At 49.2% G+C, this 70,299-nt stretch overlaps 2 protein-coding genes across 2 annotated transcripts; one reads left to right on the plus strand and one right to left on the minus strand.

Annotated features, from left to right (window-relative positions):
* Window positions 1–240: 240 nt before the first annotated feature.
* APBB1 (amyloid beta precursor protein binding family B member 1) lies at window positions 241–23,005 on the plus strand. The gene is made up of 14 exons (XM_079788330.1): window positions 241–373; window positions 8,106–8,840; window positions 14,531–14,706; window positions 14,800–14,856; window positions 14,939–15,024; window positions 15,128–15,191; window positions 15,629–15,778; window positions 16,140–16,267; window positions 16,658–16,772; window positions 16,921–17,005; window positions 17,226–17,309; window positions 21,895–22,010; window positions 22,153–22,329; window positions 22,428–23,005. Exons 2-14 carry the CDS (start codon window positions 8,120–8,122, stop codon window positions 22,593–22,595), a joined length of 2,127 nt encoding a protein of 708 aa, XP_079644456.1. The 5' UTR covers window positions 241–373; window positions 8,106–8,119; the 3' UTR covers window positions 22,596–23,005.
* Window positions 23,006–23,132: 127 nt separating this feature from the next.
* SMPD1 (sphingomyelin phosphodiesterase 1) lies at window positions 23,133–27,618 on the minus strand. The gene is made up of 6 exons (XM_079788329.1): window positions 27,126–27,618; window positions 25,498–26,270; window positions 24,772–24,943; window positions 24,411–24,487; window positions 24,086–24,231; window positions 23,133–23,923 (listed from the first exon to the last, which is right to left on the minus strand). The coding sequence occupies exons 1-6, from the start codon at window positions 27,582–27,584 to the stop codon at window positions 23,517–23,519; spliced, it is 2,034 nt and encodes a 677-aa protein (XP_079644455.1). The 5' UTR covers window positions 27,585–27,618; the 3' UTR covers window positions 23,133–23,516.
* Window positions 27,619–70,299: the final 42,681 nt, after the last annotated feature.

The raw sequence follows: 70,299 nt of genomic DNA on the forward strand, positions 1-70,299 counted from the left end.
CAGGGTGGAGGGTGGCGCCGGCCGGGCAGGGTCCGCATAGGCGGGGGCTGCGCTGTGGGACCCGGGAACCGCGCGCAGGGTTAGCGGCTGGCGCGGGGGTGGGGCCGCGGGCTCACCGAGGCCGGAGGGTCGCGCTGGGTGGGACCCTCCAGGACGCCGCGGCCCGGGCCACCCCGAGGAGCTTGCGCCCGCGCCGGCTAAGATGGCGCCCCTCCCCGCGCGCGCCCGCCCCCCGCGCGCCCCCGCTCCGGGCGCAGCCCCGCGGCCCGCGCGCTCCTGGGCGGGGGATGTTGTGATGGAGAAGCCGCCGCGGAGCCGGAGTCCCGCAGCCTGAGCCACCTCCGCCACCTGGGCCTGGGGCCTCCCCGCGCAGGTAGGAGCTGCCCCAGCCCCGGGCCCAGCCCCGGCGGCCAGATCCCGACCCCCAGCGGCCCGCGGACCCGCTGCACCTTTCCCAAGGCGTCCCGGGTCCCCCGGCCCGGCCCGGCCCATCCCCGCGGGCAGTGCTTTCTCCGAGCGCATTCCCACTATCTCCGGCCCTCCTGGTAGATTCCACTTCGGTCTTCACACCGTCCCTCCCGGACCTGTACCTCCTGTCCCTGCGGGATGAATAGGGGGCGAGTGTGGGGGACGCGAAGGGAGGGACGGTGGGGGATGGGGCGTGGGGGGAGGGGAGGTCAAGGGCTGGGACGGGGAGGTGCAGCGAGGTAGGCAGAGGCCGCGGTTTTCCTGCAGTGTCCCAGGCCTGGAATCTGTCAGGCCGCATTCTGTCGCTCTCGGCGACCGAGCAGCGTGCCCTGGGGCCGGCTGTGTCCCCAGCTCGGCCCGGAGGCCTAGCACTCACAGGGCCACTCGTTAGGAGCGGTTTCCCCACAGCCAATTCAGAGGTTATTCCGAAGCTATTTTGATTCTGCCTGTGCGTTTTTTGCATTCCCAGACCCTCTATCGTAGTTCCAGCTCTCTCCACTCTTCAAAGCCAAAACCTTGTCTACACTTGCTGTGTTCATGGCCTCACTTCCCATTCATTCTTAAAGCCGCTTTCCTGGGTCTTCTGTGTCACTCACCCACTGAAACTGCTCAAGCCAAGGTCACCGGAGACCTCCATGTGGCCAACTCCAGTGGGCACTCTCCTTCACCTTTTCATAGGATTCATTCACGGGCGAGTGTCAACTCTCCTTGCAGCATTTTCCTGGATTCTCTCCTGGCATTGTTGGCTCCTTCGCGATCTCATTTGCTACCTCTTTCCTCTTCTTTTAGATGTTGGCGGGGCTCTTCGTTCTGTCCTGAGCTATCTTCTCTCATTCTGCACTGTCTCCTTGGGCATTTCATTCATTCCCAAGGCTTCATACACACATGCTGATGGTCCCCACGTTTATACATCTGGCCTAGACCTCTTTCCTGAACTGCAGATTCAATATCCAACTGCCCTCACGATCTCTGCTTGGAAGTCCAACAGGAATTCCAAACCTATGGATCCATGCTGAATTAATTATCTTCCCCGTGTTCCCTCTCTACCCTTCTTCCAAGTCTGTTGTTCCTTTAACTCTCTGAAATGGCTACTTTCTAATCAGTTCGTTACCCAGGCTAGAATCCTGGGCAACAGTCTAGGTTAACCTCTACTTCCTCACCTTCTACATCTAATGCCACCAAGTTCTGTCACATCTACTACCTAAATATTTTTCAAATCCATTCATTTCTCTCCATCCCCACTGCTACCAAACTTAATCTAGGTTACAACCCTTTTTTTCCTTGGCTGGCTACTCTAATAGCATACCTCCCCTCCTTAAAAAAAAAAAAGCATCCATCTGATAATTTATTCATTCAACAAATGCTATTTGAGCACCTAATATATACCAGGTATTGTATTGGGCACTGAAGATGTAATTATGCGCAGAATAGACCGGGTCCTTGTCCCATGGAACTGACAATCTACAGGAAGGGGGAATCAGAAAAGAATAAAATTACAGCCCTGACCGGTTTGGCTCAGTGGATAGAGCGTCGGCCTGCGGACTCAAGGGTCCCAGGTTCAATTCCGGTTGAGGGCATGTACCTTGGTTGCGGGCACATCCCCAGTGGGGGGTGTGCAGGAGGCAGCTGATTGATGTTTCTCTCTCATCGATGTTTCTAGCTCTCTCTCCCTCTCTGTAGAAAATCAATAATAAGAAAAAAAAGGATGAAATTACAGATTTAATAGATATCACGAAGGAAAGGTAGATGGTGCCTTGGGAACACACAAGAGCATAAGCTAAAGTGGTCTTGGGGGTAGGAAGAAAGGGTCAAGGAAGACGTCTCTGAGAACATGACATGTGAACTGAGATGTAAAGGATGAGTAAGAGTTAGGCTGAGAGGGTAGGGGAAGGAGGTTCTAAGCAGAAGTGAAATCACATGCAAACACCTGGTGGAAAGAGACAATAGGGTGTTTTTGAGGAATCAAAGAAGGCCAGTGAGGCTGGAGAACAGAGTGCCAAAGCTGGAGAGGAAGGCAGGGGCCAGACCGAGCAGGACAATTGAGACCATGTTATAAATTTTGGTCTAAAGGTCTTCGTTCTTGATGCAGATTGTTGATGGTAGTGGATGTGGAGAGTAGATCAAATCCAGAAATGTCTTCAGAGAGATAATTGTCAGTACCTATGGATGGATTGAATATGGGGAATGATGGAGAAGGTAGTGTCAAGGATGGTTGACACTCCCTACTCAGGATGGTTGATCATATCATTCCATGAGCCAGTTAGGGGGTGGGCAAGAGAAACATGAGTGGGCATGTTAGTCTGAGAAGCCTTTGAGACATCCAAGTGGAGATGTTGAGTAGAAAGATATGTACATGTCTGGAGCTCAGACGAGGGATCTGATGGAGGGGAAACCATTGGTACATGATGGTAACTGAGGCTATGGGCATGAATGAATACCTATATTGAATGGTAGGTGAGAAAGACAAAAGGGCATAAGGATAACATGGGAAACTCCAGCTGGTAGAGGACGATGAGCCAGCAAAGGGGTCTAAGAAGCCACCAGATAGAAACTAGAGTGTAGGAAGGACACCAGGGGACGTAGCATGTAGAAGCTGTGGATGAAAGTTGGATGAGAGGCCCATGGTGTCAAATGTGCAGAGCGTGCAACCCAGATGAGGACTGTGAGTGTCTGTTGGATCAGTAACCTAGGGGCCATGTTGACCTTGGTAAGAGCTGCTACTGAGGTGTGTCGGGAGTGGAAGCAAGATTGGAAACGGTTAAGAAGTGAGTGTGAGGTGAGAAAATGGCCGTTGGGGGATGTGCGGGAGAGAGAGAGCAGCAAGTGGCACTGGAGGAGGAGTGTTGGTCAAAAAAGAGTGTGTGTGTGTGTTTGTTTTAAGTTGGGAGATAGTAGATCCCATTGAGAAGGAGAGATTGATTATATAGAAAAGAAAATGGGGTGCTTGTTTCGGCAGCACATATACTAAAATTGGAACGATACAGAGATTAGCATGGCCCCTGCTCAAGGATGACACGCAAATTCGTGAAGCGTTCCATATTTAAAAAAGAAAAGAAAATGGGTAAGCAGTGGTATAAAATTCCTGGAAAGGCATGAAAGGAAGTAACCAAATGGTAGGTGAAGCAGTTGGTTTTAGGAAGGAGAGAAAGGATAGGTCCTGAAGTCAGCAAGTCTGTATGTTTGAGGACATTCCCGACTGATGGCTTCCATTTCCTCTGTGAATTAGGAGTGGGTGGTCATCCTCTGAGAGGGTGGGTGGTGCAGGGGGTGGTCAAAGGAGAGTTGTGTTCTTGCCTTAGCTAAAAAGTCCCTTCCGCAGGAAGGTCTTTGCTGATGTCTAGGCTAGAGTAAGCCTCAGGCTGCTACAGTGTCCTGTTCTTCCCCCATCGTATTACTCAGTCATGTATTCAACAAATAGGGAGTGCTTTTAGGTGCCATGTACTAGTCTACATACTGGCATTACATTTTATTGTAACGACCTGTTCAATGACTATTTCACCACTAGATTGTGAGTTCCACTGGGGAGGAACCGTTTCTTTATTATTCCTCACTCTCCCCCATGCCATGCAAAGTGCCTGGCATAAGCTACCAGGTTAGAAGACCCTTGACCTTGAGCAGGATACCACCCCCCCTCCCTCATAGTCTGATATCAGTTTCTTCAGGTCTAGTGGCCTCTCTTAATTTCCGTCCTGAATTCCCTGCCCAACTCCCTGACTTGAGCCAGAATCCATTCGGCTCTTTCCATCCTTCAAGGGGATCCAGGTATGGATGACCCCAATGAGAGGGGAGAGGTTGGGTCTGGAAGATATTGGGCAGCTGGTCATCCTTTGATCTCAAAGGCAGAGTGATCACCATCACCTCAGAACTTCCCCATTCCTCCCCCGGTACTTTCGGCCCTGCTGGCCAGGGATGGACAGGGCTGCCCTGAAGTCGGCCAGGCTCTTTGCTGTCCCAGCCTCACAGTGCATGTGCCCTTCCCAGGTCACACTTCCAAGTGCTAAGGTGCCTGACCTCTGCAACCCCCAGCTCATCCGCCACTGCCTTAGGGAAGCACTCGGCATGAGCTTGCCAGAGTCTCGGCTCTCCCACCTCCTGAAACTCATGGAGATGGCACTCTTGAACAGCATAAGAGCCAGGATGCCAGTTTAAGTAAAGCCCCTTGCTCCTTTTCCCCCTAGGTCTCAGCCCACACCTGTCCTGCACTCCAGACCCCTCTTACTTCCTTCTCAGGGACCCTTTGCCATTCCCCGGCACCCTCTCTACACTCCCATTGCCCATCCTCAGCCCGCGGGGCCACACAAGCCTATCTTAGTGTCTCTTTCCAAAGAGTTTCAAGCTTCCCAGTGTCTCTCACCCTGTCTGCCCCACCCATCTTCCCTTCCTTCCACACTGAGGGCCACCTGTGTGGCAGATGCACGCTGGACTCTCATTGTGAGTGGGAAAGTGAAGTTGAGCAAGACGTGGTCTCTGAAGTGCTGATAGGATGCAGTATTGGGTATTGTGAGACACAAAGGAGGGAATGGTCCCTTGAGGATGGGGAGAGAGGACTGAACAAGAATAGACTTACTGCCCCAGCTGATTTGGCTCAGTGGATAGAGCGTTGGTCTACGGACTGAAGGGTCTCAGGTTCGATTCCAGTCAAGGGCACATGCCTGGGTTGCAGGCTCGATCCCCAGTAGGGTGTGCAGGAGGCAGCCAATCAACGATTCTCTCTCATTGATGTTTCTATCTCTCTCCCCCTCTCCCTTCCTCTCTGAAATCAACAAAAATATATTTTAAAAAAAGGAATAGATTTACTGTTTCGGAGCTGTGACCACTGAGCCACGTTTTGAAACATGAAGCAGAGTTTCTCATGAGGGGAGCTAGAATTCCAAGCCGAGGGCAAACAAAGAGCCAGGGCTGTGAGAGTGTGGCATGTTCTAGAACCCACCATACTTCACGTGGCTGGAGTGTAAGGTGTGAAGGAGGCAGGGCGGAGGAGGTCCGAGAGGGCGTCGGGATTGGCTCAGGAGGCTTTTGGTGTCCTGCTAATGAGCACGGATGTTTTATCCTAAAGGCAGGGGTGAGCCATCTTCTTTTTCGAACCGGGGAATTACACAATCCCGTTTCCATTTTTGGAAGATTACTGTGGTTTTGGGTAGAGGCAGAGCTGTTTATTTTTCTCGTTGCCCAGGTGGAGCCACACGGAGCAGACCAGCAGTTCCGCGTGAGGCAGACCTAGACAGGAGCCTTTCCCATTTATCTCACAGATGCGGGCATCGCATTGTGCTAGGGTCTGAGGAGCCAGAAGGCACAGAAAGGCGAGCTACGGCTCCTGCCTCAGGACCACCACACCTGAGAGATGGCAGAGCCTTGCTCGGCAGCCTAAACACCTCGCTGCAACCTGTGCTTGGAGCTGAGAGCCACACTGAGGTGGCAGAGAACTGGGGCAGAGGGTCGGGGAGTGAAAGGACTTCTTAGCGGGGAACAGGGAGACAGAGAACTCGCAGGTGAGAAATGAAGGAGGTGGAACTGTACAGTGGGAATCGGAGAGAAAGGTGGCGTGTGAGGGGCAGTCAGTGAGGGAGAGTTGTGTTGGGGAAAGGGTCAAGTAGGAAGAGAGAACTCTAAGAGTGTCAGGGAAGTAAGAGTGTCATGGTAGGGGCTGTCGACAAGGGACAGGAAGAGAAAGAATTGGGAAGTGGTTGGTCAGGAGGCATGGGCTGTGATGTGGGGGGCAAACAGGGGGCGAGCACTTTGTAGTGGGGGTCAGGGAAGGAGAGTCGCCCAGTAGTGGAAGGTCAGGGAAAATGGGGAGGGTGGTCTGGGAGCTTGAGGGTGGGGTCACTGGGGTGATGGGGCTGGAAGGAAAGGTAAGTGGAGAAGGTGATCCGTGAATGGCTTGTGAGGAGGGAGGAGGGGTCCGAGGGGTCAGGGATACATGGGCTGTCACTGAGGAGCAGGAGGTTCCCTCGGCAGAAGGGCAGGCAGAGTTTGGTTGGGCACCCTGAGCACTGGTTGAGACGCAGAAACACAATCAAAGCGTGCTTTCTGAAACTGGCAGTGGAGATGCTAAAAGGAGGTCTGGAGGAGATGGGAGGGCACATTCCAACATTAATTCTGCAACTGTGTATTGAGTTCCTCTTCTGTGCCAGGACTGTGTTAGCTCTAGGAATACTGCATTGAAAAAAAAAAAAAGACAAAATCCTCACAGTATGGAACTGACATTATTGTCATGAGGAGACAATGAGTTATAAAACGCAATAATAGCCCTGGTCAGTGTGGCTCAGTTGGTTGGAGCGTGGTCCCCTACACCAGAAGGTGGTGGGTTCCATTCCTGGTCAGGGCACATAGCCAGGTTGCGGATTCAATCCCCCATTGGAGTGCATGTGAGAGGCAACAAATACATTTCTCGCTCACATCCATGTTTGTTTGTTTGTTTTCTCTTTCTCCCTTCCTCTCTCTAAAATCAATTTAAAAAATAAAATTAAAAAAGCAATAATAAAAATAATAATAGCTTGTCAGATGGTGTTAGGTGCTAGGGAAGATTTGGGGATTGCTGAGAGGGGGCATAGTGACCTGCAGTTTTTTGTGTTGTTGTTGTTGTTGTTTTTTTGTAATATGTTTTTATTAATTTTTTTAGAGAGAAAGGAAGGGAGAGGGATAGAGAGATAGAAACATACGACGGCTATTTCCTGCATGCCACCTACTGGAGACTGAGCCTGCAACCTGGGCATGTGCCCTGACCAGGAATCCAACTGTGACCTTCTGGTTCATAGGTCAGCGCTCAACCACTGAGCCACGCCGGCTAGGCAGACCTGCAGTTTTAAGAGTATTCAGAAAGGTCTCACTGAGAAGGTGACATTTGGGCAAAGACCTGAAGGGTTGGAGGGTCCAGTTCAAAGGCTCCTGCTGTGACCCAGGCTTGGGCTAAAGGGGCTGGTGGAAGGACAGTGCCCGAAGGGAGATACTGTACAGAAAGACTCACCAGAATGCAGCGTCAGCGGACCAAAGGAGCCGTGAATTGGAGCTGAGCCCCTTCCCCTGGGACCGGCCTTCCCTGGGCCCTGCCCTGCGGGCTGGGTCTGCATCTCCTTCTTTCCTGGCCTCACAGGCCCTGTAGGGAGCAGGCTTGGGGGCTGGTTGAGCCCAGTGATGTATGATGATGGGAACGCACCCTGGGGAGCTCAGAGGTGGGACTCTGGACGGCAGTGTGGCAGGAGGAAGGGGGCAGTCAGCGTCCAGTGTTCAGAACACATGAGCCAGGCCCACGCCAGCTGTGGCCCTGGCACGGGGCGCCCCAGTTGGGTGAGCTGGGGGTGGGGATGCACAGAGAGCCATTGTGTGAAGGCTCTGCTGTTGGGATTGAGGGAAAGGCAGAGGTTGGCTGTGCTCTCCGGGGAAGTCGGGGTTTGTGGATGGGGCGGACTTCGGGCCTGGGCCTAGTCTGGGAGAGGGGTGGTGGAGGACAGGAGTTAAGCTCAGTCATGCTTATGGGAGAGTAGCTCATACAGGAGTGGTGTGGCTGGCCTGCTGAGAGCAAGGGAGAGGAGGAGCTGCAGGGCACAGCCCTGGGGCAGAGGCAGGGGTGCTGCTATCCTGACCTGGAGGCTAATCGTGGTCTTCCCTTTCCCCCCAACCCCCACCCTGCCCTGCAGGATCTGCCAAGGCCATGTCTGTTCCATCATCACTGAGCCAGTCGGCCATTAACGCCAACAGCCACGGAGGCCCCGCCCTGAGCCTACCCCTGCCCCTGCACGCTGCCCACAACCAGCTGCTCAACGCCAAGCTGCAGGTCACGGCCGTGGGACCCAAAGACCTGCGCAGCGCCATGGGGGAGGGCGGTGGGCCTGAGCCGGGCCCAGCCAATGCCAAGTGGCTAAAGGAGGGCCAGAACCAGCTTCGGCGGGCTGCCACGGCCCACCGTGACCAGAACCGAAATGTGACCTTGACCCTGGCAGAGGAGGCCAGCCAGGAACCTGAAACGGCACCCTTGGGCCCCAAAGGCCTGCTGCACCTGTACTCTGAGCTGGAGCTTTCTGCCCACAATGCGGCCAACCGAGGGCTCCGAGGACCCGACCTGATCATCAGCTCCCAAGATCAGGGGCCAGACGAGGGAGAGGAGAAGGCAGCGGGGGAAGCAGAGGAGGAGGAGGACGAGGAAGAGGACGAGGAGGAGGAGGAGGACTTGTCTTCTCCCCCAGGGCTGCCCGAGCCCCTGGAGAGTGTGGAGGAGCCCCCTGCATCCCAGGCCCTGGTAGACGGCCCCCGGGAGCACAGCAAGAGCGCCAGCCTCCTGTTTGGCATGCGGAACAGTGCAGCCAGTGACGAGGACTCCAGCTGGGCCACCTTATCCCAGGGCAGCCCCTCCTATGGCTCCCCGGAGGACACAGGTACCGTGTGGAGGCTGACACGGGGAGTGTGGGCGGGCAAGAGGGCAGAGGGCAGGCTTCTCCATGCAGAGGCCAGGGCCAGCCTGGGGGTGAGTCCTCGGTCCGCAGCAGGCCACGCCCAGGTTTTCCCGAAGGAAGCCATTCCCGCCTCAGAGAGAGCTTGACCGCGTTGAGCAGTCCATCCGTCATGCACCCCTGACGGACAGCGGAGCAGGTCCGTTTATGGGGCATTTACCAGGTACTGGCCCCGTGCTCAGCTCTGTCGTATTTAACCTTCACGATGCTGTGAAATCGACACTATTTTGTGCCCATATTACAGATGACAGAACGAGGCCTGGAGAGATTTAGTAGCTTTCCTAAAATCCCAGGGAGTCTGAGATCACAGTAGAACGGAGATCTAAACCAGGTCTGAGTCCAGACCTGCGCTCTGGGCGCTGTGTCAGCCTGCCATCGGTGCACACAGCACAAGGAACCAAGGCGCCTTGGGCCAGACTTTGCCATGCTTGGGAGGGGGCAGCAGCACCTCTCCACAGCGGTCTATTGTGAAAACGGGGGAGCGTTGTGTGCAGCACACTGGGCATTGCAGGGATCCTGTTTTGAATCCTTTGTATCTGGAATAGAATATTTACTGAGTTAGGAAGAATAAATATATACTTCTTTGGGGGTGTGGGGGAGAGGAAGAATAGATATTCAGATTCCAAGGATTGATCTTAAATGTGTGTCTTGGAAGTAAGTTGAGTCTCCACATTTGCTGATATCACATTTGTGGAGATGCAGACAGAGCTGAAGCACAGGGCAGAGTGAGTGGGCTGTAGCTACAAGCTGGGCATGTGGAGGATGGGGTGTAGGTAAAGATTAGGACAGACTCCCCTGCATCAGGCAGCAGGCACCATACCCAGACTCCAAACTGTGGGACCTTTGCAGGAAGCGTGTGGTTCCGATGAGCCAAGGGCAGCACACTATACCCTTTTAAAACTCTTATTATGGACACTTGCAAACATATACAAAAGCAGAGGGAATAGAATAACAAACCTGATTTACCTAAGACCTAGTTTCAACAATTATCAACACCTGCCTAGTCTGGCCACATCTGTACCCCCACCTACTCCTAGGCCGCAGCCTAGGTTATTTTGAAGTAATCATTTCATCCAAAAATGTTTGCCTATCCATTGTTTTAAATTTTATCCTCACTCCATATTTTTTTCATTGATTTTTAGAGAGAGTAGAAGGGAAGAAGGAGGCGGGGAGAGGGACCGGGGGGAGAGAGAAACATCAATTGGTTGCCTCCTGCACTGGGCCGTGGATTGAACCAGCAACTGAGATATATGCCCTTGACTGGGAACCGAACCCGTCCCGAGGCTGATTCTCTAACCACTGAGAAACCGGCCAGGGCAGCGCATACATTTCTAAGAGATGTATCTCTTTTATTTATTTTAAAAATATATTTTTATTGATTTCAGAGAGGAAGGGAGAGATAAAAACATCGATGTTGAGAGAGAATCATTGATCGGCTGCCTTCTGCACGCCCTGCACTGGGCATTGAACCTGCAACCTGGGTATGTGCCCTGACCGGGAATCAAACCGTGACCTCCTGGTTCACAGGTTGACGCTCAATCACTGAGCCATGCTGGCCGAGCGAGATAAAACTCTTTTTAAAAATTCACAATACCATTATCAAGTCTGCAAGAATGTAGCAATAATCACTTAATATCATCAAATATTCAGTCAATGTTTACATTTTCCCAGTTGTCTAATAAACGTCCTCCCTGCCTTTTAAAACACTTATTGTTTGAATCAACATCCAAATATTGATATTGACCTTTTGATGGTTGATATGTCTCTTAGTTTTGTTTGATCTACACATGGTCCCTCCACCGCTCTGCCTTCATTTTTGGCTGCCGTTTTTTAATGGAAGCCGCAGTGGTGCTTGCCCTGGTTTTTGCGTGGTCGGACTTGCACATCCTCTCTCTGTGGTGGTGCTGCACATGTCCCCTTCCCCTGAGGTTGCCAGGAATTGGTAGTGAGTTCGAAAGCTGGGCTCAGACTCAGATTTGAGAGTGTTTTTGCAAGAACATTTTATAGGTGCCATTGAGTCCTTCTTTATCAAAGGCAACGTCGGATTGCCTCTCTCCTCTGTGATGTTGTGGCCTTCGATGGCCATTGCTTGGACCCCCTTTAAAGGGAACAGCTGCTCTTCCAGTCCAGCTCGTTGTTTGTAGGGTTGGGTTTGGGAAAATGTTGTCTCAAGGGAGCCATTTCATGTACCTTTTCAAGGGAAACGGAAAACTAGATATTGTTGTGAACTATCTCAATTTCTAAAGGTTAACAGAAAATTCTGTGTGTGTTTTTTTTTAAAAAAAAAAAAAAAAAACCTTGCAGGCCACACAAAATCGTCTGTAGGTTGCTGGTTTGCAACTTCTGCCCCAGGGGTGGGAGTCAGGCCAAATAATGGAGAGGGCTTGGTTGCTCAGGGCTCCTGGGATGGTTGCTGTGGTAGCCACACCTATGAACCTTCCGGGAGTAGGAGGATAGAACTGCCGGAGACCTGGGAAGGGTATGTAGACATGGGCAGTGACCTTAGCAAGGGCACTGGCGTGGCAAGAGGAAGGTCAAGGATCACACTCCGGTGGAGGCTGTGGAAATGGAGGGTAGCCATGTGGGGCCAGCCCAGGGAAGGGAATGTGTTGCTGTAAGCACGAAAGCCACAGAGCAGTTCTAGACTCCTGTAGGAATGGGCTAGAATTGAGCAAAAATTATTTCTCCTTCCCCACTATCTCCACAAAGTTGTTGATTGATTGCATAAGTGAATGAATGAATGAATGAATGAATGCACTCGACTACCTGCGTGGGGTGCATACTCTGGGCCAGGCCTTGTCCTGAAGGCTGGAAATGCAGACTGCAGGGGACAGGTGTTCCTGCCCTCATACACTCCCAGTCTAGTGGGGAGACAGAAGTACCAGGTCAGAATCAGCATGATGCTCTGCGATGGGGCAGTGCATGCAGGAGAGGCATCTAACCCTGCCTGTGTGCGGGTTTGGGGTGGGGTGGGGTGGGTTAGTTTTGAAAAGTGACCTTTACACTGATGCCTGAGGGGGGAGGAGTTGGTAATAGCCAGGTGAGGATAGAAGGGAGGGAGGCTGGGCTGGAGAAGATGGGGGGGCATGCCCCAAGCAGGGGGAGAGAGAGAGAGGGGAGGGTTAGGGATGGTCAGAGATAAGGCTGAGAGGCAGTGGTTAGGGCCTCCTGACAACACACAAACCTTGGGGGGTAGGGCGGGGGAGGATTTGGATTCCATCTTGAGGGCGAGGAGAGGACAATAAAGAGTAATTTCATCAGCTGAGATTTCAGAACAGTCATTCGGGCGGTGATGTGCAGCCCAGACAGGTGGAGACTAGACTAGAGGGAGGCACTGACGCTGTCGCAATGATCCAGGTAAGAAATATGAGTAGTCCGGGTGCTGGTGGTGACTGGGAGGTAGGTAGCAGTTGGAGGAGATGTGCCAGGCTCCAGAAGGGCCTCCCAGATGGTCAGGGCAGGAGAGCGGCCCCTCCAGATCAGATCGGAAGGAAGAAGCCCTTTGAAGCAGGAAGGTACAGACTGACAGGGACGGCAGATGGATTGGTATGTGTGGCTCAGTCAGAAGATGGGGAATTCGCCCCCCAATTCGAGAGGTGTATGGCTTTCATGAAGACGTGTGTGGCTGTGGAGGGCATGGCTGCCCTTCGCGCTGATGTTCTTGGAAGGTTTGGCCTTTGAGCCCGGAAGGCGGGGGGAGGTCTCTGTGGAAGAGCAGGCATTTTATTTCCCTAGGGCCTGAGGGTGGGGATGGGCTGGGGGGGAGGGGAAGAGGTGGTTATGGCTGCCTGGAAGGCTGGATGGGCAGCAAGAGCCCCTCCTCACCGGGCCGCCTCATTTGGAAGGTCAGGGCGGTGAGGCACCTGCCCAAATAACTCACCTCAGGTGTGCGGCCCCCGCGGTGTAACCACGCCCACTACCAGCCCCCTGGGCCGGTTGCTCAGCAGCCTGGGTCTAGGGACTGACTGCCTGTCCCTCAGTGCTGCCTCTTGGACCAGTCAGGATTCCTGGTCTCCCTGGTAACGCGAAGCACGTCAGCAGACTGGGCGCTCCCAGCCGGTCCTGGTGCTGCGGTTGCCGAGGAGACGCTGCAGCCTAGCTGGGCCCTGGCAGGTGAGGGGGGTTGGTACTGGGAAGCCCCAAGCCCAGCCTCAAGCTTACTGGAGCCCTTGCCCTCAAGGCCCACTCTCAGACTCAAACTGTTGGGCAGGCTCTGGGGAGGGAGGCATCCCTGGGAGCCCTGAAGCCACACCCTGATTGTGCTGAGCTCCAGGCTGGCGGGGCCCCAGGGGGCTGGGGTATTCCCGAGGGGCTGAGCCTCCTTGTGTCCCTAAGACGGGGCGTGACTGTGGCACTGATGTGATCACTGTGGGATGGGGTGGGATGGAGATTTGGGATTGGGGGAGGGGAGCCAGGATTGGAAAGAAAAGATGCGAGAAAAAGGGCTGGGGTCTCCTGAGCACCCTCCCTTCTCACCCCAAAGGGGTCCCCTCCCCTGGTGGTCCTGGCCCCTCCCTAGTGAGCTCCAGGCGGAGGAGGATCTTGCCTGGCAAGCACTCTGCCCTGGTGCGAAGGGGGCGGGATGACGGGATGAGCTTTTCTCTGCAGCCCAGCACCAGGCTGTGAGCCCAGCTGGCTGGGCTGGAGGGGCTGCGAGGAGGGAGGGTGCAGGCAGGAGGGGCTGGCAACGAGCGCCATGTTCTCCCAGGACTTTTTCCTGGCCATCATCCTGCAGGACAGCAGCCCAGGTGAGGGAGGGCAGGGGGCTGGGCACGATGTGGGGTGGGGCTGGCAGGGAGGGCAGAGGCGGAGGAAGCATGAGCTGGGCCCTAGGGCTGGAGTCGTGATGTCAGCGGGGATGGGGGGTAGAGTGGGGGGGGGGAATGTACCGGTATGTCACAGGTGCGTGGTGTGTGAGCATGTGCACAGAATGTTAGCCTGCATCTGTAAGGGTCCGGGTGCGAGGTCTGCAGTGTCTGCATATACATGGCAGAGGTTGACATATGTTGTATGTCTGAGAGTGCATTCAGAATGGGGTACCTGTACATGTGTTGAAGGTCATTGTGGGTGTGGTCTCTGTACTTATGTGTGGCCGGGTTGGTTTATGTACATATATACCTACCTATGTGTGTGCACACGTCTCCTCTGTACATGGTGTCTGCATTAGTATGTGCCTGGAGTTGGTGTGTGTGTTTGCCCGTTTTCTGTGTGTACATACCCTTGTGTTTGTGGTGGCTGCACAGGTGTGGAGTAGGGCTTGTGTGTCTGTGTGCACATGTGTGTGCAGGAGCTGGTAAGCGTGTGCACCTGAGATACGGAGCTGTATGACAGGAGGGCACCTAAGCTCCCTCCCTTCTCTCTGCTCTCCTCCTTCCCCCAGTATGGCCTCATTAGCCAGGAGCAGGGCCCAGGAGGAGACCTGAGCCATGTTCCCTGCTGGGGTCCCCCCTGTGGTGACTCCAGACTGCAGGCTCTAGGGGGAAGCAGGAACCATGTTGTACTGCAGCCCTCCCCCCGCCCTTCTTGCCCACCTTGGGGTCTAAGGAGGGGACTGGACATAGCACCGCTGCCTGCTTGTTGGGTGGGCAGACTCTCACCAAGCCCCCACCTCGCAGATTCCTTCTGGAACCCCAACGCCTTCGAGACGGATTCCGACCTGCCGGCTGGATGGATGAGAGTTCAGGACACCTCAGGGACCTACTACTGGCACATCCCGACGGGGACCACTCAGTGGGAACCCCCTGGCCGGGCCTCCCCCTCCCAGGGGAGCAGCCCCCGAGAGGAGTCCCAGGTGAGGCTTACAGGCCTGTTGTATTTTGGGGTGCAGGGGTGGTGCTGCTGGAGCAAGACGAGCCGCCCACTCACTGCTGCCGCCCCCTCCTAGCTCACCTGGACAGGCTTTGCCCACGGAGACGGCTTTGAGGATGGAGAATTTTGGAAGGTGAGTGGGGGACCTGTTTCACAAAGGGGGAGCTGCCGAAGGGGCATGATTTTGGTCCTGATTCCTCTCTCCCCTCCCGAAGGATGAACCCAGTGAGGAGGCCCCAATGGATCTGGGGTTGAAGGACCCTGAGGAGGGGACACTGCCCTTCCCGGCTCAGAGCCTTAGGTGAGCGGGAAGGCACGAAGCAGTGGGATGGCTGTATGGGGAAGGGGCCTTGGGACAGCTCCCTGTTTGGGGCCCGTACCGAGTGTTACCCCTCTGCCCCCAGCCCAGAGCCATTGCCCCAGGAGGAGGAGAAGCTGCCGCAAAGGAATGCCAACCCAGGGACCAAGGTTTGTTCAAGACCAATGCCCGTTCCCCAGGCTGGGGCCCTTCGGTGTGCAGGAGAGCGCCCCGTGTCATGTCCTGGGGGGCACCTCTGGTCTCAGTACAGCTCCCCGGGTCCTGAGTTAGGAGCTCCTCCAGTTTCCACACAGACCCCTGTGTCTGAGCTGCAGGAGCTTCAGTTTTCATTCGGCCAGCCCAGTGGTCTGACGGGGGGCCCTGGGGGCTTGTACTAGCAGGGTCTCTTCTGAGACCACCCCCCCTGCCCTCCCCCACCAACTATCTCCTATTTGGGGAGCTTCTGAGTCTTAGCTTAGAACACCCACCACCACGTTCTGAACTAGGGACTCCTCTGGTCTCAGCAGAACCCCTGTGTCCTGTGTTGGGGGCTCCTCCAGTTCCAGCTAAGACCCTCTACCTCCACCCCCTCTTCTGTGTTTGGCAGTGTTTTGCCGTGCGCTCCCTAGGCTGGGTGGAGATGACTGAGGAGGAGCTGGCCCCTGGACGCAGCAGCGTGGCTGTCAACAATTGCATCCGGCAGCTCTGCTACCACAAAAACAATCTGCACGACCCCATGTCTGGGGGCTGGGGGGAGGTGAGGGCCTGGCTGGTGGGGTGTGGTGCTGTGGAAAAGTGAAGGGAACTGTGAGAGATGGGAGAGCTGAGCTGCCCAGGTGGGGATAGGGTGTGTGTGTGTGTGTGTGTGTGTGTGTGTACCTATCCCAGGTGACGGCTTGTGAGACGGATGCGTGACCCCCCACCTTGGGGCCTTGGGAGATGGTTGTGTAACCTGGGGTGGGGTGGGGAGAGAATGATGGGTGAGACCTCTACTCCAGTGTGGCCTGCAGGGTGGGTGGTCTGACACCCATGTAAGGGTCCCAGAGCCATGGCTGACCTCCTCTGAGCTGGAGGTGGCAGCGGGGGCCCCAAGAAGTGCCTGCGTCCTGGGCCTGCAGGGAAAGGACCTGCTGCTGCAGCTGGAGGAGGAGACGCTGAAGCTGGTGGAGCCGCAGAGCCAGGCCCTGCTGCACGCCCAGCCCATCGTCAGCATTCGCGTGTGGGGCGTCGGGCGGGACAGTGGAAGGTGGGCGCAGGGCCTGGGGTCTCAGGGTGGGGGCTAGCCAGCAGCTAGAGCGGGCCCTCCTCCCTAACTCTGTTCTTTGCCTCTCTTGTGCTGCCGGACCCAGAGAGAGGTACTATGCCTGTTTACCTCCTCCCTCCTCCCACACCCAGACCAATGCCTCGATGCCTCGAAGCACCCAAGTTCCCCTACTCTGCCCGGCCCCTTCCTGCCCGCTGTGCTCGCCCATGCTCCCTCACCTCGGCATGCTTGCCTGTCTACCCTCCAGCCAGAAGGCAGTACCCACAGGACACCATCTGAGGGCAGAAGCCCTGGAGGAGGGTGTGGGGGTGGTGGGGACAGGCTCGGCATTGGATGGCACTGGGAGACACTGAGGTGCCCCTCCCCCAACAGGGACTTTGCCTACGTAGCTCGTGATAAGCTGACCCAGATGCTCAAGTGCCACGTGTTTCGCTGTGAGGCACCCGCCAAGAACATCGCCACCAGCCTGCATGAGATCTGCTCTAAGGCACGACCTGTCTGCTCCCTGGATTAGCTGCCACCTTTGCTCTACAAGAGTGAGGGGGGGGGGTGGGGGGCTTTAGGGCTAGGAAGCCCTAACAGACCCTCCTTCGCTCCTCCCTCCCTCTCCTCCCTTCCTCTCCTCCCTTCCTCAGATCATGGCGGAACGGCGCAGTGCCCGCTGCTTGGTAAATGGCCTCTCCCTGGACCACTCTAAACTTGTGGACGTCCCTTTCCAAGGTCAGTGTCACAACCCCTCCACGTCCAGCGTGAACCACTGGAAAAAAGCGGCTGCTGCATTCTTTGGGTCACATGAGTGGAGGGACTTTGGTTAAAGGGAGGAAGTGGGGAGGGGTGGAGGTAGGCCCTGGGCTGGAATGTCCAGCTCATGCCCGCATGGTGGGAACTGGGAGTGAGCCAGATCTGCCACCACGATGGAGCTTCCTCTTCTTTCCTGCAGTGGAATTCCCAGCGCCTAAGAATGAGTTGGTACAAAAGTTCCAAGTCTATTACCTGGGGAATGTGCCTGTTGCTAAACCTGTTGGTATGTATGTTCTCCTTCACCCAGGGACCGCCACCTTGATCCCAAAGCTCTGGCCCACCCTCTGCCTTCCAACGCCTCTTTTCCCAGACCTTCCTCGTGCATGATGTCACCCCGTCCTTCAAAATGCATCCCACCTGCGGTACCTCTGTCCCAGCTGCACAGTGTCCTGCCTGTCACAGCAGTTGGCATGCCTTCACTGAGTGTGAACCAGTGAACCAGGCACACAGGGAGACCCACTCTTGAATCCTACAGAAAAGCTTTGATTGGGTTGGGAGGCAGGTCTTCGATGATTAGAGACACCAGGCAGCAGCTGGGAGCTGGATTTGGTATTACAGCACCAGCTATGGGCCTCTGCAGAGGCAGTGAGCATATTTGTCACCTGCTTTATTGTTTGTAAGTTACTTCCTTATTTGTCATTTAATTCTTGATTAACTTATGACATCTGCATTTTATAGATAAGGAAATTGAAGGTAGGCTATCTGGTTTACTCTTATATTTCCAGTTCATTCACTAAGCAAATAATACCTATGAAGCCTACTACCATGTGCCAGATCCTGGGAAAACAATGGCCATAGTCCTGCTTTCATGAAGGTTACAGTAGGAAAAAACAGGAACTGGTAAAATACTCACGCAAATAAATATGTAATTACAAGTGGAGCCATTCGTTGAAAGAAAGTAGCAAGGTGCTATGAAACTACGTAATAGGGAAACCTCATTTAGTCCAGGGAGTCAGAAAGGACTTATTTGGGAAAGTGACATTTGAACTGAGATCAGAAAATGAAGAGGAACTTCATTGTAAAGTGGGATGGAGGTGGGAGTGAGGTAGGGGAAGATCCTTCCAGTCATTTGAGTACCCAGGGCAGAGGGCACTTTGGTGCTTCAAAGGCACTGAGAGAAGGACAGTGGTGCCAGATGAGGCTGGGAGCTGGGCAGTGGACAGACTGTGTGTGCAACCTCACAGGCCATGTTAGCGATTTGTTCTTCACCCTAAGAGCAGCGAGGAGCTCTGGAGGAGTTTTCTGGAGAGCTCCTGACATGATCAGATTTGAATTTTGTAAAGCTTACTTGTTATCCCATACATGGGGAATATTCAGTGGCGGAGGTGGACGTAGAGAACTCAGGAGACCTTGCAGTAGTGGTTGCCAGTATGGGGAATAACTTGGACTCTGAAGGAACTGAGAAGGAGTGTGTTGACTCAAGAGATATTTAGACAGATGACAAATCGGAGAGGGAAAGATTTACAATTGAAATCAGTAGGCCTTGGTGATTAATGTGAGGTGCGGGGCAGAGGCATTAAGGGCGACTCCTGGCTTCCTGGCTTTTGTAGAGTGGTGCCCTGCAACATTTAATGGATAGTGGAGGAGGATGAAACTGCCAAGGATAGTGAGTGCAGGAGTGAGTTCAGAGGAAAAAAAGACTGCTTCACAGAGTGGTTGGGTGTCACGTCGAAAGACACTTTGGAAGAACTCAACAAAGCCTGGTGAATAGGTAAACAGACAAACGAATGTATGAATGAACGAGACTTGCCTCAGATGACATAGCCAGGAGATGGTGGTCCTAGGACTCAGCCTGGTCACCTTCAGTTCTTTCCTCTTCCCCTCCAACCATGCTGACTTAATGACCAGCACCTTACATTCAGCGAGGGCACCCTTCTTAGGAAGGATAGGGATTGAGCTGGAGTTGCAGGGGACTGGCTGTTCTGGTTGGATCCAATAGCACTGCTGCAGACATGGATTTGGAGGTGGAAAAGGATGCTGAGGAAGCAGAAAGGAGGTGCTTGACCCCTACACATCCCCTCTCATTTCCTCTCCCTCCCACCCTCAGCTTCTAAGCCCTTGTTGCCTCTTCCGGTTATTACCCCCACTCCCATATCCACCTTGCACAGGCTCTCACTACACTGAACCATCTGTCTGCAACCCTGGATGGCCCCTCTGTTGTCCATTAGCTCAGTGTGTCTGCTCTGTTGAAGCCAGGTCATTCACACCAGTACTCTCTAAGCCCACTTCTTGCCTTAGTTTCTGCTGCCTTTTTGAACTCTGGGAGTTTATTTATTTATTTAAAATATATTTTTATTTATTTCAGAGAGGAAGGGAGAGAGATAGAAACATAAATGGTGAGAGAGAATCATTGGCCGGCTGCCTCCTGCACGTCCCCTACTGGGGATTGAGCACACAACCCAGGCATGTGCCCTGACCGGGAATTGAACTGTGACCTCCTGCTTCATAGGCCAACACTCAACCACTGAGCAGCACCTGCTAGGCTGAACCTCTGGGAGTTTAACATTGGCTCCTGCTGAAGCTGCAATATTCATTCACTCAACAAATGACTACTGACTGCCTGGTTTGTGCCAGACACTATTGTGGGTTCTTGGTATACATTAATGAGCAAAACTGACAAAGATTCTTGCCTTCAGGTAGCTGACACTCTAGCCAGGAGAGACAGACAATAAAATAAGTAAGTTATGTAGTATGTTGGAAGGCAACACCTGATATGAAAAGAATGCACATCAGGATAAGGGGGATGGGAGTGTGGGGCTAGCAGTTAGGGTGTAGGTTTCAGCTCCGAGTTGTTACCAACTCAGGCTTTTTCCAGGCCCATCTTCCACTGCTTTCCCCTTCCCTCCACGCTGGTCCTCCCCGCACTCTGAGGCCAGGACCCACCCTCACAGCCCCATCTGCTTCCCCCAAGCAGAGGATATGCTTTTTATTAATTTTAGAGAGAGGAAGGGAGAGAGAGAGAAAAAACAAACACACCAATTGGTTGTTCCCTCCCCCACTCCCCAAAATGTGCCCTGACCAGGAATTGAACCTACAACCTAGGTATGTGTCCCAAGAGGGAATCAAAACCGTAACCTTTTGGTGTATGGGACAATGTTCCAACCAACTGAGACACACTGGCCAGGGCCTCATCTGCTTCTTAAGCAGTTTGATTTCAGTGTCGTATCCGCAACTCATGATCTTTGAGACTCTCTGTTGACTGAGCTTAATGTCATACACATCACAGCTCTCTGCAGTCTGACCTGGCCCACCCACTCCTGCTTGCATTGACACCCTTCTGTGGACTCCCGGGTTGCTTGGTTATACCAGTTTGGGTGCATTGGCCCATGTTGCCTTGAGGGTGACTTGCTCGTGCATCTGGAAATCCTTCAGTAGATAAGCCCTGTGGTAGGATTGGCAACATAGAGATGAATGAAACTTGGTTTCTGTCCTTGAGATGGCCAGCCCAGTGTAGGGAAGGTGTTAAGCAGTATTAGATGTTTTGCTAAGAGTTGACCCAACAACACCCTCTCTCTGCCTGCAGCAGGGAAGGCTTCCTAGGTGGCGTGTGGGTGAACCTGAAGGGTGAGAATCAGGAGTTTCTCAGGCAGTCAAGGGGGGAAGGTGCACTCCAGACCGAGGCCTTACCCTCAGTAACGTTCTGTGTCCCTTGAGGGTATCCTCTTTCATTTTGTATTCCCCACCTGCTCGCAGGGCATTTGCCCAGATGAGATGTCAATAAATGTTCCATAAGTCATCTGAAGCTCAGGGAGCAGTAAAATAGGAGGCTTGACAGCTCAGATGAGGCCAGGTTTTAGAGGCCTAGCGTGCTTGGGAGTTGGGCCTTGATCCAGCCAGAGGTCAGATGAGCCGGGCCAACATGAGGGAGGACTGTGGAGGAAGACATTTGTCCTCTGCCCTAAGAGGGTCCATGTGGTCTGTTCCTGGTGGGAGCACAGAGGGCCCTGAGGGACCACAGAGGCGTGTGCTTTTGCGTGGGATGCTTTTGCATTGGATGCTTTTGTGATGGCACTGTTCACCACTGCAGGGGTGAAGACACGTAGGTCACACAGCCAGTCCTGAGCGGTGCAGGGACTGGATCCCATGCCTCCACCACGCCCCGTGCTGCTGCCTGGGTTTTCGCTGAGTGCCAGCAGAAGTGGAAGAAACCGTTGTGTTTCAAGGAAAAGCTGGTTGATCTAATAAAAGCCAGGGACCTTGGGTTCCTTGGCCTTTGAGCACATTATAGAAATTATTAAGCACAGCTAAGATTTTGACACCCCATCCCTCGATGTGACCTAAGGTTTATTTCCTGATTTCTGTGAGCTTCCTTATCTGTAAAAGGATCTATTGTGAGACTGTTGAAAGGCACTCCACACGATTTAACACAGTGTGACACAAGAGTAAACATTTCCTTAAATGGGTATCTTTAATAAAACAAAAGGCTGGGTCTTGGGAGAGGACTGGCCTGAGGGGCTGATTTCCGAGTCAATGTTGTGTGAAGCACAAGGTCTGAATGTGGGTCCGTCAGATACGGGGAGGTCAGAGCTCCAGGCGGTCAATGGGGTTAGGAGGCTGGGTTCTCCTCTGAGTGCCAGCAGAAGAGGGAGAATAGTGAAGGAAACCAACCAAGAGGCGAGTCACTGAAGCCCAGGAGGAAAGCACCGAGGCAGGGCCGCCTGTGCAGCTGCATGGGGGCTGGAGGCTGGTGAAGGGGGGATAGAGCAAAGGCCCTGGGTTTGACTGGGCAGAGCTGGAAAGTCTAGGGTAGATCCAGGGTGTCCTCTCCCCACCTCCAGTGGTGCCGTGTGTGTGTCTGTATCTTCTAGGGGTAGATGTAATAAATGGGGCCCTGGAGTCCGTCCTGTCCTCCAGTAGCCGGGAGCAGTGGACCCCAAGTCACGTCAGCGTGGCCCCTGCCACCCTTACCATCTTGCATCAGCAGGTAAAGACCTGGGATGGGAGGTGTGGCAGTGCTTTGCCGTGGAGGGGAGGCTGGGGGGTGAGGGCAAGAGCTGCCAATGAGATGCATGTGCCTGAGGAACAGAGTCTGGCTGTTCCTTACTAACGGGGGCCCCTCCCTCCAGACGGAGGCAGTGCTGGGAGAGTGTCGGGTGCGCTTCCTCTCCTTCCTGGCGGTGGGCAGAGATGTCCACACGTTCGCATTCATCATGGCTGCCGGCCCAGCCTCCTTCTGCTGCCACATGTTCTGGTGCGAGCCGAATGCCGCCAGCCTCTCCGAAGCTGTGCAGGCTGCGTGCATGGTGAGTGGGTAGGATGGTGGGGTGGTGACACTCCCCCGCCCCCCCGCCCCGCCCGACGGGGCAGGCTGGAGAATGACTGCCCACCTGTCTCTCTGCAGCTCCGCTACCAGAAGTGTCTGGATGCCCGCTCCCAGGCCTCCACCTCCTGCCTCCCTGCACCCCCTGCTGAGTCCGTTGCCCGGCGTGTAGGGTGGACTGTCCGCAGGGGTGTCCAGTCGCTGTGGGGCTCCCTCAAGCCCAAACGCCTGGGGGCCCACACCCCCTGAAGCCCTCAGTTCTTCCTCCACCTGCTTGCATTAGGCCCCAGGGAACTCCAGGGTATGGGGCTGGGAGGGGCCTAGAGGCTATTCTTAGGCCTCAGCCCCACTCCCCTCCCAAACTGCCCCTCCTCTGTAGCTGGGTTCCCAGCCTGGGGGCTGGGGAGGGAGACATCTAATCCCTTCAAGGAAGTGACAAGGCTGGATCGATAAGAGGAACAGGAAGCAAAGCCAGCCCCGTCCTCTCCATCCCCACATTTCAGGTGGAGCAGGAGGAATGCCAAGCCAGGCCCCATCTTTGTGGGGTCCAGCAGGGGCTGAAGTGGGGGACCAGTCCAGACATGGACCCCCTCCCCGCTGCTCCACGGCACCTCTGCTGTACTGATATCACTAATAAAGTCTGTCTGCCCTGCTGAGCTGTGTCACTTCCTGTGCCCGCACCACACCATCACCCCCATTACCCTGATCCCTCAGTTAGGATCTTGTTCCCAAGGTCCTCTTGCCCTGCCCGCCTTGAAAGAAGAAATTGGGGCAGTCACAGAGGGAGAGGGTCTGGAGTCCAAGTCTCTTAGCTTTATTAACCGCCTGGCAGCCAGGCGGCAGCGGCAGCAGGGTTCCTGGCTGGCCCGCTCGGGCCTGGGGCCGCAGCCCCCGTCTGGTCTGCCCAGGGCACTGCCAACCGAGACCTCTGCTCCTGGTCTGTGGAAGGACAGCAGCCCCAGGGCAGCCTCCAACGGGCGGAGCCGCCAATCCCCATCCATGTCTTGCCACCCCAGCTCCAGGCAAGGAGCAGGGGCTGTTTCCCCGTGTACTTGGGGCCCAGCAAAGGCTCATCACTGACATTTCTCACCACTGCGGCCTTCTGGGGTTTCTGCTCCCTTCCTAAGACACGCACTTTCCCAACTCGAGCAGAAGATGCTAGAGTGGGTGCTAGCAGAGCGGCCTTCGCTGATGGCTCTGGACGTCGGAGATGCTTGCGTCTGGCACCAGGTGGCGGCACAGAGCAGGACTGTCTGAGCGGGCGGAGAGCTGGGCGCACAGAGTAGCGAGGCGGCAGGGCGTGCCACAGGGCTCGGAGGGCGGGTGGCCCTTATGGTAGAGAAACCAGAAGGTCTGGAATAGCTGCGTGTCGCCCCGCATGCGGTATACCAGGTCGTTCCAGGCGGCAGGCAGCGCATTGGGCAGCCCGTAGGTCTCTAGAGCCCGGTAGAGGAGATGCCAGTGCGGAGTGGCCCCTGGCTCATTAGCTTGAGTCAGGTTCAGGATGTAGGTCTCATGATCCAGGACAACGTGAGAGCTCCCGGGGTAGTTGCCGTCTATTAGGTAGACCCGGTAACCTACAAGGAGGGAGGGGCTGGCTGGGAACTCAAAGAGCAAGGGCAACAGAGGGGAGAGGCCTCGTGTCCAGCCCCTTGCTGGCCTAGGCTTGACCCCGCCCCTTTAACCCACCAATCTCCCCCTCCCCCCCTATTTCTACAGCTGCTCTCTGCCTCACTCACCAGGATTCAGGCTGATGTAGGTGGTGGCACTGGGCGCCAGGAAGGCTACAGAGAGTGGCCGGCTCAGGGTCTCCTCGTCATAGAAGATTTCAAACTCATCCACATGGGTGTGGCCAAAGAACTGACCAGCCAAGGTGTTCTCGTACCTAGCCAGGGACAGGAATCATATTCAGAAGGTTCTAGGGAGGAGGAGGAATGGACGCCTTCTTTTCCATCCTATTCAAGTACGTGGCCTCCCCACCGGGTTGGGGCAGCAGGAATGTTGAGAGGCTCAAAGGAATTTCAATCTTCACTCTTCATCCTCCCACCCTCACCTCCCTCCTACCTGGCTACAATTCGGTAATAATTCCAGCTCCAGCTTTTCAGGCAGTGCCCTGGGGGGATGTGGCCAATTATATGCACCTGTGGAGAGAGGTAAGGATGGTTATCAGGGCAAGGAGGGGTTCAGACAGCCCAGGCCAGCCAAATTGGTACTCAGCTATACTGACTGGCATTTCTGGCCAGAGAGAGGGTGAGTGAACAAAAGGACTTCTAAGGATGACCTTGAGCAGCACCCCGAGAGAACGCTGTTGTTGGAAGCGTCTCTGCTCACAGATGCTCCAGCTCCAGACAAGGGTCTATTGAGAAGAGCCTGCTGCTCCCCCTCGTTGGGCACCGACGCCCTCATGCTCCCCACTCTCCCTCACCTTGTCTCCTCGATCCTCAGCAGCCTGAAGCTCTCCCACCAGCCACTGGAGCTGTCCAGCGGGATCTGTGGAGTTGATCAAGAGCCAGAAGTTCTCACGGGAACAAAAATTCATATTGAGAGAGATGAGGCGGAGGCCGGGGCTTGGGGAAAGGGCATAGAACCCCCCAATTCTGAAATAAAGTGAACACAAGGGGTCAACACTCACTCATAACCCTGGCCCTGCATGCCCAGTCCTGTTGCGAGACATGTGAACGGAAGTTGGAGGCCTACAGAACATCATGTCTACCCGCAAGAAGCTGCAGACCTAAGAGCATGATGACAGGGCCTGAGTGACTGCGGAGAGGGGTTCAGAGGGCTGAGGGCTCTATGAGTTCAGGGCAGAGAGAAAAGTGAGCTGGAGTGGGAAGCAGTGGCCCCTCAGGAAAGATGGCACGGGCCTGGGTAAGTTGGGGAAAGGCAGGATGGAAACAGGAGGGGAGGGCATTCTGGAGAGGGCCAACAGCAGCAAAGCAGAGGCTTGAAGGAGAGGGAATACTGCCAGCCCTGTGGAGGAGGGTGGCGGGAGATAAGGGTGGGAAGGGAAGGAGGGGTCAGATTAGGGAGGCCCGAGAGGAGAGCTGAGGAGTCCCACGACAGCAGTCAGAGATAATGCCCGGGTTCCCTGCTCCCTTCACGTCCTTCCACCTTGCTTTTCCACTCCCGTTTTCCCATGGCCCTCAAGTACCTGAGGGTGTGAAGGGCTTCAGCAGGCAGCCAGGGCTCCCATGCCTGGGCCATGGCCTCGTAGAGCCAGCGGGAAGAGTGGTTGCCCTCTATGAAGGGGGGAGGGAAGCCATTGACGGGTGTGCTTTCGTGGTTGCCCACCGCAGGATACACAGGCACGGGCCCCAAGTACTTCTTCACAAGGGCCGTCACGGTGGTCAGGGCCTGCAGCTGGTCCTGACGAGACTGGTGCCAGACGTTATGGGCGGGGATGTCTCCCGTCCAGTACACCATATCAAAAGGGCCGGCGGGGCCCAGCCCGCTCAACAGGCTCTCCAGAGTGCGCAGGGGCAGGTCACACTTGCTGTACTCGCCCCAGTACCCAGCACCTGAGCGGGAGGCGGGTGGCGGGCCAGAACCCCGGCGGCAACACAGTGGGTCTTCACAGTCAGGGTCTGTGCCCTCCAGGTAGTCCCGATCCCAGTGCAGGTCAGTGAGGAAGAGGACTCGGCTGACAGGGGCACCCGGGGCCGGCGGGTCGGGAGGCTGGGGAGCCGGCTTCGGCACGGCTGGCAAAGAGATGTTCCAAGATGAGAAAATGTCCCAGTGCCCACAGGTGGAGCCCAGGAGCAGGCCACAGGCCTCAGATGGGCTCAGTACCGAGCGTCTCCACACCTCCACCATGTCATCCTCAAAGAGCTGAACAGCCGACTGGCACACGGCCGGGGGTGCGATCTTCAGCAGCTGGCACAGCCTGGTGGCCAGGGAGCCCACCCGGGCCACATTATTCTCCTTCTGTGGTGGAAAGACCCAGTGGTGAGAGGTCAGAGTCAGAACACAGCGGCCAGGCCGTCCCCTGGCCACCACCCTTTGCGCCTCCACATCCAAACTGGGGCTGCACTGGACCAGGGCCACCGTGGCGAGGAGACCTCAGCGCCCCCTCTGCCTCCCACAGATACTGCCCCGTGACTCAGGCAGCACCAGCCAGCACTCCTCTTCAGTCCCGTGGCCAGAGGCATTTCAGGCCTCTGTTTGCCCGGTTGGCTTTCTCAGGCACAGTCTTCAGTGTGCCCTGAAGTTTGTTTGGGCTGGGCACACTGACAGGCTGTCCAGGGTTTGGAGACACACGCAGGGGCAGGGCCCTGCTTATCTGGGGATCCTCACAAAGCTTGCCTAACAACCAGCACTCATCATAACTGGATCAGGGTCAAGGCGGCCCCAGCTGGTCCTACACCCCTGGATATGTCTTCATGCAAGTCCCCTTTGAGCAGCTAGTACCAGGCACACCAGGATGGGAGACCCAGTCTCCCCCTGGCCAGTCATCTGCCCTTGGACAAGTGACTTCACCTCCCTGGAAATCTATTCATTTGTAAAATGGAGACAGCAGCAGCAATGAGACCAGCTCGCAGGCCTGCTTTAACCTGGATGAAAAGGCTAGCACAGTGCTCAGCCTATAATTTGCTCTGTTCCCTTACTTCACAAGGTCACAATGGAGGTAGGGTGGCGTTCAGCCACGGGTGTCCTTAAAGGAGAGCGAATTCAGTGAAGGCTTGTGGAGGCCAGCCTTTCCCCATGGGGGTGCTCTCCGGGGCCCCGGGCCCTGGCGCTCTCGGGCCAGGCCTGCTTCCCCACAGCCCCTTCAGCACTCACCTGCAGTCCGAAGTCGAGGACGGTGAACAGGCTTTTGCAGGCCGGGCAGGTGAGGTTCCTCCATCCGAAGGTGTCCCCGTTCTGGGGCACCAGGCCACTGAAACTGGCGAAAAAGCCTTGCGCGGGGAGTGGGTGGGCCGCCGCCGGGGTCCAGAGAGCCAGGGAGTGGAAGAGGGCCAGCGCCAGCGCCATCCCCAGGACCCCCAGGCTGGGGGCCCCGCAGGATCTGTCCGATCGCCGCTCCCCGCCGGACCGGGGGCGGCCCCGGCCGGGAGTTACGCCGAGGCCCGGCATTGCCAGCCGGGCAGGTCGCCTGTCCCGGCCCCGCCGGTCTGGGCCCTGGCTGGCCTCGAAGCCGCAGGGACAGCGCGAGGGACGGCCAGCTCGCCCCGCTGGGGGCTGACAGCTCCGCGGCGAGCCGCAGAGCAGCTCCACCCCTTCCTCTTCCTCCGGCCCCATCAGCTGTTCGCGGCGGAGGCGGGGGACCTGGACGGCGCCCGGGAGGCGGAGTGCGGCGGGCGCGCCCGGGACCCGCCCTTGACCCCGCCCCTGACCCCGCCCCGGATCCCGCTGGGGCCCTGCCTGCTAGGGCGGCAGGTGAAAGGCCTATCGGAGGTTCCTAGGTGCCACCTCTCTCCAAACCTGCGCTCAGATCCCTGGAATGGCTCACCGCCAGGCCCACCCGGCATTTAACTGGGGAAGCGAGGCCGGGGCGAGCGGGCTGGGCAGGGATCCTCCCCCTGCGTGTGCTGCCCCGGCCGGCCGGCCGAGAGGGCGCCGCCCCCTCGATTTCCCACCTTCTGGCCCTGGCACCAGCCCCCTGAGTCACCCGGCCTGCGAATCTTTGAGTCACGTTTGATTCAGACTTCTGAAGGAAGGGACCCTGGGCTCAGGTGGGGACGCCCATACTTTTAATTTTGTGGATGAGGAAACTGAAGCCTGCGGATGGTGAATGACTAAGAAGGGCTGGGAGCATGGACTAGAGCTTGGGTCTCCCACCTCCTGTAGCCATGATAGGAAAAGCTACCATTTATTGAGCTCTATACATGTTTCCCGCACTGATCCAGACACTGTAATGACTAATCTTCCATTTTACCAACCTTCCTCTCTGTAAAAAATCAATAAAATATATTAAAAAATATATTCTCTCTCATCGATGTTTCTAACTCTCTATCCCTCTCTCTTCCTCTCTGTAAAAAATCAATAAAATATATTTAAAAAAAATAAAACTAATTCTCTTCTGAAGGGATAGGGAGAAATTCTGCATATATATATCATTCTCGCCCTGACTGGTTCGGCTCAGTGGATGGAGCGTTGGCCTGCGGACTGAAAGGTCCCAGGTTCGATTCTGGTCAAGGGCATGTGGGCACATCCCCAGTAAGAGGTGTGCAAGAGGCAGCTGATCGATGTTTCTCTCTCATCTATGTTTCTAACTCTCTATCCCTCTCCCTTCCTCTCTGTAAAAAAAAAAAAAATAAAATAAAATAAAATATATTAAAAAATAATAATATCATTCCTTCCACTTTACAGAGGGAAGTTCAGTGGCAGAACAGAGATGAGAACATAAGCTGTTTAACTTCTGGAGTACTTCTCTAAGACCCACAGAGTCCTGCTGATTCTCTCCTTTGAGAATTTCTTCCAAGTGACTCTTCCTCATGTCTGTGGGCATTATCTCAGAGTAATTGTGCTACAATAAATATATTTGGTCTTTGTCTCCAGTTCCTGGCACAGAGCTCCCCACATCCTTTGAGTTTCCTAAGTGATAGAAGTGTCTTTTGTTATTTATGTTATGCTAATTAGGTGACTTAGGGTGGGGTCCCTAGTTAGAGAATGGGGCTGGTCACTAAAAAGAAAATGTGAGTAGAGGGTGAGAAATTTCAGTCCCATCCCCCAACCTTCACGGAGGGGAGTAGGGCTGGAGATTGAGCTCTCTAAAAACTCTTTGGAACTGGAGAGCATTATGTTAAGCAAAATAAGCCAGTCAGTGAAAGAGAAATACCACATGATCTCACTCATTTATGGAAATTAAAGAACATTATAACCTGATGAACAAAAAGATAGATACAGAGGCACAGAAGCATCGAACAGACTGTCAAATTACAGCGGGAAGGCTGGGGAGGAGGAGGGAGGTAAGAGATCAACTGAAGGACTTGTATGCATGCATATAAGCATAACCAATAGACGCAAGACACTGGGGTGAAGGCATATATGGGAGTGGGGGGGCAATGGGGAGATATGGACACATGTAATACCTTAATCAATAAAAAAATGGAAAAACAACAACTCTTTGAGCTCTGGCCAGTTTGGCTAAGTAGATAGAGTGTTGGCTCTGTGGACTGAAGGGTCCCTGGTTCGATTCTGGTCAAGGGTATGTACTTAGATTGCAGGCTCAATCCCCAGCCCTGGTCTGGACACAGGCGGGAGGCAACCAATAGATGTCCCTCTCACATCCATGTTTCTCTCCGTCTCTCTCCTTCCCTTCTACTCTCTCTAAAAATCAATGGGAAAATATCCTTGCGTGAGGATTAACAAAACAAACAAACAATCTCTTTGAGAGCCTCTGGCTGGTGCAGAGGGTGCTGGGAGAATGGCACATCTGGAGAGAGCATGGAAGTTCCATGACATCCCCCTTCTATACCTTGCCCTAATCCAGTTAGTTATTCTTGTGTAGTACCCTTTATAATAAACTGGTAAATGTAAGTAAGGTGTTTTCTGAGTTCTGTCCCAGCAAATTATCAAATCAAAATTTCTAGCTGGTTGGTCAGAAGCACAGGTGGTAACCTGAGACTTGTCACTGGCTTTGGAAAGGGTCTGGTGGGACTCAGCCCTTTGATTTGTGGGATCTCACACTAACTCCAGGTAGATGGTATCAGAATTTAATTGAATTGTTCTACACCCAGTTGGTTTCAAAGAATTGGTTGGTGTCAGAGAAAACACCCCAGGATTGGCATCAGAAGTAGGATTTGCCAGACTGGTCCTGGCTCATTGAAGCACATGGTTTGGGAAGAGGAAGGATGAAAGGGGAGAGGATGAGGAACTTGGTTCCTGGTGGTGACATGGTAGGGAACAGCAGCTGCGCTGCAATTACTAAAGAATGAGGAATAGAGTGAAGAAATAAAATGAAGTCGCTATAGCCAACCTGCCAAATTATTAAAATCAAGTAGGTTGAGGCAGGAGGAAATGATTCAATTCCTGTTCTAACTAGCCTGGGAACTAAAACGATTGAACTTTCCAGTCCTGTGTCAATGCCTGTATGTACATTGAATTTCCAGGTAACCTGGAAGAACTAAGGAAAGAATGTTCATGTATCTAGATGACACCTGTGGGTGAGATAAAAAAAGGATTCTAGGGAAAGTAACCTCACAGCGTGATCTGATCATAAATTCCTAACTGGACAAGTTATGGTGCATACCTATGCCCCAGGCATATAACTTTTTACTAAAAAGTTTATTTTTTGCCTTAAGCAAGCTCTGTCAATTGTTTCTATGCATGTAGGTTAACACACCTTTGAATTGAGCCATAACCACCCTCAAGAGAGCACATAATTTTGTTAACCATCCTGTAATCCTGCTTTGCTTTCCCCTACCTCAGGAAATATTTCTTAGTTTCCCTACTTAATTTCAGATGCATGGGGAAAGCTGCAAAACTATTATTTTCTGAAGCACTTGAGATCTCGTTTCCTGGCATATGTTGGCTCAAATAAACCCATAAAAATTCTCTACCAGTTTGGGCATTTCTTACATCAACACATATCCATTATCCAGACTACTGGTCAGCTAGAAGATTACCATCTCTGGACCAATCCAGAGGCTAAGAATGCAGGACTAATTCTTCTCAAGAATGTACTTTTTACTATAAGAACTCTCAGCTTTTTTTCTCTTTTGGAACACTCTGGGTATTACCTAGTTGAGTTTCTGAATGCTTGAGGAAATGGAAATGAATAAGACAAGAGCAAAATATATAATCTCTTCATTATTGCTATCTGTGGTAGTTAAAATGAAAATAGGAGAGTGCTGGGTTGGACCTTGATTTTGGCTGAGCTTTGGCCACTAGTCTCCAAATCACCCCAAAGGGAAAAATTATTTGGTGACAACTGAGAGTTCCTCTAAGACTCTAGTCACCAAGAGGAGGTCCATGTAGGGAGAGGACAAAATCAAGAAATGACTAAAACCAGGGGATATAATGTGAATGAGTTGTTTTATTTTGAAGAATAACATCATCAAATTCCCAAAGAACTTTACTAAAATGTGTGGTTAGGGTGAGTAATTTAGGGGCAATATCTTTGCTTTTAAATGCTACAGAGTAGAAGAGCAGACTTGGGTTGATACAGGACTCACAGCTTGCTATGGAACAATCATGCTGTCAGATCTGTTTACCCCGGACCATACGGCAACCCCTATAAATGTCAAGTAGAACACCCCTGATGAAGCAGCTGATCTGTTTTGTATGGAAGCCAAGTAAGGCTGGCTTAGCGATGACTCAGATTTCCACTCAGGTCATGGTGAGTGCTATGGTTCCCTGGGCCCCTTTTACATGGGCACTACTTTGGCATTGTCCCCCTCATGTAACTTTACAGCTGCAAAATCAAGCAACAGTCACCTATATAGCAACCTACTAAACTGCAAATTAAATCCATAATTCCAGTCAGCAGCTGAGAACTGAAGGGGAAAGGTCTCCCTCTTGTGGATCTTTTCAGGGAGTACGAGAGGGCTAAGAATCTTAAGAATTTTTTTCTGTAGGAAAAAAAAAAATCTTAAGAAAGCCCTGAAGAAACAGTATTTTCTAATAGGCAATTCTAACACAATGTATACAGAACCCTGAATGGCAGGGGCAGAGGCTAAGGGGGTGGACTTTAGATGCAGGAACTAAAAAGTGCATGTCACTTTCTGGGATTCAGTTTCTTCCCGTGTGACATGGAGATAATAATAGTACATGTTGTGAGGCTTCAGTGAGGAAGAGTATTTAGAGCAACATATGGTGCAGAGGAAGCCTTAGTATTTGATGCCCCAGCTTTAAGATGCATCTTTGAGACGTATTGACTGCCAGTAACTTAATGAGGTCCAGCTCCCCGCTTTTACTGACTTCCCAGGCCCCATGCACCGTGTTCATTGTCAGGGGAGACAGACTCTGGCTGCAATGAGGTGGAAGGCCAAAGGGAAGAATGTAGGAAACTTTGAAAAATCCTATTAGTACCCCTCAGTGGAATTTGTAGGGAGCATTTATTTAACAGATAGACACTTAGCTTCTTTTATTGCCAGGCAATCATACACTTGTTCATTCAAAACACACACACACACACACACACACACACCCCCACACACACCTCACTAAATTTATCCTCCCCAGAAAAGCCCTGTTGTCATCTATTGTTATTCATGCAGCCTTTGGAGGACCCCACCCTCTCCACCTAAACTTCTCACTCATCAAAAGATTAATGCAATAAAACCAATTCTCACCGAAACCGGTTTGGCTCAGTGGATAGAGCGTCGGCCTGCGGACTCAAGGGTCCCAGGTTCGATTCCGGTCAAGGGCATGTACCTTGGTTGCGGGCACATCCCCAGTAGGGGGTGTGCAAGAGGCAGCTGATCGATGTTTCTAACTCTCTATCCCTCTCTCTTCCTCTCTGTAAAAAATCAATAAAGTATATTTTTTAAAAAATAAAACCAATTCTCTTCTGAAGGGATAGGGAGAAATTCTGCATATATATATAATTTATTAATTTCTCTATATTGCTATACTAGTAATTGAGCAATTCTGTTTAGTCTGATAAGAACTTCCAGGGGGAAGTGTGGGGAGTTGTGGGAGCAAAGAGGAGGCTGATCACCTGGAACAAAAGGCCTTCCTTAGTGCAGGTTCCGAGGAAGTGATTGGTGTCTACACTGAGGCCAGAGGAGAGCCTAGATGAAGAAAGACCGATGCCCCTGGCAGAGGAAACTGCTTGCACAGTCCTCTGGCAGGGAGGGCTGGGCAGGTTCAGGAACTGAGAGAGAAGACAGTAGGATTGGAGCCCTGAGGAGGAATCAGGAATTGAAGAGTGCTGAGAGCTGAGGCTGGAGAAACTGGCAGGGCCACATTAAGAGGATTACATTAAAGTGTTTAGTCTTAATCTTTAACGGAATGGATACATTTATTATTAACTTTATTCATCCATTCATTCATCCATCCAGTCAGCCAGCCAGCCATTCCTGTGACAAATACTTTAGAAGTCTACTCTGCACCAAGTGTAGGAACCATGAACACAGAGCCCCCCTAAGACACCAGTACCTCCCTCAGATCCTCCCTCATGGACCTGTGGGAAGAAGCAGACATGAAAGCACAGACCTACCATAAAGGGCTTTTGAGGTCATGCTTACTTGGTACTGTAGGGGTCAAAGGGGTCAAAGGAAAAGTGGTTGGCTCCTGCTGATTAGGGAGTAAGGGTTGGTGGGGATGAGAAAAAGTTTTCCAGTCTTTAGAAATAAGTTAGTATTTGCCTGGAGAACAAGATTGGGAAGAGGTTTCCCTTTATGTCTCAATGCTTGCGATGCACTAACCTTCTTTCAGAATTTGTACAACATGCTTCCAGCTTTCTCAGGGCCTTTGCACATGCTGTTCCTCCTACCTAAAAAGATCTTCCCTCTCTTTTTACTTAATTAACTTCTACTCATTCTTCAGTTCCACTGTGATTTCCTTCGGGATACTTTCTTGGATCGCTTTAACTCTTGTTCTTTTTTCTGCTCATTCCCTTCCCTCCTCCTCCTTTTCCCTTCAGCATATTTCTATCTACAGTTATAATTTTACATTTATGTATGTGCATATTTGATTCATGCCTGCCGTCTCCAATAGACTGTAAGCTTCATGGGGGCAGGGGCAATGTCTGGGTTTGCTCCCAAAAAATATCCCCAGTATTTACCACGAAGTCTGGCAATGTCACAATAAGAATGGCTGAATAAATTAGTAGTGAGATATAAGCAAAGTGTTGGCAGCAGCTGGAACGGTACCAGGTATTGGTCCGGTGGGGTCAGGCAGGGCCTGGGTTTAGCAATCTCCATACTTGAGTTCTGGTTAGGAAAGAATTCAGAGCCAAGACTCAAACTATGAGAGATTTCATTCATTTGGAAAATCACAGAGGTAGGAAAAGTAATTCACAGAAGAAATAGGCTCAGGCTTAGGAAACAAGCTATAGAGGCACAGGAAGGGCCCTTGGAGCTCAGAAGTGAGGAAGGTGAAGGTAACATGCCTGAGGGAAAGGGGAGGGGAGGGTAAAGGGAAAGGCTCCAGCACGCTCCGGGGAGGGAGAGCGCTCTGGGTCCTCCATCCTAAGGGTCTTAAGGTTGGAATTTTAGGGGGAGGTCTGAGGGGGAAGATCTTAATAGAATGCTCAGCAGCTTTCAGATCTGGGTCTCCACTGATTGATTGGTCTACACCTGGGCAGAGGGTCATTATTCAATGCAGCTGGTCCTGAGGTGGTGTCCCTTGTCTAGTTTTGCTGCTTTTCTGGGCCTGGAGCTGAAATACAGGTGAGGCCTAGATGTTATCTCTAGGGAGGAAAGATTAGGGGGTCTAAACCCCATGATCAGCCATATGCTCGGGGAGGAAAGGTCACCCTGGGGATGAGGTCCCACTCTACAATTGTTCTTTGCTAGTCACCTGGGGCTGTCCACCCTGGTGACCTTCTGTACCTGGCCCATTGTCCTTGCTTTGCTCATGCCTGTTTAACGGCTTACCACAAAAGGACCAATGGCAGAAAACACTATGCAACAAGGAGAAATATTTAAAAGTTTAGATGAAGGGTGGTTTTGAGAGGAGATGCAGGGAGGTGGGTAGGCAGTACCAATCTTTTTTTAAAAATTATTTTATTTTTATTGATTTCCGAGAGGAAGGGAGAGGGAGAGAGAGCTAGAAACATCAATGATGAGAGAGAATCAGAGATCAGCTGCCTCCTGCATGACCTCTACTGGGGATCAAGCCCACAACTGGGGATGTGCCCGTGACTGGAATCGAATCTGGGACTCTTCAGTCCACAGGCCGATGCTCTATCCACAGAACCAAAACAGCTAGGGCGGCAGGACCAATCTTAAAGAATTTAGTTACAATCCTGTGGAGGAAAAGGGGCTGCATGCTATCCTGACAAGCCCAGGGAAGACCTCTGTGGTGGCTTTGCAAACTCAAAGACCTACAGTGACCACCAAGGATGGTCTGAAATTACAACTTTTAAACTAAAAGTAGTTTATGGTGGGTAGTCATGTTCTAGGTTAGAATCGTCTTTGACAGAGGTCAGTCTCTACCTTAACTAAGCCTGTCTTATTATCTTTTGTATCTATAACATTCTTTCGGAAAAAGGCATACCCAGGTTGGAAACCATAAATCCTCTCATTGTTTTATCATGTTAATTATTGACTGTTAACTATCCTGTACCCATCTATGTAAAAGATGTGTCTATCATTTTATTTTTCATCCAATCCCAGAGGTTTCTTCGTTTGCCTTTTCCCACCTCTCTAATCTATCACCAATGGATTTTATGTAACCCACTCGCATCATCTCTTTTGATTGTAATGTATAAAATAAGGTGCAAAACTGCCATTCTCCAGAACATAATCTCAATTCGTTGAGATTTTGCTTCCTGGCGATTGTTAACAGTTTGGCTTAAATAAACTCACAAAAATTCTCTATAGGTTTGAATGTTTCTTACATTGACACTCTGACAACTGAATCATTAAATAATTTTATTGGAGTTTTTCCTGCTAAGCAATGGAACTTCAGTGAGGATAGGCCGGGGAGATCAGCTGGTGAAAATGGTAATAAGTGCCAGGCTGGTGTGGCTCAGTGGTTGAGCATTGACCTATGAATCAGGAGATCACAGTTTGAATCCCTGTCAGGGCACATGACCGGGTTTCAGGCTAGATCCCCAGTGTGGCGTGTGCAGGAGGCAGCCAATCAATGATTCTCTCTCATCACTGGTGTTTCTATCTCTTTCTCCCTCTCCCTTCCTCTCTGAAATCAATAAAAAAATATATTTTTTTTCAAAAAGAAAATTATAATAGGTAAAGGTAGAGATGGTGAATTCTGAAAAGTAGGACTGAAGAGGGGCATTCAGCGGGGGGAATAGATAGAAGAGATATTAGAAAAGCGGCCTCAACACAACCAACTGGATGCTATTCTGCATGGAAAAAGGGATTCTATGAAAAGTAACCTCATTGGGTGATGTGATCATAAATTTCTAATTGGGAAGGTCATGGTGGGTAGTCATACCCCAGGCATTACAAGTTCTTTAACAAAAGGTGTATTTTTGCCTTAAGTAAGCCCTGTTCTTTGTTCCTATGCATCTAGGTCAGTGATGGCGAACCTATGACACGCGTGTCAGCACTGACACGTGTAGCCATTTCTGATGACACGCGGCCGCATGCCGAGAATGAAACATTTGCTGCTCCTGAGGATGAAACTTTTGCGACTAGAGTCTTGGAGTTAGTTTTTTCCTCAAAGTGACACACAACCCGAGTTATGCTCAGTTTCTTGGTAAAGTTTGACACACCAAGCTCAAAAGTTTGCCCATCACTGATCTAGGTTAATTCACCTTTGAAATAAGCCATAACCACCCGCAAGAGAGCACATAATCTTGTGGTAGACAGATAGACATGAGCTAAGCAAGGATGATGGTCCAGGTACAGAAGGTCACCAGGGTGGAAAGCCCTGGGTGCATAGCAAAGGATAATTCTAGGGTGGGGTCTCACCCCCAGGGTGACCATTCCTCCCCTAGCATATCTCTGGTCAGGAGGTTTGGACCCCCCTGACCTTTCCTCCCTAGAGATAACATCTAGGCCTCAGCTGTATTTCAGCTCCAGGCCCAGAAAAGCAGCAAAACTAGTCAAGGGACACCGCCCCAAGACCAGCTGCATTGAATAATGACCCCCTGCCCTGGCTCAGACCAATCAATCAGTGGAGACCCAGATCTGAAACCTGCTGAACATTCTATAAAGATCTTCCCTGCCCTAGCCAGTTTGGTTCAGTGGGTAGAGCATCAGCCTGAAGACTGAAAAGTCCCAGGTTCAATTCTGGTCAAGGGCACATGCCTGGTTTGTGGACTCGATCCCCAGTAAGGGGCATGCAGGAGAGAGTTGATCAATGATTCTCTCTCATCATTGATATTTCTAGCTCTCTTCCCTTACTCTCTGAAATCAATCTATATACTAGTATATAAAAGCCTAAGTGACCGAACGACTGGTTGACCAGTTGACTGGTCGCTATGATGTGCACTGACCACCAGGGTGCAGACGCTCAATGCAGGAGCTGCCCCTGGTGGCCAGTGACTCCTACAGCAGGAGTGCCGCTCAGCTGACTGACCTGTCCTAGTAGCCCACCAGCCTGGTGGCAGCCACTCCCTCCCTCAGTAGTCCTGCTGGTCCAATCTCCGGAGAACGGACCAGGCACCGAGGGACCAGTGCTGCCGGCCTTCTGGAAGTCAGCCTCGGGCACTGCAGCTGCTTATCCTCCCTAAACGCTCCGCAAGGAAGAAAGGATATAAAAGCGACTGCCAAGTGACTCTCAACCTCAGTGGGCCGGATCCAGATCCTGGGCCAGCAAGGGCATCCCACTGCCTGCCCAGAGGGCCTATCTTGTCCCAGCCCCACCCCCAGCCCCCTTAGGATGGGTGCTAGATGCAGGGCTCATGTTTGTGTGTGTCAGTGCACTCCTAATAGCCCACCTCCTGCGGTCCCACCCCCTGGCCAGCCGGCCCTGATCAGCCCCATTGCTAGTCAGGCTGAGGGACCCCTAGTAAAAAAAATTCATGCACCGGGCCTCTAGTAAAAAAAATATACGTATTTTTTAAAAAAGATCTTCCCCTGGATGCTTGGCTGGTGTGGTTCAGTGGCTGAGCATTGACCTATGAACCCAGAGGTCACAGTTTGATTCCCAGTCAGGGCATATGCCCCAGTTGCAGGCTGGAGCCCCAGTGGGGGGCATGCAGGAGGCAGCTGATCAATGATTCTCTGTCATCATTGATGTTTCTATCTCCCCTCTCTCTTCCTCTCTGAAATCAATAAAAACATAGAAAAAAAAAAATCTTCCCCTGGGTTCAGCAACCTCAGTACTTGAGTCTGGCTAGGAAAAATTCACAGCCAAGACTGCAACTATAAGAGAACATTTATTTGGAAAATCACAGAGGTAGAAGTAATGTAGGAGAAGTAAGGGGCCCTTGGAACTTGGGAGTGAGGAAGCTAATGGTAATGTGTCTAGGCCCTAGGGGGAGGGTAAAGGGAAAGGCACACCCCTGTTTCTGGGAGGGAGAGCGCTCTGGGTCCTCCATCCTAAGGGTTTTAAGAGTGGAATTTTTAGGGGAGATGCCAGGGGAAGGTCTAACACCTGGTGCTGTTCCTGCCTACCACAATCTTCATGATCCTGTAATCCAGGGGTCCTCAAACTTTTTAAACAGGGGGCCAGTTCACTGTCCCTCAGACCATTGGAGGGCCGGACTATAGTTTAAAAAAAACTATGAACAAATTCCTATGCACATTGCACATATCTTATTTTGAAGTGAAAAAACAAAAGGGCAAAAACACCCGCATGTGGCCCGAGGGGCCGTAGTTTGAGGACGCCTGCTGAAATCCAATCTCCACCTTGCTCTCTCTCTTCCACCTCTTTGTAATCTTCCTTAATTTCAAATGCATAAAAGAAGCTGCCAAACTGTTACTCTTTGGAGCTTAGGAGATCTTTGCTTTCTGGCATTTGTTGTCAGTTTGACTAAAAAAAACTCATAAAAATTCTCTCCAGGTTTGGACTTTTCTTACCTTGACACCATGGGGAGAGGGCTACTGATGTCTTCCAAGTAGCCATTTAGCTCCGTAAATAAACAAGTGAGAAAAGTAAATACTTGAATTAAAGACTTGAGGGTTTCTGGTTTAGGAGATAAGCAGATGGAGCACACGTGTAAGTTTTGGATTGGGATAAGAAAAGGGTTATAGCTTCTTCTGAGGTTGAAGGTAGTGTACTTCTGTTTTTTTTGTTGCTGTTGTCTATTCTTTTTAATTTATATTTATTTATTTTGAAACTAGTGTACTGTTATCTATGTAAGAAAGAGATAAAGAAGATTACATGAAGGGAGAAAGCAAGGTGGGGGTTGGATTACAGGATAGTTAAGATTCTTGAGGGTGGTTATGGCTTTGGGGAGTGGGGAGGGTGAGGGGTGGTATTACTTCTGGCATTTCAAAGGTGTGTTAACCAGATGCACAAGAACAATGGCCAGGACTGTCTTAAAAACCTTTTGATAAAGAAGTTACAGGCCTAGGGCATAACTACCCACTGTGACCTGCCCAGTTAGGAATTTATGATATATTATAGCACCACATTTTCACCCACACTTCAGATTCATGTAGGGGGAGGAGGAAGAGGACAGAACATGAGAGGATTTCAAAGTCCCCATGATCTTTGTCAGGGAGGAATTGAGGTCACGAAGGCCTTGGTCTGTGCTGTCCCCTCCCCCTTATCTGCCTAATTTCTTGTCTTTCAAGTTTCAGTTTAGCCGCTTCAAACCTGGGGGATTTCCCCATGCTCTACCCACAACACACCCTTCAGGAGACAATTGCTCAATGTCTTCCCCACTAGACCAAGAGTTATGGGGGCGGAGATGTTCAGTTGCACCATTTTATCCTCACTCCCAGGCATGGTGCCTGGGGCATGGTAAAAGCCCACTGCCTGTTTGTTCCGAGAGAAAGGAGTGGGGCTGAGGTCGGGGTCTGGAGGAGAACTTGACAGTAGAGATGAGGGGACTGGGAAGAATATAAGGGGAAACAGCCAACTTCATTGACAAGTAAGACTGGGAATCCAGCTGTTAGAAACAGAAACAAAAAATCTCAAACCTGAGAAAAGGTGAACTCATATGCTATTGCACTGATAATAAACAACCCTGATAGACTAAGGGGAAAGAAGTTTGTTGTTTGATCTGAGTAACAGCCCCTTGTGGAAAGTTAGACTTTTACCCTCTCAGCTGACCATTAGTCTTGTAGTGAGGAGCCTAATGGCCTTGAATCAGCCTTATTTTTCTTGAATCTCATGTAACAATTTTATCTACATACCCACTTTTCCCCTCCCAGTAAAGCCTACTTCCCTCAAATACATTTTTTCAGTTGGGTTTCTTGTAAGCTTAGCTCCCTTGAGGGGAAGTTTGAAATATAAACTTTAATTCTTGCTTGAAATCTACTTGTCTGGCAAGTTGCTTTAAGAAAGGCATTACTTTGCTTTGTGTAATACCACCCACACTTGTTTGTTACACTGGTGTAACAAAACCATCTTGGAGACTGAAGAGAGAACAGGAAAGCTTTCAATTTTTTTAATGCCCAGTTGTGTTTGTTTTTTTTTAACTGAAAAAAATAATATATGCACATGTTCAATTTCTTTTTCTTTTCTAGAGAATGCTTCCTTCCCCCAACTTCTGAGCCTTTTTCTTTGGAGAGAACCATGACTCCTTTGTGTGTTTTTAGAATGTTTCTACCATAATAAGAGTAAGTGTGTGTGTGTGTGTGTGTGTGTGTGTGTGTGTGTGTGTGTGTAACAGAATGACACTTTAAAAAAATATATTTTTTATTGATTTTAGAGAAGGAGAGGGAGAGAGAGATAGAAATATCAATGATGAGAGATAATCATTTATTAGCTGCCTCCTGCATGCCCCCTACTAGGGATTGATCCCACAACCCAGGCATGTGCCCTGACTGAGAATTGAGCTGTGATCTCCTGGTTCATCATAGGTCGACGCTCAACCACTGAGCCAATCTGGCTGGGCCGGATTTCTGATATCTCAATATTTTGACCAAAGCTCTCATCTTAGACAGTACACATACCCAACGGATTTCTTAAAATTTGAGGAAACAAGTCCTTTGACCCTCACCCTAACATCCACCTTCAGTATATATAAATGAAGTCTAAAAAGTCTATGAGAGTTAAAGCACAGGGACCAGTGCTATGGTTTTCTAAGTAGGTGTGTGGTGGGGGGATGGTGCCAAGAAAACCACTCAGTGGTTGGGAATCTGGTTTCTTTCTTGTGGAGAAAGGCTTGGGGAGTTGCAGAAACATACCCAATGCAATCCCAATGCAGTTACTGGAGCAGGGGGTGATGGGAGAGTTCTTGAAAGAGCTTGCCATGTGACAGTCTGCTGTCTATTTCCCACCTGTATCATTTCAAGTGGGGAGGCTGGCTGGAGCAGCCCTGTGTTAGAGCAAGGAGAGAAGGCAGCAGTGGCATAGTCTGCATGCCGATAGCTTGAAGTGACAAAGTCAAGTGGATGCTGCAGAAGACAGCTGAACGTGCAGGAGCCTTGTCCATGGGGCTACTTGGTACTGACCATAAGAGACTATAGAATATGCATCAGTGGAGAGGAACTGAGGAGGAGGGTCTCAGGAGATCAGCAGGAGGATGCGTACCTCTTCCTGCCCATTTCCTTCTCCATCTCCCAGGTGAGAAAACTGTACAGGGTTGAGATCCCTCCTGGGCCTCCGAAATCCACGAATGTCCCCAAGAGAGAGCCAAATTCCAACACCTCTATACAGAGGGTGTCAATTGTTCGGTTACAACAGGCTCCTGCTATACATGGAAACTCACATTCAAACACTGGTGGGGACTCTGGAGGAGCCAGTTGTAGGGTGAAGGAGGCGGATAAAACATGAAAGAGCTGTCCATGTTTGTTTTCATTATTACAAGTTTCAAAACCACAGAACTGGCCTGGAAGTGCAAAGTGGGTAGGGGAAATTTGGAATTGGAAACGTTTTATATTTTGATTTAGGCAAGACTGAATTATTTTAATACTTAGAAAGGAGTTTAGTTTTAATTACCAATGTGTGACCTTTTCCATCTGCAAGTGACCAAAAATCTGTGAGATCTGCTTGAGACGTCATGGGAGGGATGGTGTGAAAAGGGCATTCAACACAGAATGTGTGAAGGCTGTGGCTGGAAAGAAAGCTGAGACATATTACTATTGCACTGAGTTCAGTTCATTCTGTAAATCCATTACATGTGTATTGATTGGCAATGATAGAAAAGACACTAAGGAAAATGGCACCTTGTTTTTTCCACTTAGCAAAGTGTCTTTTCACATCAAATTGGAGAAAGCTAACTTCTGGGTAGTTCCAGGAGCCATTTAATCACAGGGCTCCCAGCGTCAGATGAGGACCTAGGTACACCAGCCTCATGGGGGTCCTCAGTGGGGTCTGGCAATTTTTCTGTTTTTCTCTAGTCAGCTTGCTCTACCTTTTTCTACAATAACTCTCCCATTACTTTGCAAATCTTCTCATTATCTCTGAGTCCTCTGTCCCCACACCACACCACCCAGTCTCCTTTAAGGATTTGCCTTCTATTTCACAGATAATTCAGGATCCTCTAGACAGAAACATCCTTGTCTTTGTTATAACAAATTAGTAGTCTACTTGCTTCTGTAACTATCCTGAGCATTCCTGAACTGACACAACTAACTCATAATACCTGCATTATGCCTTGGTTGGGGGAGGAGGGGTTCCATCTTAACCAAAGCAGCTAATTTCAGCCTCTTATCACCTAAAAGTATAAGCAAGTCCCCTAACATAAGGACATGTGGAGGAGGAACAAACTCCTCTACCCTCAAGGTTCTTTTGGTTGGTCTAATAATCAAACAGCCATGAAACAGATAAGCAAGGGACAATAACCAATTTTAATACATACTATATGTATGAGAACCCCACATATATGAGAGAGTCAGAGACCCCACACGCAGGAGAGGTTCAGAGATAGAAGGGGGATTGAGGAATATAAGACTTCATGAGCTAGGGAAGAGGTAATGCACCTTGGGGGCTTCAAAGGGTCCTTGAAAGACGATAAGAAGAACAGATGGCCTGGCCAGTGTGGCTCCGTGGTTGAGCGTCTACCCATGAACCAGGAGGTCACAATTTGATTTCTGGTCAGGGCACATGCCAGGTTGTGGGCTCCATCCCCAGTGTGGGGCATGCAGGAGGCAGCCAATCAATGATTCTCTCTCATTGATATTTCTATCTCTCCCTTCCTCTCTCTGAAATCAGTAAGAACACCTTTTTTTTTTTTTTTTTTAATTAAAAGAACAGATGTTTAGTAAATAAAAGTTTGCCCTGCCATATTGTTTACCTCTGATAATCTCTTATGGGCAAGGCCTCTAATTAAAATACTTCAAGGCAATTAAGGGGGTGGAGAGGGCAGACGTTTCTCCTGAGCCTGTGGCTAAAGTGGCCTTTAGCTCAGAACAATCCACGTACCACAGAAGCACATCTTGGGGTGACTCTTTCTGGACCACACAGACATAGCCGATAACTGGGTATTTTGCCTGCCTGGCTCAGGACCATACTTTTTGGTATTTCCCTTGTCTTTTATGTCTTCCTTGAATCTAAGTCAAGAAGAAAGTACATTACTTTTTTGCAACAGTTTTCTTCCTCTTAAAAGTACCTTTTTTTTTTTTTTTTTTCTATTCCTCCCTTGTGACATTATCTGAGATGTTACCGGTAGTCAATGATAAACTTTCTTTTGCCTTTTCCCTGCTACAGAACTCCAGCCAACAGCAGGCTTCCTGCTTTAATTTCTCTGCTTTAACTTTCATGAGTTAAAGCAGACATGAACCCACGAACCACACAAAGACACTTGAGTGTTACTGGGGCTGAGGCCTGTAGGCCCTGCCTTACTCCTGAGCTGGCTGCTTTCCAGGGCCTGGCAGCTTCACAGTGTGGGCAGGGCAGGCGACCTAGAACTTGCCAGGCTTGTCCTAGATTTTCTGTTGAAATCAAATTTGTTCCTCTCACCAGTTCTTTGGATGCAAAATGGTCCAGTTCTAATTTTATTTTATTTTTTGTTTTGTTTTATGTGTTGTTGTTTTCAAGTTCTAATTTTTATTCACTGTGGTCATAGATTGGATCCACCCAATCTGGAGAGTGTGAGGGAGGGGTTACAAAATCAGATTCTGGGGCTGGGCTGTAGTATCTTAGCAGCTAAGAATGGGGGGAGGAAGCCTGGAAGGGCCAGAAAATTTAGTCAGATCATCACGAATGACCCTGAGACAGGTATGAGTATTACGGTATCCCTACTTCTTGGAAAACAGGCTTAGGGAGACTAAAATTTGACCAAAGTCACACAGCCAGTGAGCGATGGAATCAAGGCTTGGGATTTGCTTTCAGATTGTCCAAACCCCAGCCATGCTCTCAGGGATCCCAATGCATTGCCTCTCTGTCCACATTTCACTGTGAAAATCTGGCCAGTCACACAGGCCTCGGAGATGTTAAGATACCAAGACACCATGTAAACCTTTCAGACGCTGTGTCTCTCATTATTGGACATTATTGCAAAGGTGAGAAATGTATGTGACACTACCAACAACGGAACGAGAACTTTCAAACAAATAAACAGAAAGGTTTTTTCTCTACTCCTTGCCTGGGTAAGAAGACAGCTGGAGATGTAAGAAATGACTAGGGAAGTGGTCTTGATTCCTTAGCTTAAGGATGGGCTTTGGTTTCTGTCCCTGCATGCACAGAGCCCTGTCACTGTAGTATGAAGACATAAATGAGGAGCGTGGACGGGAAGCTGGTGATCTGAGGAAAGTTAACTGGCACAAAAGCCAATTGCTTAGGGAAACAGTAATACTTTTGATGCAGAACGAATTTGAATTTACTCTGTTTTCATACTTGTATATTACTCAGGATGAGTAACACTAGCCGCTTTAAGAAACAATCTTAGAATGTCAGTGACTGAACACAGTACGGGTTTATTTTGGGCTGTCATTGTCCAATGTGGGTGTGTGGTGAGAGAGAAGTGAGCGGGACCTGGGTAGACAGAGGTCAGAGGTTCTATCATAGTATCATAGTCAACTCATGACTCCTGAAGTTGCCCTAGATGTTGAAATTCAGATGGAGGTTGGGGGGGGGGGGGAAGAAGGGGGGGAGAAGAGAGACAGAGAGAGATATGATCATGCAGATGAAGCAATTTTTATGCACCAGGCCTGAGACTGGTGTCCATTGCTACTGCCCAGATTCCCTTGGTAGGAAGTGGGGCAAGGATGCCTGGAAAATCTAGTTTAGCTGTGGGCCAAGATAGGAGAAGAGGGATCTTGGAGAGCACTGTAATTCACAATGTGTGATTCTTTAGTGCCAGGTGTAATTAAATTTATCTTAATGTTTCATCTCTGCATTTTCCTATCTATACGGTGTCTGATCTACAGAAGCTCAGAGAATGTGCTGAAATTTTGAATTACTTAAGTGCTAGATAAGAACTCAAGCTTTCTAATTTTCATGTTGGTGTTCCCTTAACCTGACCCAGATTGTAGAAAAAGGTCACTGTGTTCAGGTCACTCTAGGCTGAGGTGATCAAGAAAGGCTTCAGAGGAGAGCGGTGCCTGAACTGGGCCCTAGAGCACTTGGATACACCAAGCAGAGGGCAGCATGCTCCAAGCAAGTTTGGAAACAGATTTCAGACAGTGTGCCTCTCAAAGAGCATATTCATTTACTTAAATTCTATTCTTTTATAACTAAAACTAGAGGCCTGGTGCACGAAATTCGTGCACTCGAAGGGGGGGTCCCTCAGCCCAGAATGAACCCTCTCACCGTCTGGGAGCCCTCAGGGGATTTACCATAGGGAGTGGGCCTAAGCCATCAGTCGGACATCCTTAGCACTGCCGTGGAGGCGGGAGAGGCTCCCACCATTGCTGCTGCGCTAGACAGCCATGAGCCCGGCTTCTGGCTGAGCAGCGCTCCCCCTGTGAGAGTACACTGACCACCAGGGGACAGCTCCTGCATTGAGCATCTGCCCCCTGGTGGTCAGTGTGTGTCATAGCGACCGGTCATTCTGCTGTTCGGTTGATTTGCATCTTAGCCTTTTATTATATAGGATAATGTCTTATTATGGGCAAGGCCTCTAATTCAATTTTTTTTAGGTAGTTAAAGGGAGGGGCAGAATTTTCACTTGAGCCTGAAGCTAAAATTGCCCTTAGCGCAAAAATCTGCATACCACTGAGACACATCTTGGTGAGGCTCATTCTGAGCCCCCACACTGTTCTATTATGTGTATAAGTATTGGGAACCATCTTATCTCTTTAGTGAAAGGAACCTTTTGTTATGTTACAATGACTAACTTTATCTCATGAGTTGCGTTTTGGCTTCAAGCCTGTATCCAGTATTCATGCAGTAACTTCAGCTCTTCTGTTCAATATTTATCTGGCATATCTTTTATTTTATTTTCCCTAAATCTTTCTAGATTTTTATGTATTATATAGGAATAGCCCATGGACACAGACAATAGTCTGGCGAAGGCCTGGAAGGGGCGGGTGCAGGGTGAAGGAGATCAATGGAAAAAAAAGCAAACTAAAACAAAGGGACACATGTAATACTTTCAACAATAAAGATACATTTTAAATGAAGGAAAACATCTTAGTTGAAAAGAGTTTTATGTGAAATAATATAAGTAATTGCTCTACACTGTACTTTATATTCTCAATTCCTCTCAAAGAGATATTAATTGACACTATGTTCACTTAATATTAATTGACCCCATGTTCACTGACTGCAGGACTGACTTCCATCATGCTGACCCATCTGGGCCTGATCGCAGGGCAGAGTAAACAGCGATGGCTTCCCGTCAGCCCTGCCCTCAGAGGCCCCTGGTTCTCAGTGTCCTGCGGTAATTGCTGCAAGCACCTCCGAGAGAAAGCCGCCCTCGAGTTTCCCCTGCTGCCAGACAGTCCAGTTTCTTCCTGTATGAGTCTGGGTCCCCAGAGTCTCGCCCGGAACTGGGGTTCAGAGCAGTTGGGAGCTTTTGTCTCCCTCCCGATTGAGAAAGCCAGCCGCGTACTCAGTTGCCAGCCCTCTCCGCACGTGCGCCTCCGTACCTCTGCCTTCCACAGCTCCTGTAAGTCTCAGTGTGCTTTTTTTCTTTCCTTCTAGTTGTAGAATTTCCACTCAGCCAGCCTTCCTGTGGTTCTGGATGATGTCTGTTTTGTCTTTTAGTTGTAGTTCTGAAATTGTTGTGTGAGGCAGCAGTTTAGGTGTTTACCTATGCCGCCATCTTGGTTTCTCTCTATATAGATAACTTTTTAAAAAAGGTAACACATTCACATGGTTCAAAAGGTACAAAATGATATAGAATGAAAAAAACATCTCAGTGGATAGAGCGCCAACCTGTGGACTGAAGGGTCCTGGGTTCGATTCCAGTCAAGGGCACGTACCTCGGTTGCCGGCTCAATCCCTGGCCCTGGTTGCTGGCGCGTGTGGAAGTCAACCAATCGATGTGTCTCTCTCATATCGATGTTTCTTTCTCTCTCTGTCTCTCCCCTTCTTATCTACTCTCTCTAAAAGTCAATGGAAAAATATACTTGGGTGTGGATTAACAACAAAATTTCTCTTCCATCCTTATTTCCTCCCTGCCCTCTCCACGCTCCCCGCCCCCCAAGTTCCCCTTCCCAGAGGCAAACATTACCTGTTTCTTTGGTATCTTTCCAGAGATCTTCTTTGCATATATAAATAAATACATGGGCCCAGCCTGTGTTGCTCAGTGGTTGAGCTCTGACCTATGAACTAGGAGGTCATGGTTCAGTTCCTGGTCAAGGCAAATGCCTGGGTTGCTGGCTCGATCTCGAGTGTGGGGCATGCAGGAGGCAGCTGATCAATGATTCTCTGTCACCCTAGCTGTTTTGGCTCTGTGAATAGAGCATCGGTCTGCGGACTGAAGGGTCTGTGTTTGATTCCAGTCAAGGGCATATGCCTGGGTTGCACATCCCAAATAGGGGGCATGTAGGAGGCAGCCGATCAATGATTCTCTCTCATCATTGATGTTTCTATCTCTCTCTCCCTCTCTCTTCCTCTCTGAAATAAATAAAAATATATTTAAAAAATTAATAGAATAAATAAATACATGGGCCCTGGCCAGGTAGGTAGCTCAATTGGTTGGAGAATTATTCTGCTATGCCTAGGTTTCAGGTTTGATCTCCAGTCAGGGCACATAAAAGAATCAACCAATGAAAGCGTAAATAAGTGGAACAACAAATTAGTGTGTTTTTTTTTTCTCTCTCTCTAAAGATCAATAAATTAAGAAAATTGTTTTTAAAATAAGATAAAGGGAATCTAGTTGTCCACAAAGTGATGAAGATCTGCTGCCTATTAATGGAATCTTTTTTTTGGGTAAACTTGACCCAGAACCAGGAATCCTTCCATCCCCTGAGGGCCAAGTGAACTCAGCCACACCCACAGCTTCCCATACTTTTTACATGTTGATGAGTTCCAGGCTTATTTATATCTCCAGTTCTGCCTCTGAGCTCAGACATCTCTAACTTAACTGTGTCCACAATGGAACTTTTGATCTTCCTTCCTGAATTTGGCACGGCTCCAGTCTTCCTAGCTGGGGATTAGGTGCCTCAATCTACGTAATTGTTTGTACCAGAAACTTGGGAGTCACTGTTGCCATTTCACCTCCCTTTATCCCTAAATTTTATTCATCACCAAGTCATGTCTATTCCCTCCCCTGCAAAACCTACCCTAAAGCCTGCTGCTGCTAACCCCTCTGCAGCAACTGACAGCCAAAGTCCCTATCACCTCTCGCTTACATTGCTCCCAGTGATCTTCACTGGTGTCCCCACTTTCCCCCTTGCCCCCCCTCTCTGTCTGAGTCTCTTTTATCTCCCTCCTACCCCCATGGCCACTTTTCTTTGTGCTCAGCACATGGTCGTGGGGTCTCTGAACATCCCAGTTCTCTGTGCATTTGTACATGGGTGTGGTTCCATCTTCAAATAATTTCTTATCCTTTGACCTTCTGGCAAACTCTACTCATTCTTCACATTTCAGCCCAAATGCCTCTTCTGTGCTGCTGTGCCCTGTGTGTCCTCAAACCCCCATTCATGGATTTCATGTAGAAGCTCATTTAGTGTTTGTATGAATACGTAGGTGACCTTGAGCGGGATGAGGACTGAGCCTGGAGGACAGGCAGGACAGGAAAGTCAGCACTAGGGCCTGGGTGGGGGTCAGGCCAGGTCAGTTGCTGGGTCTGAGGAGCATTGACCTCTGTGTGACAGGACTGTGCTGTGACGGAGGACTTGTCTGTGTGGGAGAGGGGGTGAGATGATACCGACATGTGTGTCTGGTATTGGGGGGCCAGCAGACGTGAGCTCCAGGTGGTGGCAGGTGGGCTGTCCTGAGATGGAATCTGACCTTCTCAGGCCTGAGTTTCTGGGAAAGGGTTAGCCGTCCCAGCAGAGCACACACTCCTCATGAGACCCAGGCACAGCTGTGGCCACATCTGAAGCAGGAACCCAGGATCAGAGACAGAATAAGATGGAAAGCCTTGGTGTCTTAGCCTCTCTGGAGACTAGAGGTAGTGGGGAGATAGAGGGGGAACCAGATGGGACCTGCCTGGTTCGTGGGGAGCCAAGAGTCCCTCATAATCCCACTCCATATGTCCACTGGGCTCTAGTTTCTGAGTGCAGAGGGTCCTGGATGAGGGGGCTCCAGGTCACTGAGGGGCCCAGCTGTGTGTTCTGGTCACTGAGTGGTCTGAGACTGAATGACAGGCCCTCGTTCCTGCAGGGCTTGAGTGAGGGGATCTAGTCATTGAAACTCAAGTCAAGGTTTCTGGTCATTCTGGGGCCTAAGAAAGAAGCCTGGTTACTGGGGGCATGACCTAGGGTCCTGGACACTGAGGAGCCTGAGTGAGAGGCCCTGGTCATGGGGTGGTGGGCCTGATCCCGGAGGAACCTGACTTTGGGGTCATGGTCACTGAAGGATGGGAGCAGGGGCCTTGGATCACTGAAGTCTGAGTGAGAGTCCCTGGTCAAGGCCACTGTATTAATCCTGAGCTGAGGTAGCGGGGAAGGCTTCCCAGTGCCCCAGTCTGTCATAGCTCCCAAGAGCCAGCAGATGGCACTGTGACTGCACACACAGCCTGGAATCAGGGCTGGGCTGCTGGCAGGCAGTCCTTGGGGGTAGAAGCTCAGCAGAGACAGGCTCAGGTGCAGCCTCCGCCAGCTGTGGGAGCCGCAGGGTGGAAGGTGGGGTGTTAGGTGGACTCTGACCGGACTCCCTGGGGTGATGCAAGGCAGATCCCCTGGAAGCAGAGAATTTGGTGCTGTGGGTCAGGAGTCCCTGGGTCTGCTCCAACCCCAGGAGCCAGGACAGGCTTGATCAATAGCTGTGAACTCAGAACAAACTCTACTCCAAATGTTGCCTAACACACCCGATGCACTTTCCCCTCTGTTCTGGCTCGGCTTTCTCTGTCCACAGATCTAAGACAAACAGGGTCCACCTCGAACATTAGAACTCTTGTTTCCCAGAACATTCTGTGCCCTGTGACACGCAGACAGAACTGGAGGCTGCCCCTGGTCAATAGCCAGAACTTGTCGCAGCTCTCTGAGAAGGTCAGAACTTGATACCACACATCCCAAGGCTTGGCCACATTCCAGAACCAGCTCACCTTCCAGGGCCTTGTCATACCCCAGATGGAGTCACAGAGCAGGGCTCTGTCATCCCCTAGATAAAGGCACATCCCAGGACCCTGTCACCCTGCATGTACAGAACAACACAAGGCCTGTCCTGCCAGTCTTTATATAGTGCATCCTTCCAGGGTCCTGTCACAGCCCACGGTTGGCCCTGAGCTGTGAAAATATCGGGGATGTGACAGCTGGGCTCTGGCAGTATTGGGCACATGACCAAGCCCTGGATTGTGCCTGGATTTGAGCGATGGCAGGGCCCTGGGCTGTGCCCTTGTCCATGCGTATGCAGCAACTTGTCCCAAAACTCGCACCTGTGAGCCTGGCCCCCGTCAACAGGTATTCATGATTAGCATCCGTAACGATCGTGGTGACGAGAATTGTGGAGCAGCCCTTCTCCTACTGTCCGTGGTGAGAGAACAGTTTTGTGCCTTAAATTTCCACTCTGGATCCATTGCACACGGACACTTTTATAAAACACAATTGCATTGCTATAAAAATGGAACTGAAAAAAGATGTACAGAATAGAAGTCTATATTTAAAAAAAAATAGATGTTTTATTTTGGAGTGGTTTTAGATTTACAGAGAAGTTGCACAGAGAGAGAGCTGCTGTATAGCTTTCACCCAGTTTCCCCACTATTAATGTCCTAGATAACTGAAGTACATTTGCCCACACGGACAAGTTGATATTGGTTCAATGCTATTAACTAAACAATGGACTCTCTGATTTTAGCAGTTTTCCTGCTAATGTTCTTTTTCTGTTTCAGGATCCAATTCAGGATACCACATTGTACTTAGTGCACTTTTAAAAATATATATATATTTTATTGATTTTTTACAGAGAGAAAGGGAGAGGTATAGAGAGTCGGAAACATCAATGAGAGAGAAACATCAAGCAGCTGCCTCCTGCACAACTCCTACTGGGGATGTGCCCACAACCAAGGTACATGCCTTTGACCAGAATTGAACCTGGGACCTTTCAGTCTGCAGGCCGACGCTCTATCCACTGAGCCAAACTGATCAGGGCACTTAGTGCACTTTTTAGTATTAGATTCAAATGGTGTATAAATATTCTGTCAAATTGCTATAAAAGTTTCTAAGCACTTACTCTTCATTTCTGCACTTATTTCATCATGGACCAGTCACTAACGATTTGTGGCTGGCACTGGTCCGTAGGCCACACCTTGAGTGGCGCTGGTATAAAGAATAGTCGCCTTATTTATGATGGTGCAGCAGGGGGTAGAGAGAAGGGTGGGACGCAACTGCATGAGCAGCTGGAGCAGAAGGGACATAGGAAGGAAAGAAGGTATCCATATGGGCAGGCCGTGGCCTGGCCTGTGTGGAACAGAATAGTGGGAATGGGAAGCTTTAGGGCAAGAGGTCCCACAGGATACCCCGTGAGGCCATGACCCTGCATTTGTGTGCATTGTTCTGAACTTCAGTGCAAACATCTGCAACCACTAGCAGGTCCTGATGACTACTGATGAGCTCATTGAGCTACTGGGTGTCTGGGTGGAAAAGTGAGGACTTGATGATAGTGTGTTTGGGCCCCAGGATTCTGAGGTCTGACCCAGGCCTCTGTCAGTCCAAAGATGCTGGTGAGTCAGCATAGTCTTATAAAGACTCAGGTCTAGGATCACACAACAGGAGACCAGGAAGCACACAGATCCAAGATGGCATACTCCCCTCAAGGGAGGAGAAGAGACCAGAGCGAGATGGATATGCCTGGGCTTCAGGGCCTCCCTTCATCCCAGGAAGTGGGTGATGTAAATACTCCAAGCCACAGTCTCCTCATCTGTGAGTGCGGTACATAATGCCACCTCAGGGAAGATTCTGAGAATGAAGTGAGAATCATATGGGAATGTTGTCATGACACCTGACATGGAGCAGGAGCTCCCTTTCCTGCTCAGGACAGCCAGCTAGAGTCATCAGTTTCCTTGTCTTTATCTCCTTTTCCTCCATGAGCTGGAATTGAGGTTCTAGTAGGAGTTGCTTGGCCCAGGTCCCATCACACCCAGCTTCGTCCTCTTTGCAGCTGTGCCCACTCACCCCTCAGGTGTCAGGAGGAAGCCTCGGGGGCCTTCTCTAAGCCTTCCCTCCATCACCTCGAAGATGCACAAGTAGCTGCTAAGCACTTGCTGCACTTTATCATCATTGCTTATTCGATTATGAGTACAGGAATGGCAGACATTGTGCCTGTCTGATGCTCCACTCTATTTCCAGCTCCCAGCAAGTGTCTGGCCCATAGTCAACATTTAACAAATATCTGTTGAATGAATAATTGGGAGGTTAATATGTCATTTCTTTCTTTAAATAATTTCAAGTGTAGTTAACAGAGTAACAAAGAATGTACAGTCAAGTAGCAACATAATCATTGTTTGGAACCAAGTAGGTTGCCTGGGAAAAGGTGGCCCTGATGAACAATAGCTTAATCCTATCTAATAAAGAGGGAATATGCTAATTGACTGTCATGCCCTCACAAGATGGCAACACACAACCAATAAAGAGGGAATATGCTAATTGACCATCACCCCTCAAAAGATGGCGCCCAGTCCCCTCAGCCCGCCGGGGGGCAGCAGGCACTGCGTGCCTCATCTAGTCGGAGTCCCCCAGTCCCCTTAGCCCTGTAGGGGAAGGCAGTTGGGGGTGACTGGGCCGGCAGGGGAGGGCAGTTGGGAATGATCATGCTGGCAGGGGAGCAGTTATGCGTCAATCAGGGGAGTGGTTAGGGGGCTATCAGGCTGGCAGGCGAGTGGTTAGGAGCCAGCAGTCCCAGATTGTGAGAGAGATGTCCCACTGCCAGTTTAGGCCTAAACCGGCAATCGGACATCCCCCAAGGGGTCCCAGATTGGAGAGGGTGCAGGCTGGGCTGAGGGACACCCCACCATGCATGAAATTTGTGCACTGGGCCTCTAGTATATCATAAAGGTGAAAAAAGAAATTATTGGTAAATGAAGAGATTTATTCTCTATGTAGTCTGGGAAAATCATTTAGTATCAAAGAAAAAAAAATCTAGATGTTTTCCTCACATTGTGTACTAGGAACTTTCCAAATGGACTAAAGAGCTTAAAAGCCTTGGAAATACAATACTATTTATCAAATCTCTGGAAGGATGTCATTTTCCACCTTAGAAGCAATAAAAGCAGTCACAAAGGGAAAGGTTAACTGACTTAACTATAGAAGTATTTTAAACTTTGGCAGGTTGAAAAAAATGAAACTCAAATAAAGAGGTACACAAACTAGGAAATATGGAGGCAGCTGTAGCAAGAACTTCCATAAATTGATTTTAGAAGAATTCACTGAGGCCCCAGTGAATACACAGGCAGAGTATATGATCAGATAGCTTCCCAAAGAGGAAAGCCATGGCATGGTGCTTAATCTTAATAATTAAAGATAACTCCTGGAAGGAGAGGCCCATGGTGGCCAAAAGAGTCAGGGAAGCCCTGGCCGGAGGAAGGGAGAGGGAGAGAGAGATAGAAACACCAATGATGAGAGAGAATCATTGATTGGCTGCCTCTTGCATGCCCCACACTGGAGATGGAGCCTGCAACCCGGACATGTGCCCCGACAGGGATTTGAACCATGACCTTCTGGTTCACAGATGGATGTTCAATCACTAAGCCATGCTGGCTGGGCCTAGAGTCTTTTCTTCATATGATTTAATATATTTTTTTAAATTAAGCAAGCAATACATATTCATTGGAGAAAGTATATCTATATATCTGGCATATCTGAACATTTTTTCTGAAGAACAGAGAGGAATAGAAAATACAAACAGTTCAGCAACAGTCAAATTTCCTAGCACAGTGTGCAGATGCCACAATAAGGAGACTGCCCAGACACGAGGCTTTCTGGTCAACCAGGCTGGGGATTTCTTCCACATGGGAGAGGTTTTCTGCCATCATGGTGGCCTCCAGGCAACACCAACCAGATTCGTATTTGCAGCTCCCTCCCTTCATCCTGATCAGCTCCCTCCCACTCAGCTCTCTTTCTGGTCTAAGGAGTGTGATTCATCTTCAGCTGCGAGCAGCAGCCATTCTCAATTTTTCCTCCACCCACCACATGTGATGGATGACATCCATATTCATACACACTCTCAAAGGTTAAACCCAATTTTATCCAAACCCGGGAAGATTTTTGCAGGAAATGGAAGCCAATGGTAAAAATAACGATTTCATCTCAATGCAATGCGACGGTTTGAAATTGGTGTGACCGTTGGTGTGTTAGCCATCTGCCCACTCCTGGCTGCTGCACACGTAGCACAGGCTTTGGGGAAGCCATTCCTGAGTGCAGGCTATGACACCAACCTTCCTCTCCCAAATCAGTGAGGGCGGCATTATTATAGGGACAGCTTTAGTGGTGGTTATCACTAAGCCTCATGTGTGCATTTTATTGATTTTTGTTGTATTTATGATAGCAGTTTTGTTTTGCCCCACGTCTATTTCCCCAGTTAAACTTTTTTATTTAGTTGCTGTATATCTAGTGCCCAGCGTGATGCTGGAAGTTGATCAATGGGCAGTGATTGAATGAATGAGTCCCTGGACCCTTCACGCCGCGTATGTCTCTTGCTCTGATGCTAAGAAATCTCGCCTTCCTGCTATTCCTCTTTCCTGGCTTATGCTGTCTGGGGCCCTCTGCTGCTACGTTTTCTAAACTTAGTTTGCTTTCTTAGGGTCTTTTCAGGTTTGGCTGTTTGCACTAGTCTTAGGGTCCCAGCCCTGGTATCTTGGCCTTGTTTCCTGGGCTCTTTACCCACATTTTGTCTTTTCTAGCCACCGGGAGCTTTTGAGATATGCTCAAGAACTATTTAGATGGTGAGATTTCTCCAACCTTCTCCTTCCCCTAGTAGATATTCTGACTTTTCACCTAAATTTAGATTCTATCTCTTTTTATAATCATCCAAGCAAGTAGCCCAGGCCTAGGTACCTGGAAGGCCCATCTCCTTGGAAGCATGTATCACACTTAATTTTTTTAAAAAAATTGATTTCAGAGAGGAATGGAGAGGAAGAAAGAGATAGAAACATCAATGATGAGAGAGAATCATTGATTGGCTGCCTTTCCCATGCCCCTCCCTCCCCACCCACATGTGCCCTGACTGGGAATCGAACCATGATCTTCTGGTTCATAGGTTGATGCTCAACTACTGAGCCCACACTGGTTTGCCTATCACACTTTTTATTAAATAAGTAACCATGGAGTTTGTCTGACATCTGTGTATCCCATTTGGGGGTAAATTCTGCAAGGACAGGGGTGCTAACTATTTTACTCACTGCTGTATCCCCAACATCTAGCAAACAGCGCAATACATAGTAGAGCCCAATAAAGATATGTGACAAGAATGAATGAATGAATGAATGAGTGACTGAATGACGGAACCGTTATGATTTTGATAAGCAGGGCAAAGCTTTGTTTCTCTGAAGGGAAGCCTTAATGTTAAAGGTTCTGTTTGTGAAAGGGAAAAACAGGCCTCGGGGAAGTTGGTGACCAAGAGCAGTGGTTAATGCTTAAGTGGACCCCATGGACAGCCGAGCGTGGGCCAAAATAGAAGAAACAAATGGCTCTGGGCGGGTTGGGCATGGGAGTGGGGATGGTGAGTCACAATTTCCTATTTCCCCAATAGTCATATTTACTTTGGACCTTGTACTGTTCCCAGAGGATTTGGGGTAAAAGTGGAAGTTGGTTTGTTTATGTGTGTGTGGCAGCAACATTTCAAAGAAGTTATTGCTAATCACTCGTAATACATGTGGGCCAAACTGGCCTTTTGGGGGTCAATCCCTGGAATTGCACCAATTAGCCCAGCAGGCCCATACCTCCTCCTGAGACCTGGGCACAGCTGTGGCTCCTGTCTGGACAAGGGGTCCAGGGACAAAGTAGGAATCAGACATCCTGGGGGCAAGAGGCTTTGGCAGCTTCTCTGGGGGCCAGGAGGAAGCAGAGGGTAGGCCGGTGATCTGAAGGGACCTGCCGAGCTCTTGTTATGCTCACTAGGCCTTAATTAGGGCCTTTGGTCTCAGAGCTCTGAGTGATGGCACCAGGTTCCTGAGGGAATGGGGCTGGATCAATACCGGAAAAGTCCAAATATGTTAAAGATTATGTTTGGTCTCCATATGTCATTCAAAGTAAAAACAGTTAAACCATAAAATATGTGCAAGGTCAATCTAGTTCAGGTTTATCCCATGATGGTTACATGGATGCTCTGCTGCAAATACTGAATTCTTTAAAAACAAAACAAAACACACCCTTTTTTTCAAGTTTTGTTTTGGTGTTTTTGCTTTAGTAATGCCATACATTTCTTGTCAGCCTATTAAGGATTCCATCCCTGAGGAAAGGTCTGAGGGAGGGGTCTTGTCACTGAGACCTGAGTGAGAACTAAAGAAATCTGAGTGGGGGTCCCTGGCTCACCGAGAAGCTGAGGGGGGTTGTAGCTGCTAAGGGAATGGAGGGAAGAGTTCTGACAGCTGAGAGATCCAAGGGAGGTCCCTAGTCACTGGTAGTGCTGAGGGTGGGCTCTGGTTAGTGAGGGGCCTAAACAGATGGTTTGGTCATTGAGGACCCCAGGAAATGCTCTCATCACTGAGGGGCCTAGTCACTAACCAAGGGGCCTGCCAGAGACATCTGGTCAGCAAAACTGAGGGCGAGGCTCCGACCATAAACTCTTGAGTGTGGTCAGTGGGTCCTAAGTGAGACGGTCTACTCCTTGAGACGGCCAAGGAGGATGTGAGGGTTACAGAGGAACATTAACTTCTCAGGGGACTGAAGGTAGAGGTCCCGGCTTTGCGAGGTTTGAAGAAGGGGCTCTGACCACTGAGACATGATTGAGTGTCTTTGGTCAACAGGAAATATAAAAAAGGGGCTCCTACATCAACTCTGAGTTCACATAGATGGCAAAATGACCAGTGTGGGGTCTAAAGCTGAGATTCCAGTACCAGATTAAACCGTAATCTACCTTGGATTCCTCCTTTCCCTTCTTTCCAGTCTGACCTGAAGGTTTTCTAGTCACCAGTAGATGGCACTGCAGCTTCACACGAGGAAGGGGCTGCTGGCTTGGTTCCCAAGGTGGGGTCCAGGTGCAAGCAGGTGACCCTTGGGAAAGAGAGGAAATTAGTTGCTTCCTTGACTAGACTCCCTGGTGATAGGGAGGAATGAGGCCATGATGGCCAAAGCTGGTTTCCTAAACACAGGCCACCTAGAGGCTGAGTCCTGTTATCACCAGACCAACTAGTTCTAAACACAGTGTGACTTTTTATGTTTGATTCATTCATACATTCAGCTGTTCAGCAAATGTACACCTAACACCTGTTAGAATTTGTGTGAGGACACAGGGTGATTGAATAAGGTCGCTGTTGTTGAGGAGTCCATAGTCTTGGGGGTGAAACTTTATTACAAACCTAATGATTACAATAAATGTGATGAAGACTGTAACAAAGGATGCATATATGCCCTGGAAGTCCAGGAAAGGAATAAATATAGAGCTTGGGGAGGTGGTGAACATGAGAGTAGGGAGAGGTGACATTGATGTAGGGTCTCAAAGTATGAACAGGGACCCCACAAATGAGAAAAGGTGTCTGGAGTGGAAGCAGAAGTGTGAGCAGAGGTGTTGAGGGATCTTGGTGCAGTCCAAAATGTCTAGGGCATAGGAAATGTGGTGCGGGTGGGCTGGGAGGATGGTGGGGAGTAGAAATGACAGATATGAATGGGGAAAGATCATTAAGAACCTTATAACCCATATTTAGGGATCTGGTCATGGTCCTTTAACGGATGAAGAATAAGGAGGGTTTTCAAGATGGCAGATGAAATATAATATTCAGGTTACTGATTAATTACTCTGGTAGCCAAGGTGTGGGGTGGATTAGAGGAGAAACAGACTGCATGCAGGAACCCAGGTAGGCAACCAAGTTAGAATTTATGGGTGTTAAGAGAAGAAGGGAGCCAGGGAAGAGAAAAGAGATTGGAGGGGTATTTAGGAGAGAGGATAAATAGGATGTTGTGCCAAAGTAGATGTGAAAGGTAAGGGAGAATGAAGAATTTAGGAAAATAAATGCTAACATTTACTAAGCATTTAACATTTGTGATACTTTATCTCACTGATCATAACAGCACTCTATTAAGTAGGAATTATTACCCTCATTTTCAGATGAGGAAACCAGAGCTCAGAGAGGCTGTGTGGCTTGCCGAAGGTCACACAGCTAGTTCTGTCCCCCACCTGGTTTCCTACCTTAAGCCTTATCCCTCTCCAGACCATTTTCCACACTGCCACCAGCGTGAGTGTATAGAAAATCCTTCCTTACAATCCTCCAATGCTTCTCTACTGTTTTATAAGATAAAGTCCAAGCACTTCACAGTGGCACGCAAAGTCCTTGGCTTTTCAGTTCCCACCACTCTCAGCCTTTCCCTACTCCATTCTAAGGATCAGGCACACAGGGCTGCTGGAAAGTTCCTAAAGAGCTGTGCTGGTGATACACACCCCACCCAAAACCTTCACCCATACTGGTCTTCTACATCATAACATCTCTCTCTTCCACTGGACTACAAGCTCCTCTACAGGAGGGCCATTTTTAGAGATATTCATTGCAACTCTTTTGTAACAACAAAAATACCATGAGTGGAGGGTTGGTCAAATAAAATGTGACTAAGTGTTCCTTCTAATGAAATATTCTGCCATCATTAAAATGAATGAGAGCTCATACCACCTTCCCTCAAATCCCACCCAGGATCTTTGACAGAGGATGAGCAGACCCAAGACTGATTTTCAGAAAGCTTGGCACAGGACACAGCCACCAGACAGAAGTGGTTAGGAGGATGGAAAACCTATCATTCATACAGCCTGGAAGATGGATGTGTCATCGCTCATAATTGTACTTTAATAATCATTCTCAAAATGTTGGCTTTCTGACACCAAGATTCTTCTACTATCCAAGTCAGGGACATTTGTACTAAAGGATTATAATAATGATTCTATTCATTTGGACACTGGGAACTGCTCATTTCACATTTCTCAGGACACAGCAAAAAGGGGAAAAAGGGTCCTAGTGTTGATTAGGATGATTTGTCTTGACTACTATTGGAGAGAATGCTTTCCCCTCACTCCCAATGGTTTATTTCACATGGAGGAAGCTTCTCCAGAGTGACACGCTTGGCCTCTCTCCCCAGAAGTCAATAACTTGTTCTAATGAAAAATTTCTCCCTTTGGGAGTCAGGTTGACACAAAAGTATGTATTCTGTAGGGCATTTTAAAGGGAATTACCCCAGTGGGGGAGACCTCAATTTTCTTTCTTTTTAAAAAAATATATTTTATTGATTTTTTACAGAGAGAAAGGGAGAGGGATAGAGAGTTAGAAACATCGATGAGAGAGAAACATCAATCAGCTGCCTCCTGCACACACCCCTGCTGGGGATGTGCCCACAACCAAGGTACATGCCCTGGACCAGAATCAAACCTGGGACCCTTCAGTCCACAGGTGGACGCTCTATCCACTGAGCCAAACCGGTTAGGGCATAGTTTTCTATTCTGACCCATGATAGGGTGGGTGAACCTCTCTCTGTTTCTGGGGTTCACTATTAGAAAGTTCATTTGTCCAATGATACATGCCACCTTCTCCAATATTAACTTTATCAGTAATAAAAATAATATATTGACTCCTATCTTTTAAATCGAGGAGAGGGAAGGGGGTATTTATTGAGGGTCCACAGAACTTCAACATCTGATTAACTGGACCAGGAGCCTTAAGAAATAAACAGGAATCCCTGACCAGTGTGATTCAATTGGTTGGGCATTGTCCTGTGCACCAAAAAGGTTGCCAGTTGGATTCCCAGTCAGGGCACATGCCTGGGTTGCATGATCCCCAGTAGGGGGCGTGCAGGAGGCAGCTAACCACTGTGTCAGTCTCACATAGTAGTAGATGCTTCTCTCTTTCTCCCTCTCCCTCCTTCTCTTTCTAAAAATCAATTTTAAAAATATCTTTTTTAAAAAAGAAATAATCAGGAAATAGAGGAGACCCAACTGACATGTGAAGAGGCTTTAGTGAGGCCAGGATTCATAGCTTACGGTTTGGGCTTTAGAGTGCTTACATAGAAGAGAGAATAGTATGCCCTGGCCAGGCAGCTCAGTTGGTTAGAGTGTCACCCAGATATGCCAAGGTTGTGGGTTTGATCCCTGGTCAGGGAACATACAAGAATCAACCAATGAATACATAAATAAGTGGAACAACAAATCAATGTTTTTTTCTTTCTCTCTCTAAAATCAGTCAATAAATTAAAAAAAAAGCAAGAATAATATATGTAATGGCATAATGATTCATGTACTCATAACCCACCTTAACAATAACTGGAAGCCAATCTTATTTATCTGTATTTTATTTTAAAATATATATATTTTATTGATTTTTTACAGAGAGGAAGGGAGAGAGAGTCAGAAACATCGATCAGCTGCCTCCTGCACACCCCCTACTGGGGATGTGCCCGAAACCAAGGTACATGCCCTTGACTGGAATTGAACCTGGGACCCTTCAGTCCTCAGGCTGAGGCTCTATCCACTGAGCCAAACCAGTTAGGGCCTTATCTGTATTTTTTAACCCTCCCTTTAGCATCAACCTCCTCCCACCCTCATTCTACCTTATTTTGAAGTAAATCTTCAACACGATATCATTTGATTTCTAAATAATTCAGTATATTTCTCTAAGAGATAAAGACACTAAAAACTTGACTAGTTTTTGTAACACGAGTTGTTTATTGATGCATTATGACCTCCATTGTATGGTTAACAAAACTAGAGCCTTATGGTGCAAAGGCTTCAGAGTCAACATCTGTGTGGAGCCCATAAAATTACAATTCACTTCTTTTGTGTGCCAGAACTGTTTAATTGATTTTATCAGTTTATCTACTGAGACCAGTAGCCAAGAATATTATTATTCATTTCTATCAGGTTTTGATTACAGTGCCTTCAACTGTGTGAGAATTAAAGACACTTAAGAAAATACAACCACAATACCATCATGACAGTCAAAACTTATTTTCTTAATATTATATAATATTCAATTAGCACTCAAATTTCCCAGGTGGCCTCATAATTTTTTTTAGTTTTTTAAAAAAAATCAGTTTTGAGGTTACTTAGATCTCTTTTAATCTGTATATATCCCTTCTTTAATTTTTTTCCCTTGCAATTTATTGGTTGAGGAACCTGGGTCATTTGTCCTGTGGCATGGCTCACAGTACGCATAAACCCCTATGATATCATTAAAGGTGTTTCATTGTCTCACATATTGCTGGTGAGTTGGTAGTTAGATCTGGAGACTTGATCAGATTCAGATTTGATTTTTGATTTGACCCCTCTGGGGCAAAAGGGTCACTTCTCTGGTAAATTTTGGAAGAATAAATTGGCATACTTAACACTAGTTCTCTAATTCTTTCTCTTTAGCCAGACTCTCCTGGGTTACACACATTCTGTTCTCCTTCTCCATGAAGTAAAATTTAAAGGGGTTTTCCCTGGGTAGTTGGGTGGGTGGGAAGGGGAGCTATGGTTTTCTTTCATGGTCTGTGAGTGGGTGGGTTAGTCTCCCTAATCATAGGGTTCAGTATTGAATGATGTAACCACATTTGCCCATATCAATGTTATCAGTAGTATTGTTATTTTAAGCTTTCATTTGCCTTAAACTTTTGCATTATTTCTCAACCGATTCAGAACTTGGGCAGGGAACAGGGGACTCCAACCACCAACAAGGATGAATAGACTAGCCACTTTTATTAGACAATTCCTCTGCCTGCCTTGCCCACAGATCTTATAACACTCACCACAGTTGCCACATTCATCTCATTCTCTCACCTCTGGGCAACAGCCTATTGGATCTGATCCAGGGCTATCAGTCAGATGCTCACTCTCTTTCTCTCTCAGGAGATTTAGCCAAGACACAGTGTGTAATCATTTGACAGTAGGCACTTGAGCTGAATTTTCTCACCATGTGTATTGCTGATAAGTAGGGACAGAGAGCCAGGTTGGGGGGCGGCAGCATGGAGCTGGCCCATGGAGAGTAGTAGAGCTAAGAGATCAGGAGGCATTGGGAATCAGAGGGAGTGGCCCAGCTCACTGACCTCCCTGTTCTAGTTCCCCAGACTTTTTGGACGTTGTTGTTCTTAGATTCTGTGAGATGGTCACTTGATTCTAAGTGTATGAGAAAATTATACTCATTGGACTTGCTGAAAAGAGATCACTGCAATTTTTAGAAGAACTTTCATGATAGGCTCATTTGACATACAAGCCAAGGAGTCAGAATATGTGTAAAACCAGGACTGGAGAAAGAAAAAGTGTTTTCTGATTATTCAGGAGAGGAAGGGAAGAAAGAGAGTAAGTGTGTGGGTGGGTGGGGGGGGGGGGGGAGAAGGGGGTAGAATCTGTGACATTGATGTGACATTTCCCATGACCAACCACCCAAAACACCAGAGTTCCTACCTCTTGCAATAAGAAATTTTCAGTTTTCTTAGTGAAAATTGATGAAGAGGCATTGTTTGACACCAGATTCATGTGGAAGAATTAAGGCAGCAAGAGGAAGTGTTTGTGTGTATGTGTGTGAGTGTGTGTGAGGGGTGCAGGGGTTAGGAGTATATAGAACTTTGGATTTGAGACTGTGGTTTGGAACTAACTGTACCTAGATGGTATCTGGTCACTTTGAAAGCCCAGCCTCCCTCACTTCCTCTTACAGAGGACAGTATCTAATCTACATGAATACCCACAAGCTTCAGTCTTATTGCCCCTCAACTTTGTCATCTCTGCAGCGCTCTCCTATCATCATGGCTGTTTTCGCCCTACTCTCAGTTTGGCCTGTCTCCACCAGGAGCTCCACACTGTAGCCCACTTAGTGTCTCTTGCCATGGTTCTTGTCCCAGCATTACAAAAGGTTCAGCAATCTGGAGAAAGGAGCTGCTGTGTAGATTCAATAAGGAGTCCAAAGATGAAAGATAATTTTGAAAGGCATTGGGGGTCAGAGGAGCTTCAGCTAAAGGAACTAAAGACTACCCCTTGTCTAAGGACCCTGTGCTATTTATTAACACAATAAGGCAAGGTGGAGATAATACACTTCAAAGGGTAGGGTTTACAGAAGCATTGTCAGATTTAGGAATAGCCTAAAGCTGTTCAGGTGTTTGGCCAACAGGAGGCAATAACATGCAGATTAAAATGCCCTGAGCTGTCTGGCAGCAAGCAATAATCCTATTCAGGTTTGGGGGAGATGCTTTTTAGCCGTCCCAGATGATTCAGCCCTGCTGACATGCTGGAATTGGCTTCCCGAAGTCTCTCTCTAATAAATCAAAGGAAGATGGTTGGGCAGATCTTTCTTTCTCTTACAGTTCTTTGTCTCTAGTCTTTCCAAAATTACCAACAGCCTTGGTATTTATATATAGGTTTCTTCACAGAGAGTTGAGGAGATTTCAGAAAGGGAGTTCAATGTCAACAAGGGAAAGATAGAGCACTCCCCATTTAGACTTTCTCTTTATTTCTCAAAGGGGTGGTACCTGCACATCAACTCCTTCACAAGCTCCCTAGATTTTAGATGTACAACCTTTCCTTCTCCATGGGCCCTCCTTTTAATATTTGTTCAATTCAAAATCCCACCAACGTCCATACCCAATCACAGGAAGGGATCCCACTTCTTGGCTTTCTCTCTCCAAATTTACTTCTCTTTTCCTACATCAAAGTCCTAAATCAGAGCGTGCCAATTTGAGACGGGCCCCCAAGACTCTAGGCAGTTAAAAATGATGCCTATTGTCACCCAAGTCTTGCAGAGTTGTGTATATAGGAGTGGGGGTGAGGGTGAAGACAAAAAGCCTCTGGGTCTGTAGCTAGTTGTGGATTCAGATCTTCCTGGTCAGGTTTCCTTTTCAATATTCCTACATGTGTGAGTGGAAATCATGGCAGTTCATTTGATTAATACAATTGTTATATTAGCTCTTCTACTGCTCCCAGAAACAGACATTAATATTGAAAAAGGATATATTTCCTCAATTAGAAGGGCCTCTCGCCTTTTCCCCAGAGTTAGTGAGCCCCATTATTGTGCAGAAAAGAGGTCTGGTTTCTTTCCTGCTCTGCCTGGGAAGCTATTGAAATAATAAATAAGCTATATTATCCTTTAATGGCTCCTCCCTTTCGTTAATTCAGGAAGGGCTCCAGACTCAATAAATTGTTTCAACACTCTGCTTTGGGGATGGGGTGGCTGCCAATTCTTTTACAGTAAACCCAACTTCACTTAAGTTAACTGAGATAGTTTCTGTTCTTTGCAACCAACTGATCCTTGTTTAGAAGAGAAATGGATTCTGGCAAGTAGGTTTGCAGCAACAGAGCCTCAAGAGAATGTGGATGTTGTCCCCACCTTAGCTGCCTGGTGCAGAGAGTGCTGAAGACTCTCTCGTCCTGGGTGACGCCTAGCCAGCTTGAATGGGCTTCCATTCGTTGCAAAAAAGTGATGCCTGAGTGGGATCCATGATAACAGAGGCCTGGAGAAATTTTTATTCTGCCATGTCTGGTGGAAAATGTGAATTAAAATATTAGCAAAATTCTAGGCTAATTCACCAAGGGTTCAGACTCTTCTGAAGGTTTGGATCAGTTCATCTGGTAAAGAAACTATAACCAGTGTACATACTGGTTAAGAGCCTGGGTAACATGAGATGTGTTACAGAGGACAGACAAATAAAGACCAGCTCCATTTCTTCAACGCAACCATCCATTTCTTATCTAATTGGCATATTGGAATTTAATTTCAGCTTATTTTTCGTTTAGTTTGTATACTTAGTATATTTAACTCAATCTGTTTTCTGAGATTTTAACTCTAGTCTTAACTGACATCCTCCCCTCTCTTTTGTTTCCCTCTTTCTCATACTATTTGACGCTTAAAATCTTTCCTATTTATTTTCCCCTCTCATTCTAATGGTCCCAGATTGACTAAAAGGATGAGAGGGGAGTTCCTGACTTGGACAAACACAAACTTCAGGCAAGGACTAGGTCGTGCAAGCGACTTTCTGGGAGATGGACCATGTGAGACAGCTGGGGTCAGGTGTGTCTGTGTGTGTGTGTCTTTCTGCACCCCCTTCCAGATGTCAAGACTTGTGCACCACATAGTTAAGCTGCAGGACTCTCCTATGGTAACTGCTTTCAGTTTCCGCCAAGACACTATGGCTGACACAACTCCCTTCAATAAGGAGGAGTCATGGTTAAGCAGCAGCTGCCATAAACAGGCAAGTTGAATAGCCAGTGGTGGATGGATTTTGCATAGCATATTATCCCCAGGGGACTGTGGATCAGTGATACCATCACACTTACCTGGCTAGGATTTTGATACCAAAAAGCTGGGGCACTAGTGTCAAGGACATCCCACCAGTCTCAGGGATCATTCTTACCCTTGAGTTAAATGGGTAAGCTGGCAGACCGATTAAAACAATTTTTCCCTTTTCAATGCCTTTCATACCTGGCTGGCTTAGTGAGTGAAATATTATACACACGGTCTGATTCTGAAAGCCTTCTCCTCTGTTTCTACAACGCCCCGAATCCAAACAGAATAAGAAATATTCACTATGGTACTTTGTGTTGTGCCATATCACTGAACCAGGCCAATTGCCTTACAGTGGGCTGGGATGGAAGAGCCAATGCTATTCTTTGCCTAGGATAGGCTCACTTCTCCCCCTCCCCTTGTTAAATAGAATAGCTAATATCTCTTCTTTACACACCAAACCAATGATAGTTATTTAGAAGAAAATCTCATAACTAAACACCATCCAACTAATGTAGTGCTAAATCACACAAGTCATATTATTTCCCAGTTGGGGTAGTAGTAGGTGGCTCCTAATGACTTCTCCTTCCTTGGGCCCAGCCCCAGATACACAGGGGGATGTTTGTACTAAGATAAAAGTGGTTGCAGGGCCCTAGCTCTATATAATTTCCTGTAAGTCATCTTGGTCAAGGCTGTCTTCAATGCTCCATTCTATCTCTCAGTCTTAGAGGGCTATCTCTGAGAGTTAGCCACACCTCATGATCCGCCCTGCCCTTTACTCTGTGGGTGGCAAAACATGCTCCTGGATTGGAGGCTGTAGCTGAGTTAGCTTAAGGTAGAGGATGCAGTGGCTCTGATGGTGGCTCCTCAGTGATTTGTCCAAGAATGCAAGCTCAAATTCAGGCGAGGCCTCCCCCCCATCAGGGCCCATTGAATTCCTGAGATTACAGAAAGAGGTTCAATAGAGTCTATTCAGTTACTGCTTCTCTAGGCTTTTTGCCTTTGGAATGTTCCAGGACATTTTTTTCAGGAGGAGCCCAGCTCTCACATCCTGACAATTGGCTCCAGCGGCAACCAGATACTCCAAAGTTCTGGGCTCTTGCCAACCTCTGTCTCATCTCAAGGTGCATGGTGCTCTGACGCGCCCAGGGTGTCTCGGCCAAAGCATCCACCCATGGCATGTTGATTTACTTAGTTGGTAAACTTGTTTTTTTCTGCCCCTCACTTGCTGTTGCCCCAAAGTTATAGCTCTTTTAATTGCCCATGGCACAGAGCTCCCTCATTGTGTGGAATGGCCATACCCTTTCCGTAAGCAGGATGTCGATGACAAAGGGTGGAAGGTAGTGCCTGTCCACTGTGGCTCATTCCCTGTGAAAAGGCAGCTAGTTCTGCTGTGCTGCACGTTGTTACTTTTGATTCGACCGTTAAGTCCCTGGAGGATGCCCCAGTTTGTCTGGCAGCTGAAAGCGAGGCTCAGGGTCAGGGATGTTTTTTGTACTATTAACACACATAATTCTTCCCCTCGCCCCCCCCCCCCACCCCCCGCCATTTAACAGTCAAAGACTGTTAGGCTGTATTGCTATGTGAGACCAGGGGTTCCAATTTACAAAACAACCCAGGAACCCCTGTGCCGGAAACCGAACATTGTCACTTGGTAGTTATGTGAAAAGGGAACCCGGGAAGGCTGGTCAACCTTGAAACTAAAGGTCAGAGCAAACCACTCCCTATCTAATTGACAATGGTAACTGAGGCAACTTCCCCACCAAATAATCATGTAAATCCTTATTGATAAGATAATCTGTCTGTTACTGGAATTACCTGCCTAAGGGCAATGGGTGTATCTCAGAACCCCAATAAAAGGGATGGCAAAAGCCAGAGCAGGGGCAGTCCTCCCACTAGAGGTGGGCTCCCGCCTGGCCCCCCATTTCGCCAAATTGAATTTCCTCAAGTCTCCATTCATTTGTGTGCGGCCCTTCTCCAGAACTCGAACCCTGAACTGGAACCCTGGACCACGCGGGACGTGGAAAGGGATTTCTACACCCCTGGTGACTTTTTCCACTGGTATTTGGTAGTAAGCCAGCAATTCTCTCTCAATAGCAATATACTTCTCAGCTGCTGGAAGCATTGCCCTAGCCCAGTGGTTGGCAAACTCATTAGTCAACAGAACCAAATATCAACAGTACAACGATTGAAATTTCTTTTGAGAGCCGAAAACCGACTTCTGTGCATGGGCCACGAAGTTTCAATCGTACTGTACGTGCACGCCCGCACATGGTATTTTGTGGAAGAGCCACACTCAAGGGGCCAAAGAGCCGCATGTGGCTAGCGAGCTTCAGTTTGCCGACCACTGCCCTAGCCCAACATCCTAAATACTTTGCCATATTTTTTCTTCTAGGATCTGTTGTCTCACCCCTCTTCCCCAAACTGTCTTGGTGGGAGAGACAGAGACCTCAAATTTCATCTTTCTTTCTGATTTATAGGTCCCAAGGGGTAGAGCTGACCAGTCTGTTAGCCTGTAACTTGGCCAGGGCCAATCATGGAGGCTCCCCTGAATCCATTCAAAGCATGTGGCCTTTTGGATAACTCAAGATATGGAGTGTATAAGAACTCCAAGGGGGAGCATATACTGACTCTAAAACCCAAACACCCCCATGAGCTTCTATGGGATGTAATACACATGTTTCACTACCTGTCACAGGGTCAAGTACTGCTACACCAGGAAAGCCCTGAGGGCACATGCTCATTTCCCCACCCCACCCGGCCCTGCCCCCAGGGATGATGTTAAGACCTGTAGTGTCTCTGCCTCTTTTGTTTCAGGAGATCTTTGCAACACCTATAGGGGACCCCAGATCATTGAGGAAAGAAGATAGAAAACAAGGATGCATTACCAGTATGATACCATCCAAGGCACTGGAACCTGATCTGTCCCTTTTCCTTTTTCTTCTTCTCACTTAAGTCATGGGAGCAGTCAACTGTTCTTGAATCAGGAAGAAACAGGCAGATATATAATATGCAGGCAGGTCCAGCCCTGTGAAAGGTGCAGTGGAATATATACATATATATATATATATATATATATATATATACACACACACACATATATATATACTAGAAGCCAGTTGCACGAAGTTTCGTGCAATAGACTTTCACCTGGCTGCCAGCAGCAGTTTTCCTCTGGCCACCCGCCGATCAGAGCGCCTCCCGCCAGTGCTATCGGCCACCCCTAGAGGAACTTCGATTGGGAGGTGCTCCGATCGGTGGGTGGCCAGAGGAAAACTGCTGCTGGCAGAAAACTGGTGCCGGCAGCCACGCAATTGGCCACCCCAAGTTCCGCCACCAGCGTCTTCCGCCGGCCGCATGGGTCCTTCCGCAGCGACGGCCGTTTAGGCCGGCAGGAGGAGCGGGGGTCGGGGACTCGCGAGTCCCCGCCCCCCCTCCTACCGCCAGCCAATCGGCCACCCCGAGTCCCGCCCCCCGCGCCTCCAGCCGGCCCAATCGTGGGCGTAGCGGAGTGATGCAATTTGCATATTGCCTTTTTATTATGTAGGATATATATATATCCTACATAATATTATATATATATCCTACATAATAATATAATAATATATTATTATGCGTTCAGAGATCATAATAATCTGGCCACTCAGTAGATATATATATATATATCTATATATATCTATATATATATATATCTATATATATATATCTACTGAGTGGCCAGATTATTATGATCTCTGAACGCATAATAATCTGGCCACTCAGTGTGTGTGTGTATATATATATTTAAGAAGCCTGGTGCATGAATTCGTACATGGGTGGGGTCTGGCCAGCCTGGCCAGGGGGAGGGGACATGGGCGGTTGGCCGGCCTGCCTGCTGGTCGAACTCCTGGTCGAGGGGCCAGTTTGCATATTAGCCTTTTATTATATAGGATATACACGGAGTGGCCAGATTATTTTATTATGCGTTCAGAGATCATAATAATCTGGCCACTCAGTGTGTGTGTGTGTGTATGTATGTGTGTGTGTGTGTGTGTGTGTATAATATTTATATTGATTTTAGAGAGGGAGAGATGGAGAGGGAGAGAGAGATATAAACATCAATGAGAGAGAATAATCAATTGGCTGCCTCCTGCATGCCCCCACTGGGGATTAAGCTCAAACTTGGGCATGTGTCCTGAACAGGAATTGAACCGTGACCTCTTGGGTTATAGGTTGATGCTCAACCACTGAGCCACCCCGGCCGGGCTGGATTTTTTTTTTTTTAATAAAGCCAATCCTTCCTCATAATATGCTATGTTCTGGAAAGGGGATGGGCCAGTGTATAAAAGGAACCCTTGACAAGCAAATTTTTTTTTTTCTTGGAATGTCCATGTAACCCAGTGGAAAAATTCTGGGGGGCTTCTGAGAAATAAATGCCTTAAATTTTAAGAGGGTCTCTTCTTTTCTCTTGATCTTGTGCAGAGATATGAGGCTTGGAACTGCTGTAGTCACCTTGCTCCCAGCCTGGGA

Source organism: Cnephaeus nilssonii (assembly GCF_951640355.1).
Source record: "Cnephaeus nilssonii genome assembly, chromosome: 13".
Taxonomy (NCBI): domain Eukaryota; kingdom Metazoa; phylum Chordata; class Mammalia; order Chiroptera; family Vespertilionidae; genus Cnephaeus; species Cnephaeus nilssonii.

Coding starts and splice junctions, on each gene's coding strand:
- APBB1 (XM_079788330.1), top strand. CDS start 8,120: ATGTCTGTTCCATCATCACTGAGCCAGTCGGCCATTAACGCCAACAGC. Junction 16,268..16,657: donor GTCGGGCGGGACAGTGGAAG/GTGGGCGCAGGG, acceptor CTCCCCCAACAG/GGACTTTGCCTACGTAGCTC. Junction 17,310..21,894: donor GCCTGTTGCTAAACCTGTTG/GTATGTATGTTC, acceptor TGTATCTTCTAG/GGGTAGATGTAATAAATGGG.
- SMPD1 (XM_079788329.1), bottom strand. CDS start 27,584: ATGGGGCCGGAGGAAGAGGAAGGGGTGGAGCTGCTCTGCGGCTCGCCG. Junction 24,488..24,771: donor CTGAGGATCGAGGAGACAAG/GTGAGGGAGAGT, acceptor CTCTCTCCACAG/GTGCATATAATTGGCCACAT. Junction 24,232..24,410: donor TATTACCGAATTGTAGCCAG/GTAGGAGGGAGG, acceptor GTCCCTGGCTAG/GTACGAGAACACCTTGGCTG.